General features: G+C 35.7%; 5 protein-coding genes across 17 annotated transcripts in view; 4 read left to right on the top strand and 1 right to left on the bottom strand.

Moving 5' to 3' along the window:
* The window catches only part of bmf1 (BCL2 modifying factor 1), a 14,133-nt gene extending 13,725 nt beyond the window's left edge, over nt 1-408 (bottom strand). The window contains exon 1 of one of the 2 annotated variants that reach the window (XM_008399430.3): nt 1-408. This exon is cut by the window's left edge and continues 55 nt beyond it. The gene's annotated coding sequence lies outside the window, so the exon portion shown is untranslated. The other variant, XM_008399429.3, reaches the window with a different exon arrangement.
* Nucleotides 409-21,083: 20,675 nt separating this feature from the next.
* Nucleotides 21,084-29,527, top strand: LOC103458717 (adhesion G-protein coupled receptor G6-like). Its single transcript, XM_008399718.2, has 17 exons — nt 21,084-21,962; nt 22,044-22,127; nt 22,225-22,290; nt 22,376-22,540; nt 22,663-22,698; nt 22,773-22,847; nt 22,955-23,090; nt 23,202-23,358; nt 23,440-23,568; nt 23,647-23,757; nt 23,845-23,893; nt 24,315-24,415; nt 24,498-24,646; nt 24,731-24,996; nt 25,081-25,171; nt 25,254-25,537; nt 25,625-29,527. The coding sequence occupies exons 1-17, from the start codon at nt 21,863-21,865 to the stop codon at nt 25,741-25,743; spliced, it is 2,118 nt and encodes a 705-aa protein (XP_008397940.2). The 5' UTR covers nt 21,084-21,862; the 3' UTR covers nt 25,744-29,527.
* A 2,583-nt stretch (nt 29,528-32,110) lies between these two features.
* On the top strand, nt 32,111-43,868 carry LOC103458534 (uncharacterized). 2 transcript variants are annotated; one of them, XM_081603408.1, is made up of 29 exons: nt 32,111-32,617; nt 32,733-32,813; nt 32,937-33,005; nt 33,110-33,280; nt 33,428-33,463; nt 33,541-33,612; nt 33,715-33,865; nt 33,992-34,154; nt 34,242-34,373; nt 34,454-34,549; nt 34,634-34,673; nt 36,442-36,542; nt 36,627-36,694; nt 36,820-36,979; nt 37,060-37,191; nt 37,274-37,390; nt 37,468-37,510; nt 38,533-38,633; nt 38,727-38,815; nt 38,911-39,067; nt 39,153-39,284; nt 39,368-39,478; nt 39,553-39,601; nt 39,979-40,079; nt 40,175-40,293; nt 40,377-40,642; nt 40,718-40,808; nt 40,891-41,168; nt 41,254-43,868. In XM_081603408.1, exons 1-29 carry the CDS (start codon nt 32,518-32,520, stop codon nt 41,367-41,369), a joined length of 3,342 nt encoding a protein of 1,113 aa, XP_081459534.1. In that variant the 5' UTR covers nt 32,111-32,517; the 3' UTR covers nt 41,370-43,868. The 2 variants fall into 2 exon arrangements, with proteins under 2 accessions (XP_081459534.1, XP_008397653.2); XM_008399431.2 differs by having other exon boundaries at nt 37,468-37,516; nt 41,254-43,867.
* A 2,052-nt stretch (nt 43,869-45,920) lies between these two features.
* On the top strand, nt 45,921-62,161 carry LOC145550011 (uncharacterized). Of its 11 annotated transcripts, XM_081603279.1 has the most exons (71): nt 45,954-46,429; nt 46,553-46,633; nt 46,732-46,794; nt 47,188-47,355; nt 47,473-47,508; nt 47,922-47,993; nt 48,080-48,177; nt 48,274-48,387; nt 49,774-49,887; nt 49,967-50,080; nt 50,157-50,270; nt 50,349-50,462; nt 50,556-50,669; nt 50,749-50,859; nt 50,944-51,048; nt 51,129-51,242; nt 51,327-51,440; nt 51,521-51,691; nt 51,776-51,880; nt 51,961-52,065; nt 52,150-52,260; nt 52,339-52,452; nt 52,531-52,641; nt 52,735-52,848; nt 52,928-53,038; nt 53,123-53,227; nt 53,308-53,421; nt 53,506-53,619; nt 53,700-53,870; nt 53,955-54,059; nt 54,140-54,244; nt 54,329-54,439; nt 54,518-54,631; nt 54,710-54,820; nt 54,914-55,027; nt 55,107-55,217; nt 55,302-55,406; nt 55,487-55,600; nt 55,685-55,798; nt 55,879-56,049; nt 56,134-56,238; nt 56,319-56,423; nt 56,508-56,618; nt 56,697-56,810; nt 56,889-57,002; nt 57,096-57,209; nt 57,289-57,399; nt 57,484-57,588; nt 57,669-57,782; nt 57,867-57,980; nt 58,061-58,231; nt 58,316-58,420; nt 58,501-58,605; nt 58,690-58,800; nt 58,879-58,992; nt 59,071-59,184; nt 59,278-59,391; nt 59,471-59,581; nt 59,666-59,770; nt 59,851-59,964; nt 60,049-60,162; nt 60,243-60,413; nt 60,498-60,602; nt 60,683-60,787; nt 60,872-60,982; nt 61,061-61,174; nt 61,262-61,375; nt 61,458-61,571; nt 61,655-61,768; nt 61,850-61,963; nt 62,048-62,161. In XM_081603279.1, the coding sequence occupies exons 1-71, from the start codon at nt 46,330-46,332 to the stop codon at nt 62,144-62,146; spliced, it is 8,013 nt and encodes a 2,670-aa protein (XP_081459405.1). In that variant the 5' UTR covers nt 45,954-46,329; the 3' UTR covers nt 62,147-62,161. The 11 variants fall into 11 exon arrangements, with proteins under 11 accessions (XP_081459415.1, XP_081459414.1, XP_081459412.1 ...); XM_081603280.1 differs by lacking the exon at nt 61,458-61,571; XM_081603281.1 differs by lacking the exons at nt 60,243-60,413; nt 60,498-60,602 and having other exon boundaries at nt 45,953-46,429.
* Nucleotides 62,162-65,292: 3,131 nt separating this feature from the next.
* LOC103458536 (adhesion G-protein coupled receptor G2-like) lies at nt 65,293-69,329 on the top strand. Its single transcript, XM_081603290.1, has 19 exons — nt 65,293-65,341; nt 65,425-65,478; nt 65,562-65,615; nt 65,696-65,749; nt 65,830-65,883; nt 65,967-66,020; nt 66,104-66,157; nt 66,238-66,291; nt 66,378-66,538; nt 66,661-66,817; nt 66,905-67,036; nt 67,112-67,222; nt 67,306-67,357; nt 67,834-67,934; nt 68,015-68,136; nt 68,237-68,502; nt 68,584-68,674; nt 68,757-69,037; nt 69,124-69,329. The coding sequence occupies exons 9-19, from the start codon at nt 66,468-66,470 to the stop codon at nt 69,240-69,242; spliced, it is 1,503 nt and encodes a 500-aa protein (XP_081459416.1). The 5' UTR covers nt 65,293-65,341; nt 65,425-65,478; nt 65,562-65,615; nt 65,696-65,749; nt 65,830-65,883; nt 65,967-66,020; nt 66,104-66,157; nt 66,238-66,291; nt 66,378-66,467; the 3' UTR covers nt 69,243-69,329.
* The last annotated feature ends 1,422 nt before the right edge of the window (nt 69,330-70,751 follow it).

Genomic DNA, 70,751 nt, shown 5'->3' with positions numbered 1-70,751 from the left:
GAAAAAAGACGAAGGAGACTTCAATATCCTGCCAAGATTAAGCGAGTTTAATCCGTTTCACTTCCACGGCTACTTCCATTCTGCGAGAAAGAACTGCTACAAGTCCATTTGACGTCAGTTTTAATCTGGGTCCGAGAGCGGGGTGTGCACGCGAGGTTTTCGGCCAATGGTGGCATTTGTTTATATCCCGCCCTCTCTGTCGTGTATTCAGACACGTGGATGGGAAATTCCCCCGAGCACAAGACGGCTTTCACGCTACTACTGAAATCATGTGGTTAGAGAGCCTTGTCGAGCTGCTGTCATCTGGAGGGTGTATTTACACACGCGTAGCGTATGTAGCCCTGGTTTACACTGACAGATGCGAACGTAACGTGAATGCATTGCCCTCAGAACTGTGCAAAAGCTTAAATCACTTTGCTTCCAAGTAATGAAGCTTTGTTACAGTGATCTTAATCAATATTCATGTCCTTTAAAACAAAAGTAGAATGACTCAAGACTTCAAAATAAAAGTTTCTGCAACACTTTATTTGAAGGGGTGTGCATAAGACTGACATGACACTTTCATAAATATAACACCTGCCAGTAACATCACTGGGTCTTCATGAATGTTTATGACTTGTCATGAAGTGTCATTTGGTCAATAATGCCACTTTAAATACAAAGTTGCATTAGAACTTGCATTAAAAGTCCATTAAAAGTGTCAACTGCATTTTGTTTCAGAAAAAATAACATTTTAATGCAAAGTTGCATTGAACTTTGCATTAAATGTTCACAAAAGGTATCAACTTTGCATTAAGTGTTATTATTTATTGAATGATACTTCATGACAACAATCATAAAAATTCATGAAAGGTGTTATGTTTATGACAGTGTCATGTCAGTCTTATACACACCCCTTGAAATAAATTGTTATCAACATTTCATTGCATCCTAACACGAAAGGTAAATCCCTTGCAAAATTATTTAAACCCCATTTTAAAATTTTTTTCAGCTTACGAGAACAAACCTCAGTGTGAATATGTTGGTAATTTATGTGATATACCAACAGAGAGTAAATGAAAAGAACAAAAATAAAGTTTCCAATTGTTTTCCAGAAAATGGTCTGAAAAGTGTGGTGTTCATTTGCATTTAGACCCATTTACTCTCATATCTGCAAATAATATTTAGTGTGTGTTCATGTAATCTGTTTTCAGTTTAATCACACCTCTTCTGTCTTGTATTTAGGGGTCTTCAGTGTGACCCATTCTTTCTCCAGGACCTTCTACATATCCACACACCAGAACCTCAAGGTCAAATAACTTAATGTTATTTCTGTTTCGAGATCTAAATTAAAAAGCAGAGGTGACAATGCATTTGCAGTGGCTACCTCTATTCTGCAAATATCGGCAACTTATGAGTAGAAATCTATTTACAAGATAATCTGTAGTTGTGCACAAATCCAGGTTTGAGGTTTGAAACATTATGAAAGCAATGTTTCATTGTCACATTAATTTATAATTTAATACACTGAAGTATGTGGTGTAACATGGCACTCAGTTCATCATCCTTTCTGTTTGTTGCTGGTGAAAATGACCTAAATTAATCTGGGACAGACCTAGATCTTGATCAATATAACTAGGCACCTGCAGTAGAACTCATATCTGCCACAGGTTTGTGACACAGATATAGCTGATATAAGTTACAGTTTCAGTTATAAGCATGCTGAGGTTTTATAACAACCAATTCACAAAAGTTGACTGGATCCCAAAAACACTGCAACAAACATTTAATGTATTGAATTACAACACTACATTACTGACAGGGTAAATGCTGAGGTTCTGTTTTTGTGAATGTCGTTAAAACCCATGACAGGTAAATGAAGCGTTTGTCCTCTTGCTGACACAAGGCTCTGCGGAGAAATGCTTCCTGTAAAGGCAAACCTCTATTGTCGTCGTTTGTCATTAAGCAAATCATTTATTTTTTGCTCACCGGTCACAACACCAGCAACATTCATCTACAGCGTCTGCTCAAGAAATAAAGTTTCAACTTGCACATAAATAAACAAGTCACTTATTGGAAAACGACACATTTTTTTTCTAACTCTTATATCACTATAATGTATGAGAGTCAGAGAACAGGTAATCTGTTCGCATTTCTTCTGCTTGCACACACCCAGATGTTCTTTGTCCACACTGATGAGACAGGTTATTTAGTGCTAAATGAGGAACCTGTTTGATATTATGCAATAGTTTTAAAGTTAAGGCTAATTTGTGGATAAAACTAGCATACAAAGATAAACATTTTAGTGCAAGTTAAACTTTACAAACAGTATTTGCTAACAGTTGGCATGTTTTTTTTAAATACTAAACTGTTTCTTAAAGTTTACGCTGCAGTGAGCCAAATGTGAGTTATAGTCCATCCTGGCTTGATTGTAGCAGACATGTTGTTATGGAGTGCAGATGTTGGTAATCTTCCCCTCTGTCAGTGCTGGAGTACTGATCAATAAACAGAACAGCTGGAGCAGAGGCCCTCGACTCTTTGCATTCTCACACATCAACCCTGCCCCCCAGCTGTGCTTTCCTCTCTATGTGTGGTTCTGGAGCGAGATCATGTCCCACCATTCAGCTGTGTGACAAGTCACAGCTCCCTGCCCCCCTACTCTTTCACCAGTTAATTAGATGGACAGCTAACTTTGGGCTTTGTCCCACCTGCAGCCTCTTTAAAGACATAGGGATGCACAGTGATAGAAAGACTGGTATTCTATAAATTTAAGGACATTCTATAGAAAACCTTGACAAAAGACCAGAGACTAGAGGACAGCTTCAATTTTCATTAAGAAAACAACTTTAAACATGTAGCCAGAGCTACAAAGGGATTTAGATAAAATGGCCCAGTCAAAGTAAAGATCAAAATCTCAATCAGAATCTATGACAGTTCTAGAAAATGGACGTTCTCCATACAGTCTGATAGAGCTTTTATTTCACAAAGAAGGATGGACATTTTCAGTATTCATCTCTAGATGCACAGTTGCCTCACTGCCTCAAGTGAGAGGTGGTTCTGCAAAGTGTTGACACTACAAATGCCGGCAACACATTTAAAGAATTTTATTTGTAAAACACAGTGAGAAATTCATTTGTTATGTTTCCTCCACTTCCAAAATCTGGTTAGGTTTTCAAAAGCTCCATAAAATTCCCTCATGTTGTAATGTGACAAATTTTAAAAATGCTTAAGTAGAAGATATATTCAACATGCAGTTAAAAATATATATATATACAAAAAGGTAGCTTCAGGGAAAAATGGGTGGAATCACTTTCTCTCTCTAGTGCTTGAAACTATAACCATTGATGTGTGATTGCTCTGTGTAATCAACTGGTCATAAACAAATTCCCAAAGATGCCTGAGAGCCCCAGGAGAGGCAGGCAGACATCAGCTAATGTTACATCAGAAAGCTGTTGCAGCAGACTGATGCATGCACACCCCACACAGAAGCGGGCATTCACATACACACCCGGCTGCACAATCACATGCCCTACTTGCTCTGTAACCTCAAAAGCCAAATCCTCCCCTTTGATATCTCCTGCTCAATACAGTTGCTCACGTCACACACAGATCTCCTTCTACTACACACATACTGTCTGGACACCGGAGCATTCTCTGTGTGTAAACCCTGCCTGGAAACTGGAAAGGAGGGATTTCATTTGCTCCAACTGGACCTGTTCCATGGCAACTGTGTCCTTATAGCTAAACAGTTAGTGGAGCCTGCATGGCTGGAATCGTACTGGAGCACCGACATGTTGACTGAAGGAGGATTACTTTAAGAATGTCTTATTTCTGTCTGTAACATGAGTTTAATTCTGAAAATTTTCAAATAAGTTAAGCAATTTTTAGTCTTTCTACTTTATTTGAGTTAACAGACAAAACAGTGTCTCTAATATTTAATATACTGATTCTATGAAGCATTAGCCGTCTTTACCCATCAATCAGTTGTTTTCTTAAGCCATATTTGAAAATAAATATGATCTTCGTCTAGTGTGTGTCCTCTAATGGGTTAGATGAGAACACATTGAATAATGTAGCATTTGTGAGGTGGCGGTGAGGGGTGATTTTGTGCCTCTTTTAGGTATTGCGGAGGAGGGGCTAGTTATGAAGCAATGACATTTGATCTGGCTCTCGTAACTGAGAGTGCAGATACAAATGGCCACCTTTTGTCAGGGTTGTCTGGTAATCATACATCTCTGTCTGGCTGCAGACTGCAGACCAATGTCAGTCAAATATAAAGCCTCCGGTTATTGAGGGTGATTAGGACATTTGTGAAATATATTACATGTAAGAATACTAATATTCAAACATCTCTTTTCTCTTGTCATGTTTTATAGGGCTGCTTTCTCAGGAAATGTAAGTCGAGTGAAGAAGGTCACTGTTTTTGCAATTTAAACTATAACTGTGGAGGACAAAAACTGTCTATTCTAATAAAAACATTTGATTGATCTGATCATTATGTAATAAAACCCTTGCTGGATTTAATTGTTTATGTTGCTGACTGCTTCCTTATGCGTTTACATGGAATCAATGTAAAAAAAAAGCTAAATCCAAAATCTATAATTCTTAATTTGTTTTGCTACGTTTCAAAATTTCTCACCTAACCCAAACCCAATTTGAAACACAACATGTTTATAGATAAAGCAGCAGTTGAAAACCCGTGTATGCTCATCTTGAATTAATACAGGCAGACAACAGCAGCGTCCCGAGGATGTTATAAAAAGATGTTGTGGGTGCAAGATGAAATTTTAAAGAAAAGTTAAATCTTGTTACCTACTAACAGCCTATGTAACAAAACTCTGGATTCAGCATTTAAACTTGAATGTATTTTACTCATATTTTTAGATTGGAGTAACAAAAAGTAGTGCATACTTGTGAAGAAATTAAATACAAAACGGGGTGACTGATGGAAAAACTGAGCTTGTTCCGCTTTCTGAAAACACCATAGATGTGGTGGAGGCAGCATTGTACATTGGGAATGATCGTAGTGGGTTTGGGGTCAAAAACACCATTCTACACCTGCTTCAACAAAAGTTCTGTCTTTTAAACAAAGCAGGCAGCACTGGAAGGATCAAGCTCTTGCTCTTTTTTCTGTTTTATCCAACGCATTTAATTCATTTCAGCTTGATTTACTGTGTCAGAAACTCCAGAGAACACAGGTAGAGGCCTCAACAATCGTCTGGATTAATGACTACCTGACAAACAGATTGCAGTTTGTGAAACAGAAGAGTTATGTGTCTGACCTGGTTTAGTAAAATCTCCTAAACAAATTTTAGGTGAAATCTGACTAATATATGACATAAAACATAAAATTGCTTCTTTGATTATATTTCAACCCATTTGTGGCCACCAGTTTCTCCATGAGGTAAAACATGTCTGTGCCTATTAACTAAAAATTCTCAGTGAGTCAACATTAATCTGGGCTGGTGTGTGAAGCTGCTTTATTAACTAAGGAAGATAAGGGCGCATGTATAGCAGCTATAGAAACACTCATGCACAAACACGCAGTCTGCAGATAAGACTGTAGAACTGCGTGGGAGAGCAGACTGGTTACCCAGCCTTTACAAAGGCCCCCCTGTTTAATCTGCTGCACACATTAAACCCCGGCAGCTCAAAGCAGACATGTCCTTACAGCTGTGGACATGACTCTCTGAAGTGCACCAGCACAGCGGTGTCCACAGCCTCGCAGCACAGAGGCAGATGATGAAGACCGCTCACCATGAATGAGTCGATCTCACACCAGGGATATGACAATCCAAAGAGCCCTCAAAACCAAACACAGGCCTTGAGGCACTGCACAAAGGGCTTTTCTCCACCATAAAAGGCATCACACTGGTCTTTCAACACTTTGAAATGCTGATATTGTTTTCCACAGGATTTTCATCATGCTTTCAACGTGAAATCCCTCAAAAAAATAATAATAGATCAAATAAAAGCAACAAATGGCTTAATATTTAACCACTGTTGATCATTAAACAATTAGAAAAAAAAAAAAAAAAACAGATTTTAATTTGTGCTCCGGCTTTTATGACGCTGAAGGTTCACTACATTTGTGCCTTGATTTATTCCCTTGCAGCTTAATTAACTGTGGATGGCTCAAATCCAACCTGCCGCTGCATGGAGGTCTAGCTTAAAGACCTGCAAGCGGCGTCTGCAAAAGCAACATTAATGGCATCTATCAGCAGCTACTAATTATGCTGCCTGTGGGCCGTGGATCTGGTTTCAGCTTTGGGCTGCCGCCACCAAACACTTAGCATTCATATTTAATCACACCTCATTATCCAGCAACAATACAGAGAGAAGACAGAGACCTTACCTGATATGCCAGGCAGTTACATACAAACAGGAAAAAAAAAACCCATCTCCCACACACAACCACTGACACCTGCGAGGACAAACAGCAGCGACATATTAGCACCCCCCGTCAATGGGAGTTTGAGAAGAGTGCTTGAAGTGGCTCAACCTCTTTGAAGAGAAGTAGTGCCTCATTTCTGTGCTTTCTCAGCAAGTTGGAGCTTTTATGTGAGATCCTCTTTTTTTTCCAGCATTTTCTGGTTCAAAGACGAGCAAAAGCAAACAGAAGCTAATCCTTTATCCTCATAACAACCGCTGGTTTGTTGCTGGGTGATCTGCTTAGAGTCATCATGATGTCACACTCCTCAGGTGTAGGTAGTCTGGTGTTGGACATCAAATATGACTTTAGGCTGCTCAAGACACCTGTCCTTGTTGACTGTCTTTCCAGTGAAAACAAATCTAACAAATCATGTTATTCTCACATCTGGAAGCTTCATCAGTAAAATTACTTTTGATTTTAATTTATTTTTCAAGTTTGTGGACGTACTTTTGTGATAGTATAATTTATTGGCTCCCTGTGGAGTTCCTGCATTTGATCTGCTTCAACAAGTCTTTTCAAGGGTTTGCACTGCCCAATTTGTACTTAACACTAGTGAAGATAATTATCCAGCACTTGTTTGTCGAGTTCTAGGACTCCCGCCAAGAGAAACACGAGACGCCCCTTAAAAATTCAGAAGCTGTTAAAAAACAAAAATAAAACATTGTGATATTGTGTTTCTTCAAGCTGTGAAATCAGCATGATCACAGCTTGATTTACACATTCAAAACCCTTTATGCTTCTATATAGGACTTTTGTCCTTTTTGTGACATTGTTTTATGCTTATGATCACTGTAAAAATGTTGCTTTGTATTATAGGAAATCACTGCATTTTGCTGTTTTAACAATTCATTTTGAGTAACATTGTTGTGAGAAAGTATGTTCCCTACATATTTGTTGATATCTGTTCTTAAAGGCAAAAATCAAGCCAAAACCACCTGGAATTCTGTGAAAAAGTAAGTTCCTTTGTTGCAAAGTTATAAATTAAATATGGGCAACCACACCCTCTTCAGGGGGTTGAGTTACTTGTTTTACTTGATTCTTGCGTGTTGTATACAATCAAGAAATCATTCAACTAGAATATGCCTGAGTAAAAAAGTAGACTAAAATCTCAAAAAGCAACATGTATATAAATTCAGCCAACCTAAATTATTCTTAGATATCATCAATAACTTATCCAAGAAGCCAGAACTACAGGAATCCCTTGTCTTTGTTAAGGTCAGTGTTCATGTTTTAAGAATAATTTAGAAAAAATGACTTCAGTGGTAGAATTTCATGACAATTCCACTGTATAACACAAGATAATTTCAAAATATTGCAATGAATGCAATGTTTATTGCAATATTTAGAAATTATCTTCAAGGCTCTATGCCCAGATACATCTGGGAAAAAATAACATTTCACAAAAAAGAACATCATATCAACATGGTGATGGTAGTGAGATGGACTGGGTCTGGTGCTTCACTGCCTGGATGACTGGCCATAATTGATGGAACCTCTACATGGTAAACTAAGAAATATTGGAACGAGTATCAGTGCTATAATTTACTTATTGTAGAAACATATATGTGAAAACACATCTTTTTTATCATTGTATTTTTGTTTTGTTTGTGTGTGTTATGTTGCGCTGGTAGTTTTCAATAAAAGCTATGAATAAAGATGAAATCTTTAAATGTGTTTCTCAATCATTCATTCGTCTTGCATCATGCAACACTTTAGAAACAGATCCTGAAATAAAAGTTCAGTTTCTTATAGTTCTAAGAGATCTTCAGGTCTCTATACTTGGTAGAAGTGTAAACAAGAAATAAAATGAAGTAATTTGATCCCAAGTGGGGACAGGTAATGACTGTGTGACCTCAGACACTGCTGTCTCCTATTTCTCATCACAGAGAGAAGACCACGAGAGAAAGCCACTACAGGCACGTACACATGCCTCTCAACCTCCAAGATTAAATATAATAAATGTCAAATAAGCTCCTTTAACTTGCAACTATGCACAATACCACTGACACGATAAGTCATTAAATCCAAACCTTTAACTTTTTGAATTTTTACTATTCTGCTATACTGTTTTTAAAAAAAATCATGTGAAACCTTGTGATGTAACATGTAACATGAGTTAGAGAAGGTCTCATGAGCTATTACTCTTAATTATTCATTCAAGAAAAGCGGTGCTTTTGGAAAATCAATTGTTGCGTTTGGATCTTATGGACTTTGTTGAAATATTAGCTGTTGGAAAACATATCAGTCTTTGAACAGTCCTTAATGTATATTTCATTAAAAATTTACACTCTGGTCTGAGATTGTGTCATGCATGTGCTCATATGCGTTTGTGTGTTTCGTGCAAAGATGTTTGTGCGATTCAATTAAGGGAAGAGTGGTGGTGGTCTCAGTCTGCAGTGCTTCGTGGCCCATCTCTTGGATGGCCTGTGAACAGAGGTGTGTGTAAGGGGGTGACCTCCAGTCAGTGATACGTGAACCCCCTTATGGACCTTGATGAAGTCAGATTGGCTAATCCACGGAAAACAAAGGTGCTGTCAGTCAGACTTAGCAAGTCATCAAGAACAGCAGCAGCACCGCCACCAGGCTGGGTTTTTTATGCCAGGATTCACCTTTGAGATGTTGATGATAACTGAGTTTAAAAATACTGAAACTAATTGACTCTAAGTGCTCACCAATAGAAACTGACTATGTTTCTGTTTGATGTATGGCAACTTTTTATGTAATGTTGTAGTGATTGTTGTCAGACATTAATATACCACTCAACCAATATATCTGTAGGGACTGGGGCTTCATTTGAGACTTTAATATATTAAATGAATTTAGATTTAGATAAATCTTAAAGAATTGATAGAGACAGACTGTCAGATAAATTTCTAACCTATTTTAAGATGGATTTCAAGTTCCTTTTCCATTGTTAAGTCTTACCCTAGATTGTTATTGTCTGGTTTGGTTCTAGCCATGTTGGGTCTGTCTCCTGTAGCTGTGTTTTCCTCACTATGTGAACATGAATATGAGCAAGAACGTGGGTGTACAGGAGCTGAGGTCAGCACTCTGATGATGTTATTTGATGTACCCTTGGACTGACCGTTTCTCAAAAATCTATTGGTATAGTTGCAGGTTGCCCTGTCCAGTCGATGTGATATGCACTCTTCCCCCAAAATTGATAAAAAGGTTTGGACCTCAAGGTTTGACCATAGAAATATTGATTTGCTACTCGCCATCTCAGCAACAAAGTCATATAGTGAATTGAAAATGGTGGTTTAGATTTTGCATTTGCTCATCCAGTGATGTAAATCCATGGACCAGTCAATGAACATGGTCCCCACGGTGGTTTCAAAAGACGGCGGAGAACCATGTCTGCAAATGGGGACAAATCTGGACGGTACTTATGGGAGAAGAACCATTAAAAAAGAGGCTTTATAATGCACAGAAGAAAGTTTGGTAACAATCATTTTTAAGATCAATACAAAGCTCATTAATGTTTACATTAGAGTTAATAATCAGCCAATAATAATGTGTCAATAAAATCAGTTACTCAGCCACACTATTTTTTTTTCTTTAAAAGAAATCTACACCTATTTAAAATAAAGTAACTGAACTGGACAACAGTGAACAGTCACAAATAGCAAACTACAATATACAGTATAACAAAAACACTTCATAAGCAATGACTAAGGGGATAAGAAAGTACAAGAGCAGTATTTTCAAGAGCATGTGTTGGGATATGTTAGCCACCCGTTAGGTGAACCTAGAGTTATACAGGTCATGAGTAGAGAGAATGTCCGTCCTGATGGTCCTGTCAGGAGACATAATTGTTGATTGCAGTTTGGACTTATTCTGTTTTGTGGATGAGCCAAACCACACAGAAATGACAAACATATGACAGACTGTGTGATGGCAGTGTAGAAGATGATCAGCAGCTCTTGTGGAAGTCTGAGAGTTATATAATCCTTGTCATTACAAAAAGGATAATGTTTACCAACCCCCTCAAAAAAAAAAACAATTACGCCTTTTCCTCATTTTTTGTGAGGACTTATGGCTAATCTTCTAAAAGGGAATTCCCACTCCTCGTGTTTTCCATTCACAACATTTTGTATCTCTTTCATCCACAGACATCGGTGTATTGTGCATTATGAGGTCATCCTCCACTGTAATCTTCACCCAGAAGATGAGACAGAGCAGACAATGAAGAAAAGCCAGTCCATCAAGCAATACCAGCCAATCCCGTCAGTGAACCTCCATCCCCTTTGCCAGCTTGCCCTCCGCCAGTCTTGTTTACATCCACTTGAAATGATGTCATTTGAACAGCTTTGTTATTCTTGTAAATATTTAACTGAAACAGGCAGCGTGCAAGCGAGATGAACCAAATATAATCAGTGGTAAATGGGATGTGGAGAGAGATGCGACAGTGAGAGCAAGCTGGAGAAACCACATTCCAGGAGTATGAGGTGACCCAGTGTTGACTGCCCCACGAGGAATTCCTTTGATAGTGCTTCTATCTGTCCAGCAATCAATACACAGTACTGGACTGATAAAACAACACAGCCCACATCAAAGCACACGCCTGCCACAATGAGGAGGATCAGTAATAAAATGTCAATTATTAATAGAGGGGAAGGGTCCCCTTTCAAGTGGAAGGGAATTTAGATAATGAAATTCAAACAGAATGTAAAGTCCTCAGATGCTTTCCTCAAGGCATTCAAATCCTTCATAAAAGGACATTTAATTGCATGTAGACAATACAGCTTCATCTAAAAAAAAAATGTCAATTTCGACACATCAAAAAAAAAATCAAAGATGTAGCCTTCCAATAACCTTCAGACAACTTTTTGCAGCTGCTGTTAGTCTGAACCTATAACCCTTCACCTCTAAATAACCTGCACATCTGTCCCAGCAAAGTACAGATTCTCAGATCCATATTCACATGCACCTGAACTCTTCACACCTCACCGTGGCTTTCAATCAATACTTTTCTCCCAAGAGTAGCTTTGTTGTTTCATGTTTTGATTCAGACGGCCAGCGTATTTCTTTCTTCTCGTTCGGTTTGGCTCCAGCCCAGCTGACTGCAAATTTTATACCTTTTGATGCAGCAGCAAGTTTGACACTATGATTTATTAATTAGCATGTCTCTGATAACTATAGTTTTTAGAGAACGCACAGCATAGTTATAAATAGTAGTTCATAGTTCAATATGTCCATAGTATCAAGTATATTATTCCCATATATTCCCATATGGAAAGAAACATACTGTACATCACCAGGATCCTTCGATAAAAACATCTTTATTGTCTGTTTTTCCTCTTGTTTCACCCCCCAGGCATCAGTGTTTTTTCTCTTCCCTTTTGTAGTGAACAAACAAGTATAGTCACTAATGAACATGTGAGTGTCTCTGAGTTGTTCCTTCCCATGAAGTTCACATAAAAGCAGGATTATTGATTTTGCACTTCAGACAAATATATTGTGAAGTTTTCAATCTGTTCCCACCTCAACTCTTATTCTTCTCATCTCTGCTGGATAAAATTTGAGCTCAATGAGGGGTCTGGTTTGTTTGCTTCAATCTGCTTGATAAAAAAAAATAAATAAAAAGAAATCCCTTCAGTGAAGATTGCTTTATAAACGGCTTCCTTTTGTTCTTTGAATATTTATTTCAGTCTCCTAGGGAGATTATAAATCCTGCATACATAATTGAGCGCTTTATTAGTCTGAAAGTTTATTCATTGAAATGCTCTTGTAGCCTATGTCGCATATTTAGGTGCATGTGCATCTCTAAATAATAGATTAGTTCAAAAACAAAAACTTGTATTATAAAGATTCATTTCACAGCGCATTAGCTTTCAAGTGTTTCTGGTTATTTTAACAGGCTTAGTGTCATGATCCACAGATGTTTTTGTTTTCCCTCACTTCTGGGTTTATTATTGTTAGTGAAATCTTGCCATATTCACTTAATCCGTCTGTTGTGCATTACTGATTTTAGAGTGTTACCATGTCTGTTCATTCCTTTGTGTTTAATTTCTTACTTTTTGGGGCTTCTTTCCATTTTGCTTTGTTCTCTTATTTTAGTGTTAGATTTATTTCCCTTTTGATATGTAGATTCTTTTATGTCTAAGTTCAGCTTTCTCTCTGTGTTATCTGTGCTAATTAGTGTCCTTCCATCAGTCCCCCTGCTTTGTACTCTCCCTTAGCTCTTCATCATTCCCCTGATTTTCATGTTACTAATCACACCTCTGTATTTAAGATCCGTTTTCTTATTGGATTCTTCTGTTATTCTCACTCCAGTTGGATGTCCTGTTCCCTTTGTGCCATTTCTGTCGACCTTGTTCTTCATTAAAACTTTTGTATTCCATTTCTGCTTTTGGTCTGCAGGTGCTTTAGTTCCAGCCAATCAACCATGACACATTTGACATTTTCCCAAACTGGTTCTAGTACTTACCCAGGGTTCATGTTAGAGTCGGTTTTTAAAGGAGAAAATTATGTAGAATTTACTTTTTTAAATTTTATATTATGTTATTTTGTCATCACAAACATATGTAGAGTGTTGCTTTTATTTGATTTGGTGAAGCATATCTGAGGAATCCTTTTAATATTTTTCTTTTAAAAATATATTTTAATTGGTTTTTAAATTATATTTTATTTTTTAGAGTAATTGATTGTTCACTCTTCATATTAACTTTAAGACAAAGGTTTGCTGAAATACACCTGGCATACATTCTTGGGTTTGTATTGAATCTATATAAGTATCATGTTTTGAATTCTATTACTTAAATGGCTTTTTTTAGACAATATTTAACTTTATTGAGGTTTTTAGCCAAAGTACTTAATCAAGTTGGTGTATGTACTATCTACGCAGGTACTAGCGATTTGAATGCAAGGGATTTACAGTCTCAAATTGGTTTGACGAGGGGAGGCAGTAACTCAGCAGGGTTCCAGGCATTTTTACCTTTTCCAGCTTTCGCCTTATCTGCTTCTTTTGTTGGGCTAATGTGGTGACTCGGGATACTCCAGTCCTCAGCAGGAAGCTCCTGGCCTCCTGCAGGGCGAAGATGGCCAAGAGTGAAAACACCATGTTTAACAAACAGACCTCTACAAAGTCAAGCTGGGATGGCAATGCGGGTCCCTGAAAAAGAGGACAGCAGCAAAGGAATGACACAAACTATTAGTTTGCATGGCAATCAAGCCATCATCCCTATTGCATTTAAATAGAAGTACACCTTTTCACAAATGCCAGAGGGCAAAAAAGTGACGAATGAAAATTAATGTAAGGGGTAAGTACTGCATATTTATCTGCTTCGTTGTTGTCAGATACAGTGACAATTTTGTTTGCTTTGATGTGGCTGAGTAGATCAAAATTATTTATCTGCATTGTAAAACACAAAATTCATTAGAGCTGGAAACAAAGACAGAAAACAAGAGAGCGTAATTATGGCAGATGCAAGTTCTCACAAAAATAGTAAAACAATTTTTAAGCAAAATCATAAAAATGTGTAAAAAAAAATGTCTGTGTCTGGCCTGACTCCTTTTTCCAGGAGTCAGGCCAGACAGTTTCTTCTTTGAAAGCAAAAAAGAAACTGAACTTGTAATTTTCCACTAGTTGCTCATCGGTCCTGTAAATCCTGTTGGAGGAGTTCAGGCATCTTAAACAAGAAACGCTTGTTGAAAGGACTCATGCAGCAATACATTTAGGATTTGAACTCTGCCCTTGCTTTTGATTTAACTTTGGCCTTCTTAAACAACTCTTTGATAGAACAGTTTCCTTCCTCGTTTCATTAGAAAGGAAGTGAAAGACTTTAATTTTCCTGCAAAGTCATTGTAATTCAAAATGCTAAATGTTCCACCAGTAACCGAAGCCTCCCTAATTCACAGTGTCAAAAAACAGGGCCACACCATGATACCACCAGTAACAGTGTGAACACAGAGTGGTCAAGATTCCCAAATTAGAATCGTTCCATTGCCTTTCAAAGCACTTTTACTCCCTAAAAGGTTGAGCTTCGCCTTGTCCTCCCACAAGATATATAAAATTATATTTTGTATACTAAAAATGTTGAAAAATAATATTCTTAATGTCTGGTTATGTTTATCTCAATGTTATTTGCATCTTCTTATGTTAAATGTAGCTCTATTTTGGGTTCAAACATTCATAAGATGAGTCTACATAACTCTTGCTACTAAAATTGTGCTTTGGCCTATTTCAAATCTTATTTGGTATTAATTTATTCCCATATATAATTTTGGGACATTTGGGTTTTAGCTTTGAATATATAGTGTTAGTTTTGCCCTTCAAACGAGAAGTATATTGATATTAAATTTAAGAATATTTTTGTTGAAGTACAGATTATTGCTTATATCTATTTTCAAGTACATTGCATGACAAAAGTCCGTCCACCTCTTGAGCTTTTCTCACATTTGCAGATTTTATTTGCAAAAACTCTAGAAAACTATGCACACATTTCCTTTCACTTTAAATAGCCATAATTCACACTAAATATGTAACACTAACTACTTTGAAGTATGTGGTTGTGATGAAATGTAAAATGTTTCAAGGCGTACAAATGCTTTGCCAGAAACTGCAGCTCAATATTTCCTGTGCAGGCCTGACAGTCATTGATCATCTTCTGCAAGCTTTCATCTGCTGTTAATAATGGAGTGGTTTCTGTAAAATAACCTTGATATCATAGTCAATAACAACACTTGCTGGTCTCTGTCTATTTAAATTGCCAGGCAGGAATTACAAACAAACAAACGCAGATTCTCAGATTTATGGCAGCAAAATCACCAGATTTATACCCCGAGACAACAGGATGGTGTCATCTTGTCATCTTTCCCTGGCAGCAGTGACATTTGCCAGAGTGTTTCTGACAATTATAGTGCAGTTATCTGAACATGTCAACAGAACACAGCATTAAAAAAAATAAAGGTTTTGTAAAGAAATGTTGTTGTACCACAAAAACGAAAAAAAAAAAACTCACTTAGTCCGCTGTCTGTAACTGTATCTTTTTTCAATGAAATTGTCAATTCATAAAGAAAGTTGATCTGCGACTTTGCCAAAGTGAGCTCATTCCTTCCTTTCTTGTTCTTCAGATTTACCCCAGGAATTACACGGTGGAGAGTGCTTGAGCAACTTTGAAAAAGGAGAAAAGAATAGTTTGTTCTTTCCATTTACTTTTTATCCAACATCCTTTGAGGAATATTCAAGAATGTGTGCTCTCTGAAATATATTTTTTTTTACATCACACCTTCTTCCTAATTGCAAAGGACCACACTATGATCCCTTATCATCAGCTGTTTAGCTTAACTTCCATCAACTCTTCCTTTTATTCTCCCACCTTTTCTCACGGTAGTGTGACTCATCTTCACAGTTAGGCCTTCATTGTCACATAGACCCATGGTCTGTCATCTGTTTGTTCCTCTGGCTCCCACTCAGACTCTTCACACCTCAGTGTGACTCTGTTTCTCCCCCTCCCCATATCTAAAAGCAGAATAACTGACCATTACCACATACTTTGCTCTACACCACTTCCTTTCTGTCACTTTGCTTTACTGTGTCTACTCAGCTCGCATCTGTTTCAAGGTCCAGGATAAGGTTTCTATTCTGAGGTCAGTGACCCACAAGAAGGACTGAGTTAATGGGTCACAGGAGCAAGGGAGGACACCCCCCACCTGGCAGCAGGCGCTGATGTCATGGCAGGATGCCTCAGGGATGGGCTGCACGCTGGTGATATCATAGCATGCGTGAATACGTGATGGATGAGTGACAGATTGGAAAGGGGGTGTGAATGTTTTCAGAGACACATGGCAGCGACATGGTAATGCAATGTGATGAAATTTAGAAAAATACCAGGTAATTGGCTTTTACCATTTCTTAACATAACGACATTTTAAACAAAAGCAGCAAAGACCTTCACTTTTAATGTAATCTGAGGTGATTGCTTTGTTTTCCTGGGAGGAAAACTCCAGAGTCGATCTCTTGGCTGCTTCCCTGATTAAGACAATCTTGCATAGACTGTATCTTGATAGATTAAAAACAGCTCTGTGAGTTGTTCAAATCTTTGGATATCAATACATAACCTAACCCTGCTATAAAATTCTCCACAATGTCAGAGCTGATCTGTCGCAAAGTCTAACAAACCTCTGAAACCTTCATAAAAAAGCTGTACAAGTAGACTATTTACTGACATGGTGAAATAAATGTAGCTAGATTTTTACTTAGTGGTTTTAGAGTAAAAAGAGATGAGTACAAATTCACCACAATTTTTATTTAAATTTTGATTAAAAATGATATCTTTGTAAACTGTTCCTCCTACAGCACAAATGTATTCAGCTTTGAGTTGGTCTGCCAGACATTTCTTTATTTGAAGTCCACCACAATAACTTTTAGTCTGTACATTAAGTGTTAGATTTAGTTATTGTTTTTATTCTTTATGTCTTTGTTTTGTGTTTCTTGAAAAATGTAGGAAACGATTAGGAAATACTCTGATTAAATAATCTGATTTATCATAAATAAACTATTATTTGAATAGTCTCCAGGGTCTTATTACTTCTTCAAATACAAAATTCTCTGGTCCTGAAATACATATTTCAGAGCTTGTTTGACATATTGATTAAGATTGTTGATTATGACAGTGGTCATTTATGAATATTAATACAATGCTAGGTTGCAAAACCAAATAAATACAAAGAATGGAACTGTTGGAACTACAGGCTGAAACACGCAAATTCAATAAAAACAGGTGCTCTGGACAAGAAGACACCATCGGAGATCCCACATTCCAGCACGAGGCTAAACCTGCTCCTCCTTCTTCTCCTCGTATTCTTCATCCAAAATGCTTAAGACTCCCAAACACTTTGATTACAAGATCATTTTACTCTGCCCGGCCAAGAGTGAAACATTACTCTAAGTGACGTCTCTGCTAGATAGTTATAGATTGCGCCGTATGGAGGATGAGGTCATCCAGCAAATGTGTAGCTGCAATGCCTCAATGTCACTTTTTTTAATTGGAAAGACTAGCAAGGTCTAATCTCTCGTGTGCTGAGATTGTAATCTCTTCAACAGGATTAGACGTGACATTACTTCATACCTAGCTCATATAAATATAAAAATATCTAGTTGATATTTTGGTGAGTATGTAGTCAAGGCCTGCGCTGGGTGATCAATTGACCTTAGAAATTACAAGTTCAAGGAAAGGGTTAAGGGGCTCGTTTTTAAAGTCTGTGCACACAAAACTACTGTGTTCTACCATGAAGTGCCAGGATTTCCACCAGTTGTCTTCTTGGGAATCTCCGTGGCTGGAACAGCAGCAGCTGCCTCGCCGCTCCACCAGACAAACAACAAAATTCATCGGGGAAGTTTTCCAAAACGAATGCCGACCAGATAGCTTTCCAGTGCTCCAGCTTGACAGAAAGAGATCCATTAAAGGACATAAAATATTCATCTGTCATACAGCACAAAGCTTGTGGATTTCAATCCGCAGTGCTTTGTAGCTGCTCCATAAAAGAACGAAAAAGCCTGAGAACAATAAAATATCTTTGGCTGTGCCTGATACAACACCTGGAAACAAATGTGTAATTTTTTTACTTAGCAGCAAAAGTACATACAGTATATCACACAAATGACTCATAATAACAATCATAGTCTTTATTCCCGGGGTAATTTATTAAATATTTTGATTCTTTAATGACAAAAAAAAAAAACTGCTTAATGGTCAGAAGTTTTTATTTTTCTTTCCTGCGCCTTCATTAACCTGTCAATATTAAGCTCATTGTGAGAAGCTAATGATGAAGACAACAATGACATCACCACGTGGCTCACTGACTCCAAACTGTCAATAAAAACTCCATCAATTAATTAAACCTGGACAACTCAGACCGTGACCATATCTTACATTTCTTTTTTTTTTTCTGCTTGTGAGCTGCTAATTGGCTTTGTAGCCTCCAGGCTCAATCTTAAGACATTATCTACTTTCAATCAAGAAGGTTGTGTTGTTTTAAATGATCAGACACAGTGAGCTTATCGATACTTGATCAGATTTACAATTTCTAATAAATATTGAAACATTTATAATTTGCTAGACCCAAATTTGTCAGACCAACAATAGCCTTTTGTAATATTTACGTCTATACTGTGTTAAATATTTCATCATCTGTACCGGTAGCGCCGGCTGTCAAATCTTCACCAGGAGGCAGCATTAGCACATTTTTCACACTCCAGGTTCATATAAAGTTCATCTTCTGTAATCCACCTCTCCCTGTGCCGACACTTTCTGCATGTTTATCGAATGGCCTTGAGGTATAAAACCCATTTCACACTTCTGTCAAAACTGGTCAGTGATACTTCACATATACAAACACCTGCCAATAAGCCAATACGGTCACTGTTGGCTGGGAACCTTATGATATTTAAGAAAATGAAATAGTCACCTGAAATCTTAAGACAGAAATGTTATAAAATACACCATTCTTGCTTTCAAGACATAAAAGTATTTTAATTATTATAAACCTTGTAAAATACATAAAAAGCTTTTTTTTCAGCAATTTAAAACAAGAAATTTGACCAGCGATTCACCATGTGGATATATGTCTCGAATGTACAGTATAGATTTATTAGAAACACCTGTGCTAATGTATTCTCACGGTTTCACCCAGAATCAAAGCCATTGCTGTAAAAGCAAAATTATAGCATGAAGGGCCAAAAGGGCCACAGTCCAGTAAATTAATAAATATTGTATCTATTTATTCAGTATATGTAATCATTTGAATAAAATATCTCTAACTCTTCAGCAGTCAGTCATGGTCTGCAACATGTTTGTTCTAAACAAACAGATTACACACTGTTTTAAAGTTATAAAACGGTTCCTATTGAAAATTATAAAATTGCAAATTACCATACGGTTATTTTAATTAAGTTCAGTTCAAAAATACTTTATTAATCTCAGAAGGAAATTAAATAACTCACACCATCCAAGCTTCTTTAAAGATTCGATGTAAATGGTGTTTGTGGGCAAGTAAGAAACATAACCTGTATTTTTCTGTTATTTCACATTTGAAAAAGTCTCTGATTAAAGATACTGTACTGATGAAATACAGTCTAATTAAAACATAGTCGGTGCTCTCCATTATGTTCTTCATGTTATGAAGCATTCATTTTGAAACAATCATCTCTAGAGGCTCCAGAGCAATTCCCGGAACAGAGCCGGCCTTCTTTGTCAGCTTGTTGGATCTTTTTGGAGTCACTGACTCTGAGGCTGCTTGTGCTCTCCACAAAAGAAGTTTAGCAGACTTTTTAAAAGATATGTAGCAGTGATTTGAGGTTTCAGACTCTTACTTGAAACACATGAAAAAATAAAATACTTCAGACTTGACTTAGACTTGTGCTCAGAAGTCTTGGGACATGACTTGCCTGAGACTTGGGTTTTATTTACAGTCTTTATGGAGGCTGGTGTGTGAGCAACAGACTGCTACTGTGTGCTTGATTACTGGCCAGTGATATTAGTAAATTATGGGCTAATAATGACTCATATCAATCAGTTCATGTCAACTGTAGCCTCGTAAAAAATACAACATCAATGTGTCATGAGTCACAGGTGTTTGTGTTTTCATTTAACTTTTGGGTTTGTCTTCAGTACTTCTGAGTTCTTATTATTGTACTTTGCATGTTTTAGTTTTCTCCCTGGTTTAACACACCTGAATCAAACTGTGGCTCGTCCAACCCCTTTGTAGAACGCTGGCATGCTGAGGATGCAGTAACTACCACCAAGGAGCCAACTAAAGCTGCTCCACCAATGGCAAATCTCACTAACCGACGTATGCCTGGTTCAGTTCTCATTTGGAAAAAAATACTTGTTAACATCACTGATATGTAGCACCTGGGTGTGAGCAGTGAAATAGCACAGTCTGAACTGTGCTTTCTTACATGTAGCATCATGGTTCCATCCCCATTACAGTTTGGTGTTTGGGTGAAACCCGAGGCATCAATGCTCCTCTATCCCCTCCACTTTGAAATATGAATGTTTCTCATGAAATCTATAGATATCTGCTTTGCTTTGCCAAATTTAAGACCGAATGATTGTTCTGACCCCATGTCACAAAGTGTTCCACCAGCTCTCTGTTCAAAGGCTTTTGCTCATCTGATTATTTCTGTAGGTGACAGAACTTTGTCTTGTACTGGAGACTGGAAGGCTGAGATGTATAGAGTGAAAAGTGACAGCGGGAGGAAATTTCCTCTGGTTCTAATGTGCACAATGCCTTAAGCCTCACAAACTGTTCACTCATATGTGCTATGGTGACAAACAAGGAGGACAACTGCGACACAGATGTGGTAGATACTGGGCTGAGCTGAAACCGCCTGACAACACATCAGCATATCACCTAGGAAAAGTAAATATAACTTCACACGCATGTCAAAGTCCTCTGCAACCAAGCCCGAAATATTCCACAGAGAAAGACGTAAAAGATAAGGCTGTAAGGCTATAATATAGATGGCATTGGGTTTTAGAAAGACGTTTGTTAAATACTTTGGCTTTTAGAATTAACAAGTAATTTAATATCTATGCTGACCTAAAATCAATTAATTAAGTCTTTTAAACAGGGTGTGCAATTAGATGAAAATAAATTCACTGTATATTATACAAATAGGATATTTACACAACCAGCTGTTTATTTTGTTTTTTTTTAGAAATGTTGGAATTTTCTGTGGGTTTTTTTTTTTATCATTTCCAAATATTCTCCTCATTTATTAGGAGCACAAATGGACAACTGTCACCATGTCCAACTCTGAATCAAGCCTTTCTCTTTGAAAAAAGACTCTGTTGAACTTTGGCAGCTATTTGTTTACTTCATTTGCATCGCATCGCATGCAGAGATCTGGGGAATGTTTGATCATGTAAAACTATCTGGCAGAGTGGACAAACACATGAGGAAGCAAGTCATAAAATTAAATAATCTCACTAACAAGTGTTTGGGACAAATTATTGTTATTCAGCTGAACTAACGTGACTATGGCACACAGAAAGTGTGTTTCTATAGAAACTAGAGAACATAAAAAAGATTCATTTACTATAAAGAGAAACAAACAAAAAACAAATGCTTAATTCAAATTAAATTTGTTATTAATTCTGGTAAGCAATGTTTAGCCCTGCTAGATTGGCAATACAAGGCAAAATTAAAAGCTTGGTAGCTATAATAATCCTTGGAATCAGATAACTGATACGTCAAACAAGCAGTCTGTCCTTCATTTACACTTTAGGAAAATAGGTACCAAAAAAATCCTTCTGTGGAAGACTGACGCATTATTTGCAAGTTAAATAGTATTTTTATGACACCACATAGGCATCTACACTTAGCAAAAGGCAATACAGATTTCATCTTAACCATGTAACAGACGCAGCTGTTCATTAAAGCAGGACTTAAACTTTTGTTATCTGCCTTTGACCAAATTAATTTCTCCTGTGTGCTCTGAAAATGTCACCACTGGTTGCACATCATCGCTGGATGCTGGTTTTAAAGATATTTATCTTCTTTTTGGGGTTTGTCTTCCAGAACTTCTTTTGCGAAGCCACAGGTAAGTAATGAAAGGGTACTGGTGATGGATGTGTATTGTTTAATGTTATTGGTTCATTGATTCAGCTGGTGTTTCTTCCAGATGGAAGTTTGTTCAAAGACATGCTGTTTATCAGCCCTGATACTCCAGCACAGATATACACCTCTCATGCGCGTTTCCCATCAAGTAAGTTTGGCTTTACAAACATGAAATTCTGTCCTTCTTAAAGTAAATATAACAAACACAAGCAAATATACTGTGGTTTTGTCCGTGTGTTTTTAAGATGCCATCTTTCAAGAGGAGAATACAACTAAACTGTGTTTTAACATCCAGGCAAACAAAACAGCAGGTACACTTTTCCTGGTCCATTTTGGAAATAACCATGACAGTTTCCATCTTGGTGACTAAATGTTTCTGGCTGAATGTATTTTCAGACTGTTGCAACAATTTCAACTGCAACACAACAGTAATTCGGCACAACAGCACCCATTACCATCTGAATCTATCTGAAACGTCTCTACAGAAGCACGACGTTGTATTGTTGCTGAACACATCTTACAATTTCTCATGTTTGCCATCATTGCTCTACAATTCCACAGGCAAGTCATTTGTTTATGAACAGCAGGGCAGGGTTTCCCCCTATTGGTGATAAAGTGTATATCTCTCCTTTCATCATTATATGAATTAATTTTAAAATAAACCATCTTTATTTCACCTTCAGGTTTTATCCTAAATCTTCACAGGTGCTTAAAACCAGGTAAGTCTGTCCATCAGCATAAGGTTTGTTGGCAACAATATTGCTCCTAACAAGGTCTTATGTTTTGCTATAAGGTGGCAAGAATATCAGACTGAGTAAACGGGGCCTATGTGTAGAAACTCTGATCACACAAGAAGAACAATGTCACGGTAATTTTTGCATTTATAAGTAAATTTAAAGCAAATTTCTAACACATATTATTAACAAGATGTGCATGTGTGTGTGTGCGCGTGTGTATGCGTGTGTGTGCCTCCAGGTTCAAAAGAGACTGAATATATTGTTAAAATAAAAGAATGCACAAAACGTGTAACTTGTAAGCTACCAGGGAAGCAGGCAGAGACAACTGTAACCTTAAATGCTTCAAGCACATCTGTAAATACAACGGAAGCAGCGTAAGTCAATTTTTAATCTCAATAACGCGGGGATGACATGAAGACTTCAGGCTCCCTGTGTCACTACGTCAGGAATATTATTGTCGACTAATGTTAAATTATTATTTTCAGGACCATCATGAAGGATCTTGCTTCCAAAGTGAGTCTGATGGGCAATGCAAGCACAGCAGAGATCAAAATGGGAAATGTCACTGGGGTGATTGCTAAGCTGCCAAAACAGAATCAAACAAGCATGAACTTTGGTTTCACATCAGGTGGGAATGTAAATGTAAGTAGTGCTTGGTGAGCAGTTATCACAAATATAAATCTATAATCTGAGTTCTTCTAAACATATCTCTGCCTGTAACAGATTCTCAAGGAAAATGATGTGGTGATGGACTTCTCTGAAAGTGTTTACCTTTCTGAAGAAGCCAGTAAAATGGCAGTTAAAAACAACGGATCATTTGCTGGAGTTTTACTGTTTCCAGATATCCCTCGGGTAAAACCCAAAGATGATCTTGTCTTGCTAAAACTCAGACACAGTCATTTAATATCAACTACATTTTATTCTCAACAGATTGACCAGAATCGTTCCCTTTTCAATAACGAAATGGTGGGGGTTGAAATGGGAGCAAACATATTTAATCTCTCACAAACCATCAACATTCAGTTCGCTAATGTGAACACGGTAAATATGTTAACAAGTTTCATACTAACTTTTAGTTAAACAGATTAAGGCTGATATTTTTTCTTTTCTTTTTTTACCCTGATACAGACTGGACTTAATGCCACTTGTGTCTCATGGGATGGAAAAAATGATAATGGTAGGTTGATTCAATTTGTGCAAATTTAAAAAGTGTCCTATGAAGTTTCTAACTGCAGGCTCAGGAATGGAATTGAAAGATGTCAGTTGATTTAACTCAACTTCATTTTAGTGTCTCAAAATCTTTATTTTTCTTTAGATTACTGTAGACTTTAATTTTAGTTGATGCAAGTCAAAAAGAAAACAGGCCTGTGTCCTCTTAACAATTATAGTCTGAGCTATTTTTTCAATTTGAACCAAAGAAATCTGACCTTTTTACTTAATGCACAGTTTCATAATGTTTTGTCATTGACTGCTCACTTGCATGTGAATGTGGCAGCAGAAGAAATAAGATTTAGGTCAGTGTCAAAATGTTATCCCTCATCGTTCTCACCTATGAAAATCCAATAATGTCTTTTCTTTGTGTTCTTATTGTCCTTCAGGGACTGAAGCGAACTGGACCACAGAGGGCTGTCTGACAACAGAGGTCAATGGCAGAATTACATGCAATTGCTCTCATCTTACATTTTTTGCTATTCTTATGGTAAGAAGATTGTACGCAATATTTTAAAGTCACATTTGACATCTTTGTGCTTTATTAAATACACTTCTTTATTTTGAACCAGTCATCGTTGCCTGTTGGCAAAGATGGTAGCAATTCTGCTGGAATTATAAATTCCTCTGACTTGGAAACCCTGACCCAAATCACAAAGGCTGGCTGTGGCATGTCCATGTTCTTCCTGGGTGTGGCTCTCTTCATGCATTTTCTGATCAGGTAAAAATATCAAAAAGTCTGCTTTTTGATTTTGATTATTCATCTCTGAACAATGTTGTTAACACAAACTAATTTGCTTCACAGGAAAAATAAAGCCAGTGAGGCTGTAAAGATCCTCATGAATCTCTTTGTCGCCCTGTTCTTCCTGAACCTTTGCTTCTTGGTAAATGAGTCAATCGCTAAACTGAAGGTCTCAGCAGCATGCGTGGCGATGGCAGCGGCTCTGCACTACAGCATGCTGGCCACATTCACATGGTTCTTCATGCAGGCTTTGCACCTGTACTTGAATCTACACCAGATCTCGACAGACATCAAATATTACATGTGCAAGATTTGCAGCACAGGATGGGGTGAGAGATCCGAGGGTAAAACATCAATTTGAGTGCACAATACAAAATCCAGAAGAAAAATATTTGTATTTTCCATCTGTCCAGTTGTTCCAGCTGTGGTGGTTGTTGGACTTCTCGCTTCGAGCAAATATGATTTAATCAAAGTGTCTGGTGACAATGGAACCTCAGTATCAATGTAAGAAAACACTAAATATATACTGGATTTTAAATTTGGTTGTCTTTCTCTAGGATAATTGCATTTCTGTCATGACTTTCAGGTGCTGGATCCCTGATTCTACAGTCCACACAGGAGTGAACATTGGTTACTATAGCATTGTGTTCATCTTCACCTTAACAGTTTTTATAGTAACTGTTGTGCAGATCAAACACTTTTCGTCCAAAAAAGCAAAAACCCAGGATAACATCTCCACCAAGAAAAGAGTTTTCTCTCTTCTGGGCCTTTTCTGCCTCTTGGGCCTCACCTGGGGATTTGCTTTTTTTAGCTACGGCCCTCTGCTCCTTCCCTCCTACTACATCTTCACCATCCTCAACTCCTTTCAAGGTAGGATGAAACATGACCATTAACATTTTGAATTTCACAGTAAATGAAACTGGAAAATGAGCAAAACAACCCATTCTGTGTTTGCAGGATTTTTCCTGTTCGTCTACTACTACTTTTCAAGCAGGGTGATTATAGACAACACTAAACAATCTCAAAGCAGCAGTGGGACCACCGAAAATGTGTACACATCATCTCCCCATGGATAAGTTACTCAGTTCCGCATCCTTGGTCTCTCTCACTAATATTAACTTATTGTATATAGGAAACTGATGTTATCATTTGAAAAGTTAAAGAGAGCTTGTTTAATCAATTGGGGTTAATCAATTGGGGTTAATCAATCACAGTTCTAGAAATAAAACTTCAAAACATTTTCTGCTGGACTTTGGGCGTTGTGTTTGGTTACACTTTTGAAATGGCCATACTGAAAATCTTGGGTTGATCAGAAAAGATCTGTGAGCAAAGATTCTCTCAAAATCTGACACATTTAGGGGATTTTGGCAAAGAAGAGTGAACAGATATCTCCAGGTCAAGGTGTCCCAATACACTTTCACCTTAAAGACCCAGCATTTTTCTTTGTAAATGTGTTATCTTGTCTTTCAAGTGAGTTGTACAGGTTGTAAAAAAGGTTGTTTATATAGAATCTCTGAAGACACTAAAAAAGACAAATTAAGCATGCGTAATATTTGTTTATGTCATCAACAAGAGTAGTTTGGGAAAGTTTTGTTTTTTTGACAAATAATGGTCTTGAAAATGTATTCACTGAATTACAGATTGTTTGAATCTAAATGTAATTTTCAATAAATTGCTTACTATATTTGTTTTGTTTCTGGCTCCTATTTCTATTTTAACATTTTGAAACTCAGCTGCGATCTGCTAGCATATGATGTCTTAGGATTTTGATCTAACCCAGTGTTTCTCAACCTTTTTCGGGCCAACGCCCCCCTAGCCCTTATCCAGGTCCCTCACCGCCCCCCACCAAAAAATTTGTAGGCTACTTTGCACTGACTATTATTTTATTATTAATGTTACTATCATTATTGTAGATGTTTTGAATCGGCGCACCAATTATGTTTTCCCTACACTTCAGCGCCCCTTACGCTCCTTCACCTCGCGCACATAACGAGGTAAATGTAGCGAGTTTTGCCCTAAACGTATCGGCGTCTGGAGGAGGGAGTTTGGGGGGGAGGCGAGCGTATGTTTCTACGCTCCTTTGTGGGGTTGTGCCGATGTGCCCATGGCACTTCAACAATATTGTTTTACCTTTTATCTGGAAATAGTGTCTGTTTATTCTTGCCATACAGTCCTCTGCATTAATTATTGCTCGAAAGGTCTTGCCATACCAGTTTATTCCTCCGTATTTACTTTAGTTTCTTAGTTTATTCGTGCATTTTGTTTTTCATTCATTTCCATTTAGTTTCATTTGATTAGTATTATCCTCTCCTTGTTTATTGCTATGTCCACTTTAGTTTCTTTCCTGTTGCTAGATTTATTTTATCATTTATTGACCATCAGTAATATTCATTCATCACCTGCTGCGCCGCTTAATCGTAATGTGTTTCACATCATATGTTGATTTTTCACTGTTCAGCGTCGGATTCTCTGTTTTTATGCCATAATTCACATCTAGTTCTTCGCTCCGTTTTGCCCGCTTCTCATGTTTCAGAATTTTGCGCAATGTGCTCGGCTTTTTTTTTTTTTTTTTTTAACTCCCTAAGATGCAGGGCGGTCGGGAAACATATCTTTGGTGAAAAGGCAGACAGACATAAAACTTTTAAAACAACGGAAACAATTACGGCATTCTGATTATTGAAATTTAAAAGTGCTGGTACCGTTGTTCCATCAAACCCGTTTCATGTCGGACCACTTGCAGCACCGGTGTTAACGCTATAACATGAACGCTCTCTATCGTGGTATCACCCATGGAGGGATTTCTTTATTTAAATGGGTTAATTTTTCAGAGGGATACAAAGTGAAGGTATCGTGATTTTAGTAATTAAGAGCGATTTTTTGTTGTCCTTCCATGGAAGCGGGCAGCTTTCAAACGGAAATAAAACACTTTTTAATATAAATTGCTGCTTTGACATGATCACAGAACTGCCAAAACGTAGCCTACATAAATACCAGACAAAGTGAATCACAGCAGCGTCATCAGCCGGTGTAACGCTGAACTGATGCGGAGAGGAGCTGCGCCATGAAGCTACAAACACTGAATAGAAGAAGAGCTGCCATCGATACCGTTGCAGCCAAGCATGATTTAATGTTACACAATACAGTTTTACCAAGTTGCTCAAAGTCTAAACTGGTATTGTTGTGGATTTAAGGTGTAAAGTTTGCCTTCGACTAAACGCCCCCCAAAGGCATCCCAGCGCCCCCCTTTTGTAAAAATGTCCGCCAGCGCCCCCTGCCGGCCTCTGAACGCCCCCTGGGGGGCGGTACCGCCCACGTTGAGAATCGCTAATCTAGAGCGTAAACGTGACCCACTTACAATTTGCGAGCTTGTAGAAGGAAAACGGCAGAATATACGAGCTGAAGCACAGTGTTGCGGAGACAACCTCAACCAATCTGATGTTTTGCATGCCTGCTGATAATTATTTTCAGCCGTTAGAGCAGCTAACAAGAAGTGGCCTCACCATTTCCTGCAGGAAAAATGCACCTAAGATGAGAAGTGGCTCAGATGACTCAGAATATACACAGGCCTAAGAGGAAATTACTAAATTAAAACTATTCCCAAAAATGTGTCTATTTGAATGTTCAAAAACAACTCCTAGGTATAGATGATGTTAATCACAAGCAACTAAGAAGAACTCATTTTAGTTATTGTAGAAAGGCCATGTAAGAATTTACCTTAAATTTCACAATTGTTTTTTTTAATTATCAGGTTTTAATGGCTGCTTGTGTGTTACTTTACAGACATCATCAACCTATGAAGATCCATGAAGGAGCTCTAGTTAAATTGAAGTCTATACCATCCGCCACATTTGTGAACAGTTCATCTGCATTTAATCACATCTCCACATATTTTATGGTGGTATTTGTTTTCTGTAGAATCAAATAGCTGTCCAAACACTTTAGACTAGAATCATAAACTGACAACAATAGCCTATTTAATTTAAACCTCACCGTGATAAATCTTTCTTCACACATAGCAGAACCAGCAGCTGTTAAATGTTTTAGGATATTTTTACACATTATAGGTTCATAGAAAGTTCATCTTATGTAATCCACCCCTCAGTCTGCCGTTTATATTTCTGCTTGTATGTTAGAGGCCTGGAGGTATAAAACACATTTCACACTTCTGTCGAGGCTGATCATGGATCCAATTTGCATGTAAACACCTGTCAGGAAGCTCATGGTAGCTGAGGACTGGAAAGATAAAATAGTACAGTGAAATGTGAACAGAACAGTTCAGAAAATAGTACTAATGATACTAATATTAAATACTAATAATCTAAAGAAACAAATCCAACATGCTACTCTTGATCTGTCTATTTCAAAGTTCTTGAATTATGACAAAACAGGACAAGCAAGACTACAAATGTAGCTTGTTTTCAGGACTGTAATACATGACAGCTAAGCAGAAATTCAGAACTGGTTTACCAGGAACACCTGATTTAATTTAGTTTCCCAGCCTCACCTGGAATGGAAAACATTACCATGATCAGATAGTGTGTTTTTAACAGATAGTCTACCGCCACTGCCTTTACGAGGAATTCCCGATCATAAAACCGATCGGGCCAGGGACACACGGTGCAAGACACGCCCAAAACCAACTCATGGCCCAACCATAAAAGGCAAAAAAATATATATGGTTACTGTTTATAAAGAATAAAAAATATCATAATCTACTTTTTTATGAGTTTACTTATTATTTACTAAGAGGATGAATGAAGGACTATTGAAACAAAACTGAATGAGATTCATTTTAACCAATAAAGGACAGGATAATAATTACATATTTTTTGTTGCAGGTTTCTTGGGAGCATAGATTTTTCTAACTAAGGATTTTTGTGCTTTCTAAGGTTTTTTTTTAAACCTAAATTGTGGGACACAAATTATCCCAGAATTTTAGATATTAAAATGGTAAATCTGAAATCAGCCTTTGTTATCTTTGTAGCATTCAAGCGATTTTTTATTTTTTTTTTAACTATACGGGGATAAATTAGTTGTTTCAAAACAGCTGTTATAAAAAAAACACAATAAAAGCAGTGTTCAAGAATTTAGACTTGACAAAAAATGTTAATGATCATCAAATAATGTTGATGATTGTAGTCTGAATTATAAGTTCATTTAAAAGTACAGATTGAAGTTAACAAAATCACTGCAAATAAACACAAATCAAGAGGGGAGGGGTTGTGTAAAACATTTGGAGCCTCTTCAACTAAAGTCATATCGTTATGATGTGCTTGTGTTTAATCCTTAAAAATTCAGCTCTTAAAAATCAAAAAATTAAAATAAAATATTAAGGTGTTTTTGGGAAAGCTTTTCTGAAGTCAAGCAAAAAGTTACACTCACCCTGGTGCTCAGGGTGAGTGTAATAAAGAGGAGCAATGATACAGAAACGTTGCCGATCAAAGCTCTTGAACTTTGACAAAATAGGACAAGCAAGATAAAAGTACTTTTTTTCAGTACTGTAATATAGTTTAGCTTTCTGGTAGGTATAAAAAAACAGTTTAGCAAATTAGCTGTACATCACACATAGGTACACATAACTCAAGCATGAATTGAACAGAGACAGTAGGCTTATGTGACCATTCACTGCATGGAAATAGATTTACATATGTTCTGTAAATACTCAACAGATCAAACAAGTTAATACCAAAATAATATACATTTCCTTCCTCACTCTTGATTTAGATCAGTTAGAATTATTAAAAATTATTTCAATTTGATAAATGTCTATGTCATATTGGACATTGTGTTTAATTTGGTAAGTCGAGCAGAAGCAGACTGGCTGTACACATGGTGTCATTGGCTGTTCTTCAGACATGTTTGTCCCTTGGACATTATTTGTTTTTAAATTAATTGTATTAATTATTATTTCAGTATTGTGTAATATTTTATCAGGAAAAGTGCTTTCTGTTTACAACTAAAATTCTAAGCTAAGCTACATTGTTAGATAATTAGTACTAATTGGGAGCCATTTGTTTGCTGGGGTCTGGTTGTTTCTGTATTTTATCTGTGGTTGATGTGTACCGTACTTGGTTTTGTTTTTGTTACAGTTTTACAAACTTGGATCTTGCTGAGCAGAAAGACTTTATTTATAACTCTGCATGGCAACAGTTTGTGTTTTGATAAAGAGTTGCAAAGTAAAACCAAGAAAAACTATCAAGAACTGGATTCTTTTCTAGCTGTTTAACTTAATAAGAACTAGCTGTTTAGTTTGTGTGCATGCGTGGCTAGCTGTTTAGCTTTATAAGAACTAGCTGTTTATCTTATGTAACCCACCCCTCACTCTGCCGTTTATATTTCTGCTTGCATGCTAGAGGCCTGGAGGTATAAAACACATTTCACACTTCTGTCGAGGCTGATCATGGATCCTATATGCATGTAAACACCTGTCAGGAAGCTCATGGTAGCTGAGGAATGGAAAGATAAAATAGTACAGTGAAATGTGAACAGAAAAGTTCAGAAAATAGTACTAATGATACTAATATTAAATACTAATAATCTAAAGAAACAAGCTGTTTAGCTTGCGTACATGCGTGGCTAGCTGTTTAGCTTTATAAGAACAACACATTGTGAGGGCAGCATAGTTCAACTTCCTCTTACTTTAGTTCAGTCATTTTTGGAGCATTTTAAGGACTTCAACAGCAGTCCTCTTGTAACACAAAACACAAACAGGCAACGGTTGCTATGTACAGTTATAAAAAAAGTTTTTCTGCTCAGCAAGATCCAAATGCAAATAGATGTTAAAGCATTGCAGCAACTATATTTGTTTACGTCATTTTATTCACACCACTTTTTAAGGAAGTAGTTAATGCTTGAGCATATGAACCTTTACAGGTAAAATGGATAAATTGTATGTTTCGGTTGTAAATGCCAGTTCAGGCATTTAAACAACTTAAATTATTTATGGTTGTTAATTAAATTAAACAGTTACTTTTTATATTAACTACCATATTGCACAGCTTTGTACATGACGGACATGAAACACTCAACAGTCAAAATGGAAGGAAATGGAAACTGTGGAACCTAAAAAATTTGCATGTCAGGTTGAAAACATATTCACCTCAGTGTTTGTATCCTCCCTTAATTTTACTAAACTATGTAAACTCGCAGGCACTGTGAGTGTTTTTAAAATGTTACAAAAAAAAGTAACTTTTCTACCTATGTCATTATTTCATGTCCTTGTTTTTATTAACCCAAAAAATACACTCATCTGCCACATTATTGGGTACATCTGATCAATTGTTTGCATTAATAAATAGCAGATTATCTAATGAAATGGCATCACTTCAGTGTATTTAGTCATCTGCAGTATATACACACAAGTTATTTTCATGGTGAACACAACCAGCCGTATCTACAGACAGAGAAGCCTGTTGCAATCAAATTATTCTAAAAGCAGCAGAAACAGAAGATTTACTGTGGAAAAGTTATAAACAGTCAGCGACTGTTATGATAATAGTGCGGCTGTTTCCTTTTGAAAATGTTTAATAACATAAAAAATACAAATAAAAATAAAAATATATAATGACTGTAAAAATGATTAACAATTATGTAAAAGCACTACAGTTTATTCAGTCTGTAACAAAACAGGCCATCTGTTAAAACGTGTCCACTCCGTCATCATGCTTCATTTGCATGTTAAATAAGACAAAATGGTAATGATGCCACAGAAGATGTGTTGTGGTAGCGATGGACAATTCAGACTCCATCTGAGTCATACAACAGAAGCAACCGCAGACTGAGGTGCATTTAAAAATTACTTATATTGTCAATTTGTGGTCTATCTTCTTGCTCCTGCTCAATCCTTTAAAATGTCACCGTCGGCTGTAAATCATCGCTGGATTCTCCTTTTGAAGATTTTTGTTCTCTTCTCTGTAATTTTGCTTCAGAACCACTTTTGTAAAGCTTCCAGTAAGTAACAGCAACTTTTAAAATTATTCTGTCCATATTGATGTGTTTGATTTGTATGTTTTAAAGTTACTTATTTATTTATGTATTTGTTTATTTTATTTAATTTTTTTTACAGGCACCAAGACAAAACACGGACTCAAAAACATACTTTTTCTCAGTGCGGAAGAAATTCCAATTGATCCTCATTTTCCATCAGGTGAGCTTGGACTCCATGTAAAAAAGGACTCCTGACATAACAATTTCCAAGGAAAAAATGTGTCTATCTTATTTTTTAGCTTATTTGTTGCTTTTTGTTTCTGTTCTTTTTTCTGTTTTTCAGATGTTGTCTTTAAAGAAGAAAATGGAACTCATCTTTGTTTTAACATTCAGGCAAACCAGTCTAATGCAGGTACAGGTTTCCTGTGTCTGACCTATCATCAGCTTCCTGTAAGTCAGTTTTCTATTTTCACCAGTAAATGATGAGGACTTTTTTTCTTTTTAATTTTGTTTCAGGGTGTTGTGGCATTGAAGGTTTCGACTGTAGCACCAAAATAGTTCGGCTCGGTGACAGCACTTACAGCCTGACTGTCAGTAGAGAGATTCTACTCAAGCACGACATCGTGGTGTTACTGAACCCAATGAGCAATTTTTCATGCATGCTCTCACAGCTCCACAACTCAACAGGTACAAACGAACCAAATCTCCAAGTGATTTAAACCTTAAATACACTGCAAGCAGTGTATGAGGGAAATTATATGAGGAAAATTGTAAATAACTTGTCATTAATGCCTCATCTTCTAATCTATTTCGTTTGAATGATTTTCCACTTAGAGTTCATTCTTGAACTTGATAACTGCTTGAAGCCAGGTAACCACATTCTTTTGCGACGTCTCTAAACTTTGTAGTAGAACAGCTCGCAACAACTTATTTTATTCTGTTTTCAGGTGGCAGGAATGTTAGAATCACTCTGGATCATCTATACCAAAATCAATATAATGATTTGCTGACTTGTGAAGGTATTCTAAGTTTTAAGTTCCAATAATATTTCAGTAAACATTTTGTTCACAAAATGTTTACTAAACATTTTGTTTGTGTTATTCTTGTGCTTCAATTCACAGCTAGTGTTAAGTACAAGTTCAAGTTTGGATCTAAAATAACATCCATTGTGAAAATCATATCTTGTAACTCGTCGGACTCAGCTGGGGTTCAGCAGCCGCTGAATCTAATTTTTCCAAACACAAACAATGTCGTGACTCTACAGGAAGCAGTGTAAATATTTGTTTATTGATGTGAATAATTCCAAGATGACATGCACCCTAATAGAGTTGCTTTGCATTAGTGCAAGATAGCTGATTAATGTGAGAGGTCACTAATCAATTTTGTTTTTTATTACAGAAATGTCATGAAGGCTTTCAGTTTCTACCAGGACCAAATGGGGGCTTTCAGTACAGCATTCATCAAATTAGGAAACGTCACTGGGGGAATCGCAAAACTGCGACCACAAGGTCAAAACCAAACTGCATTGAACTTTGGCTTCACAGCGAGTGGGGATGTGAAAGTATGAAGCTTCTGTTGACTCAAGAACAGAAAGAGAAAAACAAGAGTTTAGAAGAGTTCTAGTTAATTTTAATCTCTCTTTGTTAAGATTTTGGAGGAACAGAACAATGTGGACATGGAGCTTGATCTGCAGATTCAAATTTCTAAAGAAGCCAATGAATTGGCAGTAGAAAGAAATAGTAAATACGTTGGAGTTCTGCTGTTTCCAGGAATGCCTAAAGTAGGAACAAACATGATTTGATGGGTTTTTTTTTGTGAATATCAATATATTGTTTATTATTGATTATATTTCTCTTGCAGGAGTTTTTGAACAATACAATGCTTGGGATTGAAATGGGAGCAAACATTTCCAATCTCCCACAAGCCATAAACATTCACTACAGTAACGTGGACACGGTAAAGATATGTTAAGAAATTTCCTCATATTCTTTATGTACACAGAAAATGTATTCCAATTGTGGATTTTCTTATTTGTTCTAGAACAAGTACAGTGCTTCCTGTGTGTCTAGGGATGACAAAGGTAAGAAACACTGATTAAACAGTTTAAAAAAAACCTCATATATCTATGGTCTAGAAAAACATTGTAAAGTTGTTGTCTCTTTACAATGCAATGTGTGCTGCAGAACTGACAAATGCATTTTAAATTGGTCTAAAAGTGAGGAAAATAAAGTGAAGCATGTGTGTCACTTTTTATCCAATGAAGGTTGTAAACTTGTATTGGGATAAAGTGTGAAGAAAGAGCACCTTTCCTGAAACTAGCTAGCTAACTAAGCTAGCTAACATTACTATCTGTATTCTATTATGCTGTGTGCATCACACATGTGAGTGTATGTATGTTATGTATGTGCATCCATCCATCCATCCGTCCGTCCGTCTTCTTCCACTTATCCGGGGTCTGTTCGTGGGGTCAGCAGCCTAAGTAAGGAAGCTCAGACTTCCCTCTCCCCAGTCACTTGTTCCAGCTCCTCCACGAGAATCCAAAGGCTTTTCCAGGCCACCTGGGAAACATAGTCCTTCCAGGGTCTTCCTCTGAGTCTCCTCCCAGTGGGACGTGCCTGGAGCATCTCACCAGGGAGGTGAACTAGACCTAGAAAAATACTTACTGCTTTTGCGTTACAGTTGATTGCTGCAAACCCCTAAAAAAGAATAAGGTCTGATTTTACAAATTCAACTGATCCATGTATCCTAGTCATGACAAGTGACTAGGCTATTTGTCATGAACCGCAGGGAGACTGGGGGAATTTGTTTTCCTGCAACAAATGTGTGACTTGATTTCCTTAGCCTAAATCTATTAAAATGCTTCACACATTTTTATTTAAATATGGTATTGTGACAAAATAGGATGATTTTTCATGAACCAGATTTCTGGTGCTCTATATGTATTGTACTATGCATGTGGGCAGAGCATCTGCACTTGTATCACTTATTCTTTATGAGAACTGTGGTGCTCATGAAGTAAAGCTTCCAGACATGTAAATTCTGCAATAAATTCAAACTTTTCCCAGGTTTCACTCCATTGCAGGAACTTACTGTAACTCTGGACAAGATCCTCCGTCAATGCATTAAAACAGATGTGCAACAACAACAGAAACGTTATCAAAACAGAGTAAAAATTATGCAATAACTGTGCAAATGCTGGCAGTAATACTATAATTAATTAAGGCAGTGATCTTGAGATGTAGTGTGGACTGAATAAAATAGCCATTATCTGGAAGAGGTGTGGATTGGATATATTTCACAAATTGGAAATATATGTAGGCATTTTGTTTGTGACCATTTGGTATTTCAGTAAGGTGCCTTCACATTAGCTAAGAAAGCTATGTTAGCCTACTGTAATTACTGTACTTATTAGTCTCAGCCTGATGGAATATAATAGGCTTCTTCTCAACATCAGTTTACAGTTTATTAAATAGATAAGGCTCAATGTGAAAATTTGGGCAGAAAGGAAATATTTATACTGCTGTTAGTGCCGATGAATGATATTTACCAATATTATATAAATTATGTATCTTTCCCAACACTTTCAACATCTTGTAAAAGCAGCCGCACAGCTTTCATTAGTTCTCTTCTTCAGATAAACATCTCTTAATACAGTGGTGCATCACTATATCTGTCATACAAAATTCAAATATTTTTTCAAAGATAATATAAAGGACAACTTTTAAACACTCAATGGGCACTTGTGTTGACCTAATTACAGAAGGAAGACATTATTTTTAATTAAAATATTTGTCACTACTTTGATTTTGTGTCTAATGTTATTTTCCTGTGTCACTTCTGTCTACTAGGCAATAAACAAACCTGGACGGCAGATCAATGCCTAACAAATCAGACAAATGGCCACATCAACTGCCGATGCTCGCATAACACATTCATTGCTGTCGTCATGGTAAAGGGATTTTTCTGATTTCAAATGATTTATTCTTCTCCTTGACCAAGAGAGCTAAATCTATTATTTTGTTTCATACCAAAGACTCTAAAAAGACCAGAGATGACAATTAAACACAACTTAACAAGTCCTGAGGACCCAACGCAGGCAGTGTGAGTATCTTATTTAATAACAGCAATAACAAAAAATATTACACAACATATGTTAAAAAAGCTACCATTGGAGTTATATAAGTGAAGAAATGTAAATGTTTAATGTAATTATGTTTCTATTGCAGGCAAATCATGTCTAATTTGAGTGTTTTCATAGACCAAATGGCCAGACAAAATGTCAGAACAGCAGACATTAAAATAGGCAATATCACTGGAGTGATTGCTAAACTATCACCGAATTCTGCTGTCATGAACTTTGGCTTCAAATCAAATGGAGATGTAAATGTATGTAGCTTCAGTTAAAAAAGAAACAAACTTGTAAAAAGATTATTCTTCCTGAGTTTGATCATTTCTATTTGAGATAGGTTCTTGGAGAAAACTACGATGAGAAGAAAGGATTTGCCACCGAAATTCACCTCCCAACAGAAGCCATACAAATGGCAGAGACACACGGTGAAAGTTATATAAGAATTCTAATTTTTCCAGGAGTGTTTAAGGTAAGATCAAATTTTTTATCTATTTTGAGTGTTGTTGTTTTTTTTAATATACTGTAAAAATCACATATTTTACCCTCAACAGAATGACAACGATTCATCTATTTTGCATGGTGAAGTGCTAGGAATTGAAATGGGATCAAACATATTCAATCTATCAAAAAGCATTGACATTCAGTACAACAATGTCACACTGGTGACGGTATGTCTCAAAGTGTTGCTTCGTTAGACGGAATACATGTTCAGATATTTTATATTTTGCTTTGTTTTATCCTGCAGTCTGGATTAATGCCCACATGTGTATCATGGGATAACAATAAAGGTAATGGTAAGTTGGATAACAATACTACTTTCATAAACGGTCCATTTGTAAAGTCTTGCTGTGATGACACAATATTAATTTTAAAGAGTTTTTTCCTTAGAAAATAGCTTTTGCATAAATCTGAGTCAGTCTCATAATTTCTCAAGCTTTTATGAGGAGAAATTTTTTAGCTTCTTGAACCATCTTTGAAGTAGCAAGTAGATTTCTTGTATTTTTCAGACATAACGTATTTATCATGACAAAGAAAGTACACAAGAACTTTACACAAGAAGTTAGTGAGTGGCAATGTTCACTTTGGCAGCAGATTTCACTTTAAATTTAGTCACTGTATTTTGACTAATGCTACATTTAGTTTTAGTCTAGATCAAGTAATTTGTATTTCTTTAGTTTAGCCCATATAAATTCTAGCACATTTTGCTAAACAATTAGATTCGTGAATTTTCTTTACAAGTGAAACATTTATCCTAGTATAGGATGGAATTAAAGTTATATTTGGAAATATACAGAAACACCCATTTATGTTTGTAATTTGTTATTTAGCATTATTTAAGTACAAGCAATTGTTTCTCAATAGCCAAGGGTCCTCCCTCTATACGTTAATATAATCACAGAGCAAGGAAAGGTTCTTAATTCAGTGTGAATTAGGATTACAGATTGACTTTTAAATTGGTGCAGTACAATCTACTAGAGAATCAAATTATCAACATGGCTTCTACCAGGCTGGAGGCCAAAGCAAAGACGAGCAGATGAATGAAGCAGATGTATTTTATTTATATTTTGTCAACTTGCTGTTTTAAACAAAGTTTGGGTTTTTAACACCATCCTGTCTACTTTTAAGGTGGCTACAATTAATTTTATGAGAAAGTTTTCTAGCAAAGGTTTTTTCTCATTTCGCTTTCCAACAGCAAAATGTGCCACCTTTGTTCACTAACTGCATGTAATACATTTATATGAGTATGAGCGTATTATTTGCGATTAAGTTCAGTTTCATCTTTTGGCTTTGTGCTTCTGCTGTCAACTAGGAAATAAACCAAACTGGACCGATGTTGGTTGCAAGACAATTAGGAACTCGGATAACGTTAAATGCCAATGCTCTCATCTTACATTCTTTGGGATTTTGCTTGTAAGATAAACATTTATTTTACACTACACTGCAATACTGGTACTGACATTTTACATTGAAAGATAAAACATACTTTATTTTGTTTAAAACCAGTCAAGTGTGCCACTAGTTGAAGAAAATAAGCCAGAAAAACTTCTAACTTTCGATGCCCCAAAGACTCCTCTGGACTCAGATCAAGCAGCGTAAATATATATTATATTTTGTCATGAATGTAAAAATAACAGAGGCTGATCACATTGTCTGACAATGTTATTTAAAATATATTTTTCCATTACAGAAAATTAATGAAGAATCTTAGTTTCATACTGGATAGTATGGGCAACTCCAGCTCTGCTGCCATCAAAATGGGCAACATCACTGGGGTTATGTCTAGACTGCCAAAACAAAATCAGACAGTCATGGACTTTGGCTTTCAATCAAGTGGGGATGTAATGGTACACAGCTTTAATGACAGAACAATGAAAAACAGATAAAAAGGTATAGAAGTTGAGTTTTTCTAATATTCTCTGTTTGTGATAGATTCTCAAGAAAAACAATAATGGGGTGACAAACATCAAGAAAACGATTCACTTTCCTAAGAAAGCCAGTGAATCGGCTATTGAACAAAATGGCTCATTTGCAGGAGCTTTTCTTTTCCCAGAAATTGAGAAGGTAAAACCAAAATATGATCTTATTTTATAAAACAAAATAATGATTTGAAGCATTTATTTATTTATTTATTTTGCTTTAAACAGCTCAACAAAACCAGTTCCTTTTTCAACAATGAAATGATGGGGGTTGAAATGGGAGTGAGCATCTCCAACCTCTCAGAAACCATTGATATTCACTTCACTGATGTGAATACGGTAAGAGATATTAACTACTTCCTTAACAGCCATCATTTCGCATCTGTATTCATTTTTTTTCTATGCTATTGCAGACTGAATTTAATGCCACTTGCGTATCATGGGATGGCACAAGTAAAGAAGGTATTTTTTTTTTTTTTCTGGTTATACTGTACAGTTTTTTAAAAGACCTGGTAAAGTTTATAAATGCAGGCTTAAGAATGTCATTGCAAGATGTCAGCTGATTGGACCTGTCAGGGAAGTTAAGACATGTATTTCTCATTAAAACCTTGCATTCTCTTTGAAAAAATGCTGTATTTTCTCACATATTTTAAATAAATAAAACAGGGCCTTGCCTGTAAGGAACTGTAAGAAAACCCAAGTTTGCTCTTGTACATCAGTTCCTATAATTTTATCATCCAAACCCATGCTTCCCAAATCTTTCATTGAATTCAAAGCTTTACTTTCTTTCTTTCCTGTCCAGTCTCATGTTTTTGCTTTGTGTTATGACTGTCCACCAGGTGGCAAAAACAAGTGGATCACGGATGGCTGCCTAACAAACGAGGCCAATGGCAGCATCACATGCCAGTGCTCTCATCTTACATTTTTTGCTATTCTCATGGTTATAAACTTTTATACAATTATTTTTAAAAGTCAATTTCAAGATATTCAAAAGTGTTTCAGGTTTATTAAATACGTGCTCCTGTTTGAAATCAGTCCACAGATGTACCGATCAGTTCCTCTGACTTGGAAACCCTGACCCAAATCACAAAGGCTGGTTGTGGCATATCCCTGTTCTTCCTGGGTGTGGCTCTCTTCATGCATTTTTTGATTAGGTAAGAATATCAAAAAGTCTGATTTTGATTTGGATCATTCCCCTCTGAACAATGTTGTTAACACAAACCAATTTGCTTCACAGGAAAAATAAAGCCAGTGAGGCTGTAAAGATCCTCATGAATCTCTTTGTCGCCCTGTTCTTCCTGAACCTTTGCTTCTTGGTAAATGAGTCAATCGCTAAACTGGAGATCTCAGCAGCATGCGTGGCGATGGCAGCGGCTCTGCACTACAGCATGCTGGCCACATTCACATGGTTCTTCATGCAGGCTTTGAACCTGTACTTGAATCTACACCAGATCTCCTTAGGCATCAAATATTATATGGGCAAGATTTGCATCGCGGGATGGGGTAAGAAATATATGCCAAAAACTTTCATTGATTTGTCTGCAGATTCTAATAACTAAAAGAAAAAATATTGTTTAGTTATTCCAGCTGTTGTGGTTGTTGGACTTCTTGCTTCAAGCAAATATGACTACATTCACATTTCTGGTGATAATGGAACCTCTGTAACTATGTAAGGAAATATTAAATATATATCAGACTTTACATTTGATTGTGATGCTCCAAAATAATTGCATTTCTTTCATGATTTCCAGGTGCTTTATCCCTGATTCTGCGACCCACTTAGCTGTAAACATTAGTTACTATGGCATTGTGTTCATATTCACTTTAACCATATTTGTCATAACCGTAGTGCAGATCAAACACTTTACACCCAAAGAAGCAAAAACCCAAGAATCCACCAAGAAAAGAGTTTTCTCTCTTCTGGGACTTTTCTGCCTCTTGGGCATCACCTGGGGATTTGCTTTTTTTAGCTACGGCCCTCTGCTCCTTCCTTCCTACTACATCTTCACCATCCTTAATTCTTTTCAAGGTAGGCCTAAAACTGATAAGTTTGAGTTTCAGACCAAGTTCCTGAAAGGTAACAGGAAGAAATAACGAATGCATTCTGTTTGTAGGATTCTTCCTGTTCGTTTACTACTACTTCTCCAGCAGGATCCTTCCAGAGGACATCAAGCAAACCAAGAGCAGCAACCAAACCTCAGAGATTGTGCCCACATCTCCTCATGGCTAAGGTACTCATTCCTACCTCCTATGGACATTGAATTAATTAAATCATATTCTCAACTGAAATTCAACATCTTTACTTGTGGAGCTTTATCACCTTTTGGTCTGATGAATATCTTCTGAGGCTGTATGGACACCAGAGGACAACATTTCATTTCATGTGGCAGTTGCTACAAAGTGTAAAAAACAGTCTTGAGTTTTAAATTAACCTGAAATCAGGGACTTCTTCCCTCAGGTAATCTCCAGGAAATCATTAGTCTGACTCAATAATTTACTAAAAGCCCCGTCTTACATTACCTTACCATATCATACTACCATTTGTATTTAAAAAGCAATTTAAAACAGTAACTTGTACTACTTTTTAACTTTCTAAATGAAACTCCACAGCTTCAGTGGAATGCAAATTATGGCTGATAGGTATAATAAACGTGGCTCTTTTACAACTGGCCAAGAGACCAACATGGCTAAGAGAATGTGACTCACTTAAAGCTATTCTCCAAAATGTAACTACTTGGACTGATTCAGATGAACACATATAAATGTAAGCAACATTTAAAATATGATTTTTTTTTTTTTGTTGGGTTACAAAAAAAAATAAAAATTATGTGTACTGTAACTTGTTGAACTCTACATTTTTCGCATTATTACTACAAACTTTTAAAAAGTAACTTGTGAGGAATCAAGCATATCCATTAATGTATCTACATACACTGTACATATGTTTATTACTATTATCTTATGAGACAGACAAAGACAGAATTGCACAAAATTATCAAACCTTTTACCAGATCTTTTACCAATATGAATCTGCAAAGTATGGCATGGATTTGCATTCAGCTTCCTTTAGTCTGACACAGACAGTTCAACTCGGATGTCACTTAACTCCATGAAGGAGTTAAGTGACATCTTCTACTGACCACAAATTTATGGTCAGTAGAAGTGTAGTTTTAAATTTGATCATGTCTCTAAGTATTTAAGTTACATAGCTGACAAAACAACCAGAAATGACCAAAACAGCACGAGGCGATATAATGTTCAAGCTGTGCTAAATATACAATAACACATAATTGTAGCACCGCCTGTCAAATTTTTGCCAGGAGGCACCACTGGCACATTTTTCACACTATAGCTTCAAAGTTTGTGTTAGGTAATCGACCTCTCCCTATGGCAGCACTTTCTGCTTGTAGGCTCAGTAGCATTGAGGGAGAAAACCCATTTCACACTTCTGTCAAAACCAATTGGTGTTATATTATGTATGTAAGCACCTGCCAATAAGTTTATATGGTTGTTGAGAGGCTTCTGCCAAAAGATTGAAATTGGAAGTGAAATTGGAAGAGACAATTTTAGCAAAATGCATCAATCTTGATTCAGAAGAAAATAATTGTTAAGGTAGCACTACTGATTTTATTAAAAAAGACACCAATAATATGGTAGCAAAACATTGAGGCAAGAGATTTTGGTAACAATTGAGAGTGTAAGGTAACCTGCTTTTGCTGTTAATATTTATGTTTTCTTCGGTTGTTTTTAGCACATCTACAGGTAAACTAAGGTACTACTGTTTCCTGATTAGGGTCAGTCATGTGATTTGATGTCTCGTAATAAACCGAAAGGTCTGACAAGACAAACAAAAACGGTGCTGTGACCATTTTTGTGACAGATGCTTCATCATCTCGCAATGGAACAGTATAGTTTTCTTGATACGACTCAATACCTAATGATAGTGCATGTGGTGGGGCATCACTAGCTATTGCCATTAATAGATGCTGTCCAATCCAGCGATCGATCAGGATAATGCTCCGAGTTGTAAGCCACGTCCTTTAGGTTGTGTAACTCCAGAAAGCACACAGAGCTCAGGATCTCAGTGGAGTGGATCAACTTGCAGAATGTGAAATGACAACGTGATATATGATAAGAGTTTGTTTTTGCATGTTTATTGCACAATTAACATCTGTAAGAGGCTCAATGTTGGAGACATTTGTTTCCACCCATCTGCTTTTAATTACTGCCTATGTTGTGCTGCCTGTATGTATTTCTTTATTTAAATGTATTTATAAGTTTGAATTTAAATTTTTATTACACACTACTTGAATGGACCAGTTTGTGAATGCAATGTTTGACAGAAGCCAATGTAAATTAATGGGCTGCATCTTGTTTGTATCTGTGCTTTCATTTTCATCCTGTCTAAGCAAATAAATGGATAAAAAAAATGTTATGTCCTCAGCTACTTTTTGGAGATAGGTGTTATGATTCATATGTAGACAAAAAGACGAAAGTCAAACGTGAAGGGGAAAAAAATCATCAGACTGTCAATATGACCTAAGTTTAGTAGCATGCATCTGCTCAGGGCACATAGGTTTTGTGTATTCAGTGGGGTACCAATGCTTCAGACTGCAAATGGTAGTCATCACTGTTGAAAGGTTTGTAACTTGTAGGTGCCAATAGAGTTACAGTCAAGAAGAGACAAAAACACAGGACAACAGTTCTCCAAAGAGGGAGAAATTGTGTCAAAGGGAAGTGGTAGTCCAGTTAGATCAGAAAGTTTAGGATTATGAATTTGCTTTCAGGGAAGAGATGTAAATTAAGAGGCCACATTTTGATTGGGCTTTTTGTTCTCTCCCGTGTCATGTACTTTAAAAAAAAAAAAAAAGCAAAAACTTTCCACAAACATCCAACTGTAGCTGTTGTTGGGAGTCAGAATTATGGAAACCAAAAATGCTGCAGCAACCTCACATGTTGGCATAAAAATTATTGCCAACATGTGAGACCTCATGGAATTATAACTATTAATAATTGTAATCAATAATGTATTATGAATTAAATTAATACTAAAAATTTAATTATTTAGTTAAACCAGGGCACCAATTTCAGTATCTCTTAGGCAGGGAAGGGTTACACTGATTTTAAGGTCCAGTAAGAGCTTTTAACCTCATATGATAAAACAAACAACAAATAAACACAACAGTGGTGAACCTATCTAGTGTGATGCTTTATGTCTGCTTTGCCGCTTTGAGACATGGACAACTTGCCCAAATAAATGTCCATCCACCAGGTCATAACCCTAAGCTCAAGTGAACTTGGTTCTATGGCAGAATAATAATCTAAAGCCTACCAGCAAGTCCACCTTTGAATGGCTCAGAAAAGGAAAACAAAATGAAAGCTTTGTAGTTCAGTCAATGCCCAAACTTAAATCCATTGAGATGTCATTGCATATCCTTAAAAACACTGCATAGAAAATTTAAATGTGGCTGAAGAAAAACATTTTTTCAAAACAGAGAGGGACAAAGTTAATCTACTGCAATGGTATTGACTGATTGCCAGTTATCACAACCATGTGATGGCAGTGGTCACTGCCTACAATGGCACAACCAGATTTATGGCCCACTTACTTAGTGCCAGACTGGATTGTAAAGTTTTATTGCCTTAATAAAAGCAGCCAGAATTTACTCAGGGTGTCTTTTCCTGACGTAAAAAAATGTTTCATGATCTGAAACATTCAAATGTGACCATCTTTCTTTTTTAAAAAAATGGGCAAGTAACTATGACACTGTGAGTTATATGTTTGTCATGAGTGAATATACCGTTAATGCATTTACCATGCTTTTTTAGCGGATCACGGTATTGGGGAGAAACATTACTGTTTTCACAACTGATTCCACTGTATTTCACATGTAACTCTGAACACAACTGTCCTCTTGTTCAGTTATGAATTAAGCCTTTCTCTTCAGCGAGATCCAAAATGCAAACAGGTGCTTTCAAACTTTGGCAGAAATTTGCTTACTTCATTTGCATTGCACCACTTTTAAGGAAACACAGAATATTTGATCACGTAAGGCTCAAGCCGTGGCATGGATGTGCTGCGTAGATTTATTCTGTCAAGGAAAGTTGGTAAATTCAGTTCACTTGCAGTGTGTTTAATGGATCTCTAACAAGTGGATTTGTTGGAGATCCATTACTTTTAATATAATGTGAAAGGTAGATGGCATTATCATATAAATGAAGCAAATCATGCCATACATGTGCTAGAAAAATACATGTGTGAGTTGTATTACTCATTTTTTGATAACAACATATTTTGGCAGTCGAAACTTTATATTTAAATCTTAAAATATGTTTGTGGCCTATAGAAACAGGGGTTCTGTCAGATTCTTAGATCAGCAGAATAAAAGATGAACGGGTAATGCAATTTCTTTCAGAATTATATTTATCGTTAGTGCAAGCTGGATGTGAACAATGCTTTTATTTTAGTATAAAAATAAGGCCACCTATTAAAGCCCAAGAATAGAAAGATTGGAGGAGCAATTCAGGCTTGATCAATTTAGAGATCACTTCCATAAAATTTACTTGTTGGTGGTAAGAAAAAAGAGCTTACGCTAACTTCTCTTGAGGTATGACAACTTCCAAAGTACTCATGACATGGTTGGCTTTAAATATATGCAGATTGGTACAGTGCAATATAAGCAATTTAGGTGACCATTGTGCAACCATCAGCACAAAATTGTTTTCTGCTCCATCACAACCCCAGTGCAAATTTACATAGAGTATAGGCCTGTCTACTGTGGAAATCTACTTCTTTTAAAAATGCTTAGTAAGAAACATAAGCAGCAAACAAACAATTATATGCAAAAGAAAAACTGGATTTGTTAAAGGCGGATCCTAGGACAAAAGAAATGAAATGACGCCCTTGATGACGGATCAAAAACATTTGCATTGCATTCCTGGCATCTGCGAAAAAAAACAAAAAAAACAGACAACATACACTCTGTAGTCATGCTTAAATTTGCAAATTAAAACAGACTGAATAGTAATGATGCCACAACAGGTTTCTGTTACGATAACGCCACACAATCCATATTTGATCTAAACCATGTCGCAGAAGCAGCTACACACTCAAGTGGGACTTAAAAATATATAAAATCAAGCTGTAGTCAAGTTATTTGCTCATTCAATCTGCCTTCTTACTTTGAATTATGACAGCGCGGGCTGTAAACACTCGATGGATGTTTGCTGTTGTGAAACTTTCTCTGCTTTATGCAGCTTTGCTCCAGGACCATTTTTGTGAAGCTTCATGTAAGTAATAAACGTTTTATTGAGATCATGTATTGTTTTACATTTACAATTATATAATTTTTCTTAAACAAGTACTTTTTATTTAGCTTTGATATGATGTTCTTAAGTGTTGTTTCTTTACAGGCCCAAATACAAGAACCAGAGTGAAAAACATTCTGTTTATTTCTCCTCAAAATATTACGCTCAATACTACTTTTCCAACGGGTGAGCTTGGATTTACAGTGACAATAGTGTTTAACAAGAACAGCTACTGTGAAAAACCAAATTAAATGTTTTGCACTTGGTATTTCTCTATACTGCAGATGCTGTCTATATAAATGAGAGTGGGAAAAGGCTGTGTTTCAACCTCCAGGAAAATAAAACAGGTGCGGTAGCCGAATATTATTATTTTCGTCAATGTGATCATGAATGTCTCCGTCTTCTTAAATAAATGATTGTGACTGTCCGTGTTGTTGAATGTGTGCATGAATTAAGATAAAATTTTTTGAGAACTGGTTGATGCTGTTTTTACCATGCTAATTTTGAATTCTGGAACTGGAGATTGCTTGTCCCCTTGCATTAAACTAACCTGGCTTTCATACAGTACAATAATACAAGTTGAGAAGCTATAGAAATGTATTTGTGTATACATACCAGAATGTTGTGGTGGAGAGTTATCAACTTGAACCAATCCATTTTAACTGGATAAACCTAATTCAGTTTCTGGTCAGCGATTAGCAGGCACAGCATTGCTGACAGATATGTGATTGTATTTTCAGGTTGTTGTTTACGTGAGGATTTCGACTGCAGCCCCAAAATAAGTTTGGCTGGTAACTGTTACAAACTAACGCTGAGTGAAAAAGCATTATGCAACCAAGATGTTGTCGTGTTGCAGAACCCAACATATACATTTTCATGTATGCCATCAACATTCTACAACTCACAAGGTACAATGCTCTTTTTGAACTAAAGCAGGGAGAGCGTCCCCTGTTGGTGAAAATAATTACATGTCAATGTCAATGTTATCTCTTTATGCAAAAGGTCTTTCTCATTCTTTGTTTCAGGTTTAATGCTGAATATTCACAACTGCTTAAAAATGGGTAAAGTCACGAACACAGATTTGGCACAAACAATGCCTGAAGTATCCATACCTCTTGAACTATCAAACAATGTTGATGTTACCACCATAAACCTTTTTTATTTTACAAAGTTGCAAAGTAAAATTGTATTTTACTGGGATTTTGTGTGGTAGGCCACAGGAAAGAAGCACACAACAGTTGGAATAAAGTGATGCAGTTTTAATTATTTTTTAAAATTATTTATCAAGTTTATAAACCACACATCATTTTGGTCCACTTTAACAACCCAGTAAACTACATTTGGGTCTGAAGAGAGATAATTTTCAAGGGGTATGAAGACTTAAAAAAGGCACTTTCTCTTCATTTACATTTGCATGCAAAGTTACTTTACATATTGTAAAGTTTATAACTTTATTTTTTCTTGCACTGTTAAGGTGGACCAACCATTAGATTTGGCCTGGATCAGCTGTTTGGAAATTCAACATTTGAGGAACCGTTATGTGAAGGTATTTTATATCAGTGCCATTGAAGAATTTTCTAGTAAACATTTGATAAATGTTTACTAGAAACATTTATCAATGTTTTTATATAGGTACATGGCCAAGATTCGGGAGCAATTCTTGTCGAAACAACATGCAAGCTGCATCACTGATCACAACAAACAGTTCGGTTTCTCCAACAAGTTATGTGGTAAGATGACCTTCGTAATTTTTACTTCTGAAAGACAACTAGGATTCCACACATAATTTTTTTTAGAAATAAGTATAAAACATTTCTATACTCTAGACATTACCACCTACAAACAATAGCACTTCATCTGGCACTGCACAACCGGAAAGTGCAACCACAACCTCAAATTTCAGCACCTTAAGCATTTCAGTTTCTCAAACAAGTCGTATGGTAAGATTTTGATATTTTTGTATTTTTGAAAGAACTAATATTTCATATGTCAAAAACTAATACAATATTTTAGGGATGCATGGTATATAACTGTATTAACATCAACTGATAGTTATTTTTTAACATTGTGGTATAAAACTGGAACAATATCAATAACTGATATTCATTTCCAGCTTGTTTCCATATGTTTCTGGAATGGAGGTGGTTAGTCATGTGGTATTTCTTTGGTCATGTGATAGTGATGGAGCGCAGGATTGTGGAAAGTTAAGCTGAAGTAGATAACAATGGCGAGGTAAACATTATGATTGTGTTTTCAAAGTTTCGAAATGGTACTAAAATGTACATAATATGTCTAATATCAGTAAATATTAGTTATCAGCCAGACCAGCAATAGATGCATCAGATATTGGCTCAAATTCTTATATTGGTGCATCCCTACAATTTTTTATAACCAATATCACCTAAAACAACTACATTTCATCAGGAACTACAGGACAATATAGTTTGTTTACACCCTAGACTTTCAGCAACTTAAGTAGTTCTGTTTCACAAACCAGGTATTTGGTACATCGAGCTCTGCCATTTTTCTCTTGAGAAAAAAAGTAATATTTCACCAATTAAGTATAAATATAATCTTTATGAACGAGGTTTCCAAAACTACAAATGACAGCTATTCATCAAGGAACGCGGAGACAGAAAGTTTATTTGCAAGTACAACTTTCAACCACTTGAGCAGTTATTTTTCTCCAAAAAGTAATTTATTTTGGTTTATCTCGGAAATTGTTTTATTTAGAAGATAGGTAATAATTAAATAAAACAATTTATAGAATATTTTATACACTAGACATTGCCACCTAAAAACAACAGCAGTTCATCAGGGACTGTACAGTCAGAAAGATCACCAACAACCCTAAATTTCAGCACCTCGAACAGATCTGTTTTTTCAACAAGAAATGTGGTAAGTTGGCCTCTGTAATTTTTATTTTTGAAAGACAATACTTCACACATCAAAACTAAATACAGTCTTTTATGAACTTTCAATCGTACAAGCAGCACCACTTCATTGGGGAGTCCAACCCATATTACTTTGTTTACAACTTCAAATTTCAGCAACTAAAGGAGTTCTGTTTCTCAAAAAAGTTATTTGGTAAGATGATGTCAGTAATTTTCATGTTTTAAAGACAATTAATTTTTCATACATGAATTTTTTATTTTTTTTTATAAAGTAGACGTCACCACATGTAAATGACAGCACCTCATCAGACATAGTTTGTTTACAACCTCAAATTTCAGTGTGTCAAGAATTTCTGTGTCTCATAAATATTTGGTAAGTTGATTTATATTTTATATTTCACATAACAAAAATTTATATCTTTTACACGTTAGACATCGCCATCTGAAAACAAAAGCACTTCATCGAGTGCTACACGGTCAGAAAGTCCAAAAACAAGCCCCAATATCAGCAACTTAAGCAGTTCTTTTGCTCAAACAAGTCACTTGGTAAGTTGACTTCTGTAATTCTTATTTTTTAAAGATCATACAACATTTCACATAATAAATATGATCCTTGATGAACTAGGCATCCACAAGTACAAGCAACAGCAATTTTACAAGAACAACAGATAATGACAGTTTGCTTGCAACCTTGAATTTAAACACATCAAGCAGCTCAGTTTCTCAAAACAGTCATTTGGTAAGTTGGTCTTTGTATTTTCATTTTTGGTGGACATCTAATGTTTCAAAAAGTTAAACATTTTTTTATGAACCAGATGTCACAACATACAAATGAAAGCACTTCATCAGGTGCAACAGACCAAGGTTCTTTGTTTATAACCCCGAATTTCAGCCCTTCAATCAGTTCCGCTCCTCAAACAAGTGTTTTGGTAAGTTGATCACTGTAATTCTTATTTTTGAAAGACAATCAACAAATTAAGTAACAAATGTGATCTCTGATGCACTAGGCATCCAAAAGTACAAGCAACAGGACGTTATCAAGAACAACAGACAATGACAGTTTGCTTACAACATCAAATTACAGCACCTCCAGTAGTTCCGATTCTCAAACAAGTAATGAGGTACAATAATCTATGTAATGGTTATTTTTGAAGAGACTATAAACACTTCATAAATCAAATGTAAGCATTTCATTTATGTACTTTTTGAACCAGGGTTCAAAAAGTACAGGAAACATCACTTCATCAGAAACTACAGACCAAAACAGTTTGTCTCCTAGTCCAACATTCAGCACATTAAGCAGTTCTGTTCCTCAAACAGGTTATTTGGTAAGGTGATTTCCATACTTTCTTGTTTGGTAGATAACGGCTATTTCATATATTTAAAGTACAATCTTTTGTGAACTAGCCTTCAAAAAGTACAAACAGCACTTCATCAGAGACTTCACATTCGAATGGTTTGTCTGCAACACCAATTTTCAGAAACTCGAGCAGTTCTGGTCCTCAAACAAGTTATTTGGTAAGGTGATGTCCATATTTTTCATGTTTGGTAGATAACTAATGTTTCACACATGAAAAATTGAAACAATCTATTATAAACTAGACGTCACCACCTGAAAACACTTCAACAAGTTCAACAGAACAAGATGGTTTTACAACCCAAAATATCAGCACCTCCAGCAGTTCCATTTCTCTATCAAGTATTAAGGTAATTAGATCTCTGTAATTTTTATTTCTGAAAGGCAATACTTCAGACATCAAAACTAAAATTGATCTTTTATGAACCAGGCTTCGAGTCATACAAATGACACCAATTCACCGGGGAGTGCAAGTCAAAATACTTTGCTTACAACTTCAAATTTCAGCAACTTGAGCAGTTCTGTATCTCAAACTAGTTTTTTGGTAAGGTAATTTCTATATATTTCTTGTTGTTTTGTTGACAACTAATATTTCACACATTAAATGTAACAATCTTTCATGAAATAGACATTGCAAGCTACAAATGAAAGCACTTCATCAGGTGTAAGAGACCAAGAAACTTTGATTACAACCCAGAATTTCAGCACCTCAATCAGTTCTGATTCTCAAACAAGTAATGAGGTAATTAGATCTCTGTAATTCTTATTTCTGAAAGACAATAATTCAGACATCAAAACTAAAGTTGATCTTTTATGATCCAGGCATCCAGTCGTACAAATGACACCACTTCATCAAGTAGATCAAGCCAAAATACTTTGTTTACAACTAGAACAAAAAACATCACTTCATCAGAAACTAGAGACCAAAACAGTTTGTCTTCTAGTCCAAAATTCAGAGGGTCAAGCAGTTCTGTTCCTCAAACAAGTTATACGGTAGAGTGGTTTTTGTACTTTTCATGTTTGGTAGATAACTAACGTTTCACAAATGAAAAATTAAAACAATCTATTCTGAACTAGACGTCACCACCTGAAAGCACTGCAACAAGTGCAACAGACCAAAATGATTTTGCAAGTCAAAATATCAGCACCTCCAGCAGTTATGTTTCTCCAACAAGTCATAAGGTAAATTGATCTCTGTAATATTTATTTCTGAAAGACAATAATTCACACATCAAAACTAAAGTTGATCTTTTATGATTCAGGATTCCAATAGTACAAATGATACCAATTCATCGTGGAGCTCAAGTCAAAATCCTTTGTTTACAACTTCAAACTCAAACCGTTCTGCTTCTAATAGAAGTTATTTGGTAAGATGATATATGTATTTGTTTTTATTCAAAAACAATTATTGTTTCAAGTATGAAAACTTACTTCAATATTTTATGACCTAGACGTCACCACCTTCAAATGAAAGCATTTCATCAGGAACAACAAATGGAGATAATTTGTTTACAAACTCCAATTTGAGTGACTCAAGAAATTCTGTGTCACCAAAATATTTGGTAAGGTGATTTATATTTTATCTTGAAAACTAACAAATATTACACACATCAAATTGAATAACTTTGTTTACACACTAGACATCATCACCTATAAACAACAGCATTTTATTGGGGACTGAACAGTCAGAAAGTCAAAAAACAAGCCCCAATATCAACAACTTGAGCACTTCTTCTGCTCAAACAAGTCACTTGGTAAGTTGATCACTGTAATTCTTATTTTTGAATGACAATCAACAAATTAAATAATAAATGTGATCTCTGATGCACTAGGCTTCCAAAAGTACAAGCAACAGGACGTTATCAAGAACAACAGACAATGACAGTTTGCTTACATCAAATTACAGCACCTCCAGCAGTTCCAATTCTCAAACAAGTAATGAGGTACAATAATCTATGTAATGGTTATTTTTGAAGAGACTATAAACACTTCATAAATCAAATGTAAGCATTTCATTTATGTACTTTTTGAACCAGGGTTCAAAAAGTACAGAAAACATCACTTCATCAGAAACTACAGACCAAAACAGTTTGTCTCCTAGTCCAACATTCAGCACATTAAGCAGTTCTGTTCCTCAAACAGGTTATTTGGTAAGGTGATTTCCATACTTTCTTGTTTGGTAGATAACGGCTATTTCATATATTTAAAGTACAATCTTTTGTGAACTAGCCTTCAAAAAGTACAAACAGCACTTCATCAGAGACTTCACATTCGAATGGTTTGTCTGCAACACCAATTTTCAGAAACTCGAGCAGTTCTGGTCCTCAAACAAGTTATTTGGTAAGGTGATGTCCATATTTTTCATGTTTGGTAGATAACTAATGTTTCACACATGAAAAATTGAAACAATCTATTATAAACTAGACGTCACCACCTGAAAACACTTCAACAAGTTCAACAGAACAAGATGGTTTTACAACCCAAAATATCAGCACCTCCAGCAGTTCCATTTCTCTATCAAGTATTAAGGTAATTAGATCTCTGTAATTTTTATTTCTGAAAGGCAATACTTCAGACATCAAAACTAAAATTGATCTTTTATGAACCAGGCTTCGAGTCATACAAATGACACCAATTCACCGGGGAGTGCAAGTCAAAATACTTTGCTTACAACTTCAAATTTCAGCAACTTGAGCAGTTCTGTATCTCAAACTAGTTTTTTGGTAAGGTAATTTCTATATATTTCTTGTTGTTTTGTTGACAACTAATATTTCACACATTAAATGTAACAATCTTTCATGAAATAGACATTGCAAGCTACAAATGAAAGCACTTCATCAGGTGTAAGAGACCAAGAAACTTTGATTACAACCCAGAATTTCAGCACCTCAATCAGTTCTGATTCTCAAACAAGTAATGAGGTAATTAGATCTCTGTAATTCTTATTTCTGAAAGACAATAATTCAGACATCAAAACTAAAGTTGATCTTTTATGATCCAGGCATCCAGTCGTACAAATGACACCACTTCATCAAGTAGATCAAGCCAAAATACTTTGTTTACAACTAGAACAAAAAACATCACTTCATCAGAAACTAGAGACCAAAACAGTTTGTCTTCTAGTCCAAAATTCAGAGGGTCAAGCAGTTCTGTTCCTCAAACAAGTTATACGGTAGAGTGGTTTTTGTACTTTTCATGTTTGGTAGATAACTAACGTTTCACAAATGAAAAATTAAAACAATCTATTCTGAACTAGACGTCACCACCTGAAAGCACTGCAACAAGTGCAACAGACCAAAATGATTTTGCAAGTCAAAATATCAGCACCTCCAGCAGTTATGTTTCTCCAACAAGTCATAAGGTAAATTGATCTCTGTAATATTTATTTCTGAAAGACAATAATTCACACATCAAAACTAAAGTTGATCTTTTATGATTCAGGATTCCAATAGTACAAATGATACCAATTCATCGTGGAGCTCAAGTCAAAATCCTTTGTTTACAACTTCAAACTCAAACCGTTCTGCTTCTAATAGAAGTTATTTGGTAAGATGATATATGTATTTGTTTTTATTCAAAAACAATTATTGTTTCAAGTATGAAAACTTACTTCAATATTTTATGACCTAGACGTCACCACCTTCAAATGAAAGCATTTCATCAGGAACAACAAATGGAGATAATTTGTTTACAAACTCCAATTTGAGTGACTCAAGAAATTCTGTGTCACCAAAATATTTGGTAAGGTGATTTATATTTTATCTTGAAAACTAACAAATATTACACACATCAAATTGAATAACTTTGTTTACACACTAGACATCATCACCTATAAACAACAGCATTTTATTGGGGACTGAACAGTCAGAAAGTCAAAAAACAAGCCCCAATATCAACAACTTGAGCACTTCTTCTGCTCAAACAAGTCACTTGGTAAGTTGATCACTGTAATTCTTATTTTTGAATGACAATCAACAAATTAAATAATAAATGTGATCTCTGATGCACTAGGCTTCCAAAAGTACAAGCAACAGGACGTTATCAAGAACAACAGACAATGACAGTTTGCTTACATCAAATTACAGCACCTCCAGCAGTTCCAATTCTCAAACAAGTAATGAGGTACAATAATCTATGTAATGGTTATTTTTGAAGAGACTATAAACAATTCATAAATTGAATGTAAGCATTTCATTTATGTACTTTTTGAACCAGGGTTCAAAAAGTACAGAAAACATCACTTCATCAGAAACTACAGACCAAAACAGTTTGTCTCCTAGTCCAACATTCAGCACATCAAGCAGTTCTGTTCCTCAAACAGGTTATTTGGTAAGGAGATTTCCATACTTTCTTGTTTGGTAGATAATGGCTATTTCATATATTTAAAGTACAATCTTTTGTGAACTAGGCTTCAAAAAGTACAAACAGCACTTCATCAGAGACTTCACATTCGAATGGTTTGTCTGCAACACCAATTTTCAGAAACTCGAGCAGTTCTGGTCCTCAAACAAGTTATTTGGTAAGGTGATGTCCATATTTTTCATGTTTGGTAGATAACTAATGTTTCACACATGAAAAATTGAAACAATCTATTATAAACTAGACGTCACCACCTGAAAACACTTCAACAAGTTCAACAGAACAAGATGGTTTTACAACCCAAAATATCAGCACCTCCAGCAGTTCCATTTCTCTATCAAGTATTAAGGTAATTAGATCTCTGTAATTTTTATTTCTGAAAGGCAATACTTCAGACATCAAAACTAAAATTGACCTTTTATGAACCAGGCTTCGAGTCATACAAATGACACCAATTCACCGGGGAGTGCAAGTCAAAATACTTTGCTTACAACTTCAAATTTCAGCAACTTGAGCAGTTCTGTATCTCAAACTAGTTTTTCGGTAAGGTAATTTCTATATATTTCTTGTTGTTTTGTTGACAACTAATATTTCACACATTAAATGTAATAATCTTTCATGAAATAGACATTGCAAGCTACAAATGAAAGCACTTCATCAGGTGTAAGAGACCAAGAAACTTTGATTACAACCCAGAATTTCAGCACCTCAATCAGTTCTGATTCTCAAACAAGTAATGAGGTAATTAGATCTCTGTAATTCTTATTTCTGATAGACAATAATTCAGACATCAAAACTAAAGTTGATCTTTTATGATCCAGGCATCCAGTCGTACAAATGACACCACTTCATCAAGTAGATCAAGCCAAAATACTTTGTTTACAACTAGTACAAAAAACATCACTTCATCAGAAACTAGAGACCAAAACAGTTTGTCTCCTAGTCCAAAATTCAGAGGGTCAAGCAGTTCTGTTCCTCAAACAAGTTATACGGTAGAGTGGTTTTTGTACTTTTCATGTTTGGTAGATAACTAACGTTTCACAAATGAAAAATTAAAACAATCTATTCTGAACTAGACGTCACCACCTGAAAGCACTGCAACAAGTGCAACAGACCAAAATGATTTTGCAAGTCAAAATATCAGCACCTCCAGCAGTTATGTTTCTCCAACAAGTCATAAGGTAAATTGATCTCTGTAATATTTATTTCTGAAAGACAATAATTCACACATCAAAACTAAAGTTGATCTTTTATGATTCAGGATTCCAATAGTACAAATGATACCAATTCATCGTGGAGCTCAAGTCAAAATCCTTTGTTTACAACTTCAAACTCAAACCGTTCTGCTTCTAATAGAAGTTATTTGGTAAGATGATATATGTATTTGTTTTTATTCAAAAACAATTATTGTTTCAAGTATGAAAACTTACTTTAATATTTTATGACCTAGACGTCACCACCTTCAAATGAAAGCATTTCATCAGGAACAACAAATGGAGATAATTTGTTTACAAACTCCAATTTGAGTGACTCAAGAAATTCTGTGTCACCAAAATATTTGGTAAGGTGATTTATATTTTATCTTGAAAACTAACAAATATTACACACATCAAATTGAATAACTTTGTTTACACACTAGACATCATCACCTACAAACAACAGCATTTTATTGGGGACTGAACAGTCAGAAAGTCAAAAAACAAGCCCCAATATCAACAACTTGAGCACTTCTTCTGCTCAAACAAGTCACTTGGTAAGTTGACCACTGTAATTGTTATTTTTGAATGACAATCAACAAATTAAATAATAAATGTGATCTCTGATGCACTAGGCTTCCAAAAGTACAAGCAACAGGACGTTATCAAGAACAACAGACAATGACAGTTTGCTTACAACATCAAATTACAGCACCTCCAGTAGTTCCGATTCTCAAACAAGTAATGAGGTACAATAATCTATGTAATGGTTATTTTTGAAGAGACTATAAACACTTCATAAATCAAATGTAAGCATTTCATTTATGTACTTTTTGAACCAGGGTTCAAAAAGTACAGAAAACATCACTTCATCAGAAACTACAAACCAAAACAGTTTGTCTCCTAGTCCAACATTCAGCACATCAAGCAGTTCTGTTCCTCAAACAGGTTATTTGGTAAGGTGATTTCCATACTTTCTTGTTTGGTAGATAACGGCTATTTCATATATTTATAGTACAATCTTTTGTGAACTAGCCTTCAAAAAGTACAAACAACACTTCATCAGAGACTTCACATTCGAATGGTTTGTCTGCAACACCAATTTTCAGAAACTCGAGCGATTCTGGTCCTCAAACAAGTTATTTGGTAAGGTGATGTCCATATTTTTCATGTTTGGTAGATAACTAATGTTTTACACATGAAAAATTGAAACAATCTATTATACACTAGACGTCACCACCTGAAAGCACTTCAACAAGTTCAACAGAACAAGATGGTTTTACAACCCAAAATATCAGCACCTCCAGCAGTTCCATTTCTCTATCAAGTATTAAGGTAATTAGATCTCTGTAATTTTTATTTCTGAAAGGCAATACTTCAGTATTCAAAACTAAAATTGATCTTTTATGAACCAGGCTTCGAGTCATACAAATGACACCAATTCACCGGGGAGTGCAAGTCAAAATACTTTGCTTACAACTTCAAATTTCAGCAACTTGAGCAGTTCTGTATCTCAAACTAGTTTTTCGGTAAGGTAATTTCTATATATTTCTTGTTGTTTTGTTGACAACTAATATTTCACACATTAAATGTAATAATCTTTCATGAAATAGACATTGCAAGCTACAAATGAAAGCACTTCATCAGGTGTAAGAGACCAAGAAACTTTGATTACAACCCAGAATTTCAGCACCTCAATCAGTTCTGATTCTCAAACAAGTAATGAGGTAATTAGATCTCTGTAATTCTTATTTCTGAAAGACAATAATTCAGACATCAAAACTAAAGTTGATCTTTTATGATCCAGGCATCCAGTCGTACAAATGACACCACTTCATCAAGTAGATCAAGCCAAAATACTTTGTTTACAACTAGTACAAAAAACATCACTTCATCAGAAACTAGAGACCAAAACAGTTTGTCTCCTAGTCCAAAATTCAGAGGGTCAAGCAGTTCTGTTCCTCAAACAAGTTATACGGTAGAGTGGTTTTTGTACTTTTCATGTTTGGTAGATAACTAACGTTTCACAAATGAAAAATTAAAACAATCTATTCTGAACTAGACGTCACCACCTGAAAGCACTGCAACAAGTGCAACAGACCAAAATGATTTTGCAAGTCAAAATATCAGCACCTCCAGCAGTTATGTTTCTCCAACAAGTCATAAGGTAAATTGATCTCTGTAATATTTATTTCTGAAAGACAATAATTCACACATCAAAACTAAAGTTGATCTTTTATGATTCAGGATTCCAATAGTACAAATGATACCAATTCATCGTGGAGCTCAAGTCAAAATCCTTTGTTTACAACTTCAAACTCAAACCGTTCTGCTTCTCATAAAAGTTATTTGGTAAGATGATATATGTATTTGTTTTTATTCAAAAACAATTATTGTTTCAAGTATGAAAACTTACTTCAATATTTTATGACCTAGACGTCACCACCTTCAAATGAAAGCATTTCATCAGGAACAACAAATGGAGATAATTTGTTTACAAACTCCAATTTGAGTGACTCAAGAAATTCTGTGTCACCAAAATATTTGGTAAGGTGATTTATATTTTATCTTGAATACTAACAAATATTACACACATCAAATTGAATAACTTTGTTCACACACTAGACATCATCACCTACAAACAACAGCATTTTATTGGGGACTGAACAGTCAGAAAGTCAAAAAACAAGCCCCAATATCAACAACTTGAGCACTTCTTCTGCTCAAACAAGTCACTTGGTAAGTTGATCACTGTAGTTGTTATTTTTGAATGACAATCAACAAGTTAAATAATAAATGTGATCTCTGATGCACTAGGCTTCCAAAAGTACAAGCAACAGGACGTTATCAAGAACAACAGACAATGACAGTTTGCTTACAACATCAAATTACAGCACCTCCAGCAGTTCCAATTCTCAAACAAGTAATGAGGTACAATAATCTATGTAATGGTTATTTTTGAAGAGACTATAAACACTTCATAAATCAAATGTAAGCATTTCATTTATGTACTTTTTGAACCAGGGTTCAAAAAGTACAGAAAACATCACTTCATCAGAAACTACAGACCAAAACAGTTTGTCTCCTAGTCCAACATTCAGCACATCAAGCAGTTCTGTTCCTCAAACAGGTTATTTGGTAAGGAGATTTCCATACTTTCTTGTTTGGTAGATAACGGCTAATTCATATATTTAAATTACAATCTTTTGTGAACTAGGCTTCAAAAAGTACAAACAGCACTTCAGCAGAGACTTCACATTCGAATGGTTTGTCTGCAACACCAATTTTCAGAAACTCGAGCGATTCTGGTCCTCAAACAAGTTATTTGGTAAGGTGATGTCCATATTTTTCATGTTTGGTAGATAACTAATGTTTCACACATGAAAAATTGAAACAATCTATTATAAACTAGACGTCACCACCTGAAAACACTTCAACAAGTTCAACAGAACAAGATGGTTTTACAACCCAAAATATCAGCACCTCCAGCAGTTCCATTTCTCTATCAAGTATTAAGGTAATTAGATCTCTGTAATTTTTATTTCTGAAAGGCAATACTTCAGACATCAAAACTAAAATTGATCTTTTATGAACCAGGCTTCGAGTCATACAAATGACACCAATTCACAGGGGAGTGCAAGTCAAAATACTTTGCTTACAACTTCAAATTTCAGCAACTTGAGCAGTTCTGTATCTCAAACTAGTTTTTCGGTAAGGTAATTTCTATATATTTCTTGTTGTTTTGTTGACAACTAATATTTCACACATTAAATGTAATAATCTTTCATGAAATAGACATTGCAAGCTACAAATGAAAGCACTTCATCAGGTGTAAGAGACCAAGAAACTTTGATTACAACCCAGAATTTCAGCACCTCAATCAGTTCTGATTCTCAAACAAGTAATGAGGTAATTAGATCTCTGTAATTCTTATTTCTGATAGACAATAATTCAGACATCAAAACTAAAGTTGATCTTTTATGATCCAGGCATCCAGTCGTACAAATGACACCACTTCATCAAGTAGATCAAGCCAAAATACTTTGTTTACAACTAGTACAAAAAACATCACTTCATCAGAAACTAGAGACCAAAACAGTTTGTCTCCTAGTCCAAAATTCAGAGGGTCAAGCAGTTCTGTTCCTCAAACAAGTTATACGGTAGAGTGGTTTTTGTACTTTTCATGTTTGGTAGATAACTAACGTTTCACAAATGAAAAATTAAAACAATCTATTCTGAACTAGACGTCACCACCTGAAAGCACTGCAACAAGTGCAACAGACCAAAATGATTTTGCAAGTCAAAATATCAGCACCTCCAGCAGTTATGTTTCTCCAACAAGTCATAAGGTAAATTGATCTCTGTAATATTTATTTCTGAAAGACAATAATTCACACATCAAAACTAAAGTTGACCTTTTATGGTTCAGGATTCCAATAGTACAAATGATACCAATTCATCGTGGAGCTCAAGTCAAAATCCTTTGTTTACAACTTCAAACTCAAACCGTTCTGCTTCTCATAAAAGTTATTTGGTAAGATGATATATGTATTTGTTTTTATTCAAAAACAATTATTGTTTCAAGTATGAAAACTTACTTCAATATTTTATGACCTAGACGTCACCACCTTCAAATGAAAGCATTTCATCAGGAACAACAAATGGAGATAATTTGTTTACAAACTCCAATTTGAGTGACTCAAGAAATTCTGTGTCACCAAAATATTTGGTAAGGTGATTTATATTTTATCTTGAAAACTAACAAATATTACACACATCAAATTGATTAACTTTGTTTACACACTAGACATCATCACCTACAAACAACAGCATTTTATTGGGGACTGAACAGTCAGAAAGTCAACAAACAAGCCCCAATATCAACAACTTGAGCACTTCTTCTGCTCAAACAAGTCACTTGGTAAGTTGATCACTGTAATTCTTATTTTTTTTAAAGACAATAAATATTTCACGAACTGAATAATAACTATGATCTTGGATGAACTAGGCTCCCAAAAGTACAAGCAACAGCACTTTTCCAAGAACAACAGGGAATGAAAGTTTGCTTACAACCTTGAATTTAAGTTCATCAAGCAGCTCAGTTTCTCAAATAAGTTACTTGGTAAGATCATGTCTGAACTTTTCATGTTTGCTGGACAACTGATGTTTCACCATACACATGTAAACAATCTTATTTGAACTAGACGTCACAACCTACAAATGAAAACACTTCATCAGGTGCAAAAGACCAAAAAACTTTGTTTACAACCCCAAAATTCAGGACCTCCAGCAATTCTGATTCTCAAACAAGTAATGAGGTATAACAATCTATGAAACTGTTATTTTGAAAGTCTATTAATACTTCACAAATCAAATGTAAACCTATTCTTTTATGAACCAGGGTTCAAAAGAGACAAAAAACATCACTTCATCAGGGACTTCAGGCCAAAATGGTTTGTCTACAAGCCCGACTTTCAGTAGCTCTAGCAGTTCTGGTCCTCAAACAGGTCCTTTGGTAAGGTGATTTCTGTATTTCTCTTGTGTGGTTCACAACTAGTATTTCTTAAATTTAGAAATACAATCTTTTGTGAACTAGGCTTCAAAAAGTACAAACAACATCACTTCAGCAGGGAATATAGACCAGAGTGGTTTGTCTACAAGTCCAACTTTCAACAGTTCAAGCAGTTCTGTTTCTCAAACAAGTTATTTGGTGAGGTGGTTTCAGTACTTTTCATGTTTGGTAGATAACTAACGTTTCACAAATGAAAAATTAAAACAATCTATTCCGAACTAGACGTCACCACCTGAAAGCACTTCAACAAGTGCAACAGACCAAAATGATTTTGCAAGCTCCAGCAGTTATGTTTCTCCAACAACTCATAAGGTAAATTGATCTCTGTAATTTTTATTTCTGAAAGACAATAATTCAAACATCAAAACTAAAGTTGATCTTTTATGATCCAGGATTCCAATCGTACAAATGACACCAATTCATCGGGGAGCTTAAGTCATTATACTTTGTTTACAACTTCAAACTCAAACAGTTCTGCTTCTCATAAAAGTTATTTGGTAAGATGATATATGTAATTGTTTTTCTTCAAAAGCAATTATTGTTTCAAGCATGAAAACTTACTTCTATCTTTTATGACCTAGACGTCACCACCTTCAAATGAAAGCATTTCATCAGGAACAACAAATGGAGATAATTTATTTATAATCTCCAATTTGAGTAACTCAAGAAGTTCTGTGTCACCAAAATATTTTGTAAGGTGATTTATATTTGATGTTTAAAACCAACAGATATTACGTCATCAAAATTAATAACTCATCTTATACATCAGACATCACCACCTACAAACAACAGCATTTCATTGGGGACTGAACAGCCAGAAAGTCAAAAAACAAGCCCCAATATCAACAATTTGAGCACTTCTTCTACTCAAACAAGTCACTTGGTAAGTTGATCACTGTAATTTTTATTTTTGAAAGAAAATAAATATTTCACAAACTGAATAATAACTTTAATCCTTGACGAACTAGGCTCCCAAAAGTACAAGCAACAGCACTTTTCCAAGAACAACAGGGAATGAACGTTTGCTTACAACCTTGAATTTAAGTTCATCAAGCAGCTCAGTTTCTCAAATAAGTTACTTGGTAAGATCATGTCTGAACTTTTCATGTTTGCTGGACAACTGATGTTTCACCATACACATGTAAACAATCTTATTTGAACTAGACGTCACAACCTACAAATGAAAACACTTCATCAGGTGCAAAAGACCAAAAAACTTTGTTTACAACCCCAAAATTCAGGACCTCCAGCAATTCTGATTCTCGAACAAGTAATGAGGTATAACAATCTATGAAACTGTTATTTTGAAAGTCTATTAATACTTCACAAATCAAATGTAAACCTATTCTTTTATGAACCAGGGTTCAAAAGAGACAAAAAACATCACTTCATCAGGGACTTCAGGCCAAAATGGTTTGTCTACAAGCCCGACTTTCAGTAGCTCTAGCAGTTCTGGTCCTCAAACAGGTCCTTTGGTAAGGTGATTTCTGTATTTCTCTTGTGTGGTTCACAACTAGTATTTCTTAAATTTAGAAATACAATCTTTTGTGAACTAGGCTTCAAAAAGTACAAACAACATCACTTCAGCAGGGAATATAGACCAGAGTGGTTTGTCTACAAGTCCAACTTTCAACAGTTCAAGCAGTTCTGTTTCTCAAACAAGTTATTTGGTGAGGTGGTTTGTTTCATTTATATTTTTAAAGTCCAATAATACTTATTTGAAAATGAATATGATATTGTACAAACTTGGCGTTAAAAAGTACAAACAACAGCACCTCATTAGACCAAAATGGTTCTTTTAAAACATTAAAATTCAGCAGCTCAAGCTGTTTCATTTCTCATTTAAGTTATTTGGTAAGACAATCTCTATACGTTTCATTTTTAGTATGCAAATAATGCTTAAGTAGTTTAATAAATACATATTTTTATGCACTAGACATCGTTTCCTAAAAACAACAGCACTTCATCAAGGACTGCACAAACAGAAATTCCAAAAAAAGCACAAATTGTCAGCATCTCAACCAGTTCGGTTTCTGAAACAAGTAATCTGGTAAATTAATCTCTGTAATTGTTATTTTTGAAAGACTACTAATATTCCACAAATCAAAAATAAATAAAATTTTGATGAACTAGGCCTCCAAAAGTACAAACAACGACACTTCTTCAGTGACTAACGACGAAAAGGTTGTATCTACACGCTCAACTTTCAGCAACTCAGGCAGTTCTGTTTCTCAAACAAGTTTTGTGGTAAACAAATTTCAGTCATTTTAGTTATTTTAAAGAAACAAATACGTCTGACATTAAAAAATAAACGCAATCTCTTATTTAATAGAAATCAGCACCTACGAACAACAGCACTTCATCAGGAGCTGCACAGTCATTAAATTCAACAACAGCACTGAATATTCATGATGTAATCAGTTATTTTTCTCGCACATGTGGTAAGTTGCCCTGTGTTACTTTTATTATTGAAAGACAATTAATACTTCACACATCCAAAATAAATACAATACGTTATTAACTAGGCTTAAAAAACACAGTCAACATCACTTCAGTAGCTCAAGCAGTTCTGTTTCTCTAACCAGCTGTTTGATAATGTGATCTCTCTGATTTCTGTCATTTTTATTTTTGAAAGGCATCAGATGTTTAACACATCAAACATTAATACAGTCTTTTATGAATTAGACTTCCAAACGTACAATCGGCATCTCTTCATCAGGATCTGCACAGCCAAAAGATAACTGACTGCAGGTGTGAGTAGAGGGAGTAGAAGATCGACTGAGGAGAGAGAGAAAGAGAGAGAGAGAGAGAGAGAGAGAGAGAGAGAGAGAGAGAGAGAGAGAAAGAGAGAGAGAAAGAGAGAGAGAAAGAGAGAAAGAGAGAAAGAGACGGGGGGAGGGGAGTGGCATGGGGGTGAGGGAATAAATCTAACATTAAAGCAAACTAAACATAATAAAACTAGAGTAACTAAAAATAACTAGACACAAGAATAAGCATAAACTCAAATCATTATGAAAGGTCTGAACAAAAAAGGCAGGAACAAGGCTAAACTATTCAAAATAAGAAACTAACGCAAAATTATAATGAAACTAGAATCAAAGCATACTACAAAACAACTCAAGAACCTGGGATTCAAACAGTTTTCAGCAATTTAAACTATTCTGTTGCTCAAACAAGTTCTTTTGCAAATTGACCTCTGTAATTTTAATTTTTGAAAGACAACTAATATTTGACGTGTCAAAAATTAATGTAATGTTTCACGAATTAGATTTCCAAGCCTACAAATGATAGGACTTTCTCTGGGACTGGAAAGCCAGAAAATACTATCACAACCACGGCTTTCAGAACCTCAAGCAGTTCTCTTTCTCAACCAAGTTATTTGGTAAGTCAACTTCTGTAATTTCTTTTTAAAGAAATAACTGACATATTACACACATAAAAACAACCTTTGTTTCAAACTAGACCACTCAACCTACAACATCGGCGACTACAACATCAGGCCCAACTACTACTTTAGTAAGTTAACTTCTGTAATTTCTTTTTAAAGAAACAGCTGATATTTCACATATATGAAAAAAACAATCTTTGTTTCGAACTAGACCACTCAACCTACAACATCGGCGACTACAACATCAAGCCCAACTACTACTTTAGTAAGTTAACTTCTGTAATTTCTTTTTAAAGAAACAGCTGATATTTCACATATATGAAAAAAACAATTTTTGTTTCAAACTAGACCACTCAACCTACAACATCGGCGACTACAACATCAGGCCCAACTACTACTTTGGTAAGTTAACTTCTGTAATTTCTTTTTAAAGAAATAGTTAACATATTACACATATAAAAACAACCTTTGTTTCAAACTAGACCACTCAACCTCCAACATCGGCGACTACAACATCAAGCCCAACTACTACTTTGGTAAGTTAACTTCTGTAATTTCTTTTTAAAGAAATAGTTAACATATTACACATATAAAAACAACCTTTGTTTCAAACTAGACCACTCAACCTCCAACATCGGCGACTACAACATCAAGCCCAACTACTACTTTAGTAAGTTAACTTCTGTAATTTCTTTTTAAAGAAACAGCTGATATTTCACACATATGACAAAAACAATCTTTGTTTCGAACTAGACCACTCAACCTCCAACATCGGCGACTACAACATCAAGCCCAACTACTACTTTAGTAAGTTAACTTCTGTAATTTCTTTTTAAAGAAACAGCTGATATTTCACACATATGACAAAAACAATCTTTGTTTCGAACTAGACCACTCAACCTCCAACATCGGCGACTACAACATCAAGCCCAACTACTACTTTGGTAAGTCAACTTCTGTAATTTCTTTTTAAAGAAATAGTTAACATATTACACATATAAAAACAACCCTTGTTTCAAACTAGACCACTCAACCTCCAACATCGGCGACTACAACATCAAGCCCAACTACTACTTTAGTAAGTTAACTTCTGTAATTTCTTTTTAAAGAAACAGCTGATATTTCACATATATGAAAAAAAAAACAATCTTTGTTTCAAACTAGATCCCTCAACCTTCAACATCGGCGACTACAACATCAAGCCCAACTACTGCTGCATCAAGCACTACCAATTCTTCAACTATTCTGCCCAGTATGACATTAGATAATAATCCGAACTTTAGTTCTAATGAATCGACTGAAACTGAGAGCACTGAGAATGCAGTGTAAGTATATCTGCCAATAAATCCAATGATCCAAGAATATCATAATCAGTAGTAGAAGCTCCATTACAAGGAGTGTTAAATTGTCAATTATGTCTTGATAAAAATCTCTTTTTATGTTACAGAAATACTATGAGTAAAATGAGTATTATTGCAGATTTAGTGCGCAATACGAGCACAGCCATCATCAAAATTGGTAAAATTCAAGGAGTGTTTGCTAAACTGACACAAGAAAATCAGGAAAACAAGAACTTTGTCTTCACATCAAGTGGAGATGTAAAGGTACACAGCTTTATTTATATATGAAAAAAAACACATCATCAGACATGATACATCACACATGTATTTGTAATAATCTGTTTGCAATAGATTTCATCAGAAAGCAAGAATTTGGAGACAGACTACAGTCTATCAGTTCATCTTCCTAAAGAAGCCAGTGAAATGGCTGTGAAGGAAAATGGCTCCTATATTGGAATCTTGCTTTTTCCTGGAATTCCTAAGGTAAAACAAAGAATCATCCATTTAAATTATATATATATAACAGTGTCATATATAACAGTGTTTTACACTTAACAGCTCAATGCAACAAGTTCTTTCTTTAATAATCAAATCCTGGGGATTGAGATGGGAGTGAAAATATCTAACCTTTCAGAGACCATCAATATTCAGTTCAGTAACGTGAATACGGTAAGAAATGTTAAAAACTTTCAGAATAACCTTTTGTTGGACACAATAAGAGTTCAGATGTTTCTTCTTCTGTCCTACTACAGACTGGATTGAGTGTTTCTTGCGTATCATGGGATGGGAAAAGTAACCCGACAGGTTGGTTCAAGAGTCTTATTAAGTTTCTAAGTAGAGGCTCACAAAGGCCATTTCTACATTTTAGCTTATTTGACTCACCAAGATGGTGTTTATCCATCCATCCATCCATCCATCCATCCATCCATCCATCCATCCATCCATCCATCCATCCATCCATCCATCCATCCATCCATCCATCCATGGGAATCTGTGGGATCTAGACACACTGCCTCTGGTTTGTGACTGCTCTCTCTCTTACAGAGAGGGTTGGTAAGACTGTAAAGACAGATGAGAAAGACAGGAGTGAGCAAAAGTTAGAATTATTTTATATTATATTGTCAATACAGTATTTAAAGATAATATTGCCATTGATTTACGCCTGCTTTTTGCATTATTCTTATATGCACATCTCAGATATGTCAGGCAGTGCTGAATTTCCCCCCCACATCTTTACATTTCAGTCTTATCTAATTACTTTTGTCCCTACTGGCCACCAGATGGCGCACGCAAATGGATCACAGATGGCTGCAAAACAATAGAAGTCAACAGCAGCATCACATGCCAATGCTCTCACCTTACCTTTTTTGCTATTCTTATGGTGAGTCATTTTTATGCAGTTTTTAAGAACACCACATTTATTTTTCATGTTTACTAAGCAAATATTGTGGTTTAAATCAGTCACCAGGGAATAAAAATATCAGTTCCTCTGACTTGAAAACCCTCACCCAAATCACAAAAGCTGGCTGTGGCATATCTTTGTTCTTCCTGGGTGTGACTCTCTTCATGCATTTTCTTGTAAGGTAAAAAAAAAATTATAATAATAATAAAAATAAGGTCTGCTTTTGATTTAGATTCTACTTAGAGAAGGGTTTTGTTAACACAAACCAATTTGCTTCACAGGAAAAATAAAGCCAGTGAGGCTGTAAAGATCCTCATGAATCTCTTTGTCGCCCTGTTCTTCCTGAACCTTTGCTTCTTGGTAAATGAGTCAATCGCTAAACTGAAGGTCTCAGCAGCATGCGTGGCGATGGCAGCGGCTCTGCACTACAGCATGCTGGCCACATTCACATGGTTCTTCATGCAGGCTTTGCACCTGTACTTGAATCTACACCAGATCTCCACAGACATTAAATATTACATATGCAAGATTTGCCTCACGGGATGGGGTGAGAGATTGAAATAGTTCATATTTACTGTGATTTGTTTGTCTGCAGATTATAAGGAAAATGTGTTTTCTCTTTGTTTAGTCATTCCCGCTCTGCTTGTGATTGGACTTCTTGCCTCTAATAACTATGGTAACGTGGAAATTTATGATGATAATGGGACTTCAGTAAGCATGTAAGGATCTTATGAAGATAATTTAAATGACATATTTATGCTTCAGATTATAAAATAATCAAATCGTTTTCATGACTTCCAGGTGTTGGATCACTGACTCTACCATACACTTGGGAGTGAACATTGGTTACTATGGAATTGTGTTCATCTTCACCTTAACCATATTCCTTGTAACTGTAGTGCAGATCACTAAATTTGCATCTAAAGCAGACAACAGGGACAAAGTCTCTACCAAGAAGAGGTTTTTCTCTCTTCTGGGTCTTTTTTGCCTTTTGGGCATCGGCTGGGGATTCGCTTTTTTCAGCTACGGCCCTCTGCTCCTTCCCTCCTACTACATCTTTACCATCTTCAACTCCTTTCAAGGTAAGGCTAAAACTGAAAGTGAACTTCTTCAATTTCAGACTAAATGACTTAAAAGAAAAAATAACCAATGCATTATGTGCTTGTAGGATTCTTCTTGTTCGTTTACTACTACTTCTCCAGCAGAATTCGCCCAGAGGACAGAAAACTATCCGAGAACAGCAGCCGCGCCACGGAGAATGTGTACATCACATCTCCTTATGCATAAGCTCCTAATTCTTCAATGTTTTGTTTCTCTCACCAAAGTGGGCATGGAAATGTGTTATGGCAAAATTGAAATCTAATACCAAAAGTACTCCAATTCTGGATTTTTTGAGTTCCGATCTGGTTGAATATTTTATTTTTATTTTCTGCTGAAACCAATACTTTTACCTGCGGCAGAAACAAGGAAAACTATGCTGGTTCCAGGAAAACGTCCTAGTGTGCCTTCAAACACCTTTTTTTTGTTATACAAGATTTGTGAGATTATTTGGACACTAGAGGGCAGCATTTTACTGTCGAGAGAACTTTCTCTACTTCGCATGCAACATAAAAAGTCTTCGGTCCTCAGCTGCTGCTGATCTGGTTTATCTTCCCTCAGATGAAGAGATGGAGAACTCTTCTGCAAGTCATTAGTCTGGATGACTCCATGTTTCAATGAAAGTCCTGCCTTACATTCTATATCAACCCCAAAGCTTCAGTGGAATGCAAAGTGAGAATGATTAGTAAGATAAATATGACCCTATTACAACTGGTGAGCTTGTCAAATGAGAGGAAGATGGTAAAGCACGAGGTCGGGGGAGACGCAGGGGGGGAAGCTGGAGGGGTGTGCAGTCGGGGACCAACCTCAAATTGGTTAGTCTGTTGCGTGCCTGCAGATAATTACCTTGAGCCGACAGAGCAGCTTCCACTGGCTGACAAGAAATGACCTCATCGTTACCTGCAGGAACAAAATCCCTTAGAGGATGTTACTCACTTGAAACCATTTGCCAAAATGTTAACTCTGTTAGGTGAATCCATCTTTAAGCAATATTTGAATACTGAAACTGGATACTTTTAAAACAGAATATTTACATAAAATAGCAATAAAAACAAAAAGGAAAAATAGAACTAGAGGCATCAGGTAATTTATCTCATCTTTGTTACTTTTTTTGCTGTCAATGTAACAATAGCTACATTTATACAATATATATATATATATATATATATATATATATATATATATATATATATATATATATATTTTATTTTATTTTATTTTTTTTTTAATATTCTTCAGCAAAATCTTCCAAAAATTCCAGCAGGTAATGCATAATTTGCACTTTTCTTCAAGAGATTCAAAACATCTTGTATTGCCACAAAGATACGCACATCCAATAATCCACTATAGTGAGTTATGGGCCAAAGATGTCAAAAGTGGAAATCACAGAGACAGACCTTCAGGTCAAGTAAAGCTCCAATGTTAATATATCATATTTCACTTTGTTGTGCAGATGTACTTTTAAGTTTTCAAAATTTCATAGTACAAAATAAATGTATATGTTTTAAAAAGACAACTTATATGTATGTATATTACTTTTCTACTGCTATAATTATCGGAGCATTTCTTGCCGTTATTAAGTTAGATTGATTTTTACTTTTTTAAGACACAATCAGAAAAGTTTGGCTCAGCTATTCAAGGATGGTGTTTATGATGCTTTATTGTCCGAACATCTTTGTTTTTACATTAATTATGAAT

This window comes from Poecilia reticulata, chromosome 22, assembly GCF_904066995.2.
Source record: "Poecilia reticulata chromosome 22, P_reticulata-male-v2, whole genome shotgun sequence".
Lineage (NCBI taxonomy): Eukaryota > Metazoa > Chordata > Actinopteri > Cyprinodontiformes > Poeciliidae > Poecilia > Poecilia reticulata.
Note: the sequence above shows the minus strand (reverse complement) of the source record. Positions and strands in the feature narration are given on the sequence as shown.

Excerpts from the sequence above, each read along its gene's own strand:
- LOC103458536 (XM_081603290.1), top strand. The coding sequence starts at position 66,468 with ATGACATTAGATAATAATCCGAACTTTAGTTCTAATGAATCGACTGAA. Across the intron at positions 68,675-68,756 it reads AATGGGACTTCAGTAAGCAT|GTGTTGGATCACTGACTCTA; the intron begins GTAAGGATCTTA and ends CATGACTTCCAG. Across the intron at positions 69,038-69,123 it reads CATCTTCAACTCCTTTCAAG|GATTCTTCTTGTTCGTTTAC; the intron begins GTAAGGCTAAAA and ends ATGTGCTTGTAG.
- LOC145550011 (XM_081603279.1), top strand. The coding sequence starts at position 46,330 with ATGACAGCGCGGGCTGTAAACACTCGATGGATGTTTGCTGTTGTGAAA. Across the intron at positions 54,632-54,709 it reads CTGCTCAAACAAGTCACTTG|GCTTCCAAAAGTACAAGCAA; the intron begins GTAAGTTGATCA and ends CTGATGCACTAG. Across the intron at positions 60,788-60,871 it reads CTTCTCATAAAAGTTATTTG|ACGTCACCACCTTCAAATGA; the intron begins GTAAGATGATAT and ends TTTATGACCTAG.
- LOC103458717 (XM_008399718.2), top strand. The coding sequence starts at position 21,863 with ATGTCACCACTGGTTGCACATCATCGCTGGATGCTGGTTTTAAAGATA. Across the intron at positions 22,291-22,375 it reads CCAGGCAAACAAAACAGCAG|ACTGTTGCAACAATTTCAAC; the intron begins GTACACTTTTCC and ends ATGTATTTTCAG. Across the intron at positions 23,091-23,201 it reads GTAAATACAACGGAAGCAGC|GACCATCATGAAGGATCTTG; the intron begins GTAAGTCAATTT and ends TATTATTTTCAG.
- LOC103458534 (XM_008399431.2), top strand. The coding sequence starts at position 32,518 with ATGTCACCGTCGGCTGTAAATCATCGCTGGATTCTCCTTTTGAAGATT. Across the intron at positions 33,006-33,109 it reads GGCAAACCAGTCTAATGCAG|GGTGTTGTGGCATTGAAGGT; the intron begins GTACAGGTTTCC and ends ATTTTGTTTCAG. Across the intron at positions 40,294-40,376 it reads TTCATGCATTTTTTGATTAG|GAAAAATAAAGCCAGTGAGG; the intron begins GTAAGAATATCA and ends TTTGCTTCACAG.